Raw genomic sequence first — 72,089 nt, forward strand, 5'->3', positions numbered from 1 at the left:
CAGTCGGATTACGAGTCTGCTAATAAATATTAAGAAAACCAGAAAGAAAAAGAAAAAAGAAACAAATTTTGGAGCCTGATATAAGGCTTCAAACTAATGTTACGGTCCATATATCATCATTATAATAAAACCTATGCAGTTGAAATTTTATCTCACGGCATCCTAACATCTTACATTATCATCATGACCATAAACAATCATCATGAATTATAACCTCAATACTAAACACGATCAATCTCGTCCACCTCATTATCTTTATTAGCATTGATATAATTAGAAGACCACCGCGTGGTAACAATGTATTTCTTCATTTTTAAAAGTACTTTGTCTATGGTTATTATAAAAATAATTATAAAATAACTCCGATAATTTTTGAATTAACTTCATGTAACGTCTCAGGATGAACGTATTGCGGTACCAAATTGAATTAAATGTTTTGTAACCTAAATTATCTTTTACATATAAAAAAACCATATCAATTATATATATATATATATAACCAATTTTTTTATTTCGATTGATTTGAATCAGATGAATTTAAATCTTTCTGCATATTTAATTATAGTCAATTTCGCAGCATGCAAATGGATTTCATCATACAAAGATTAAAAAGCAATTAATAATAATAATATCGGCCCTGTATTATGTACTGTTCTATTGCTGGCCACGGGCCTGCGGGATTAGGCCTTAGTCCACCACGCGGACCTTGTGCGGAAAGAAACAGCTCCAGTCACTTAAATTATAATACACCTTGGACAAAAAATATGTCCGCCATTGTACCACGTCACCTTTGAACCAATTTCGAAATTTCCTTATTCTTTTTTTATTTAATTTCAATAAAGCGCAATGCTGATGAGTAGTCAGTCGGAAGTATTTTTGTTGTGTACAATGTAAATTAAATATGCCATTCTCTCCCTATTTCGTATAGGAGTAAGGGATAATTTTGCGTGGAGGTAACAATAAGAGATTTGTATTAAATATTTTTCCTAATAACATCGCGGGGTGGAGAGAAAATTGGTTGTTATTTGATATAAATTTTATATGAGTCGTGTATCCCCCGTCAGACTGTGCCTTTATTTTCATCGTCCGTTTGTGATTGTTATTTTGTTCTTTGTTATATATATTTAACGATGTAGGTAATTATATAACAGTTTTGAAGTTGTATTACATTTCGATAAATAATCATGTGTGTTTTGAGCCTACGGACATTCGTCTCGGCAGTCCGTTCCATCAACTAGGCTATCACTGCTTCGATAAATTATAATATTTCATTTAAATTACCAAGTTCTGAAGTAGCAAACATAAAAGCACGTCGAATTGATAACATCCGTTTTTTGAAGTCGGTTAAAAATTTGACATCGCGTGAAAATGGTAATCACGAATTATCGCGATATTTTGATAACGAAATTAATTGTAGAATTAGGCATTTGACAGTTGGTTTGACATTCGAAATTTGATGTTTTTTTTTTATTTTTTCATCGCTATGGATACATGTCCTTCAGCCGATTTTATATTTATGTAACGTAGTATTATATTATTATTATTATTTATGTAGCCTTAAGTCTGGTGTGGACTACGCTTGTATTTAACATACAATAATGTAGTAACTAAATGCGTTCTATAATCGTAATCTTTTTGTCCAATTTTTTGATATTCAAACATATTTAGATACAAAATTTCTTGCTTAATAGACAATTAAAATGCAATCGTATTCCGAACTAGGTTTAAAGTTTGTTGTTACTGAATGAAAAAATTAAATTACTATTGTATTGTTAAAAAAATCAAAAGTCCTGTATCTTTCATTCTATGATCGAGTTCATTCTGCGTATATCGGATTGTCAACACCTAAAATATAAAAAAAACATATAAAATAGAGTATTATTGTAAAATATAGGTACATATTGTAACTGACTTTTCGGATGACCAACACCTCAGTGCCCCCGTGACCATGAAGGCTTCAAACGAAACGTCAGGAGAAATTATAATATAAAAACCGCGATAGAGTCTGTTAAATAGTTTTATTACAATATGTAAGAGCTGCCACGTATATATCCTAATATTATAAATGCGGAAGTTTGTGAGGATGAATGGATGTATGTTTGTTCGTCTTTCACGATGAAACTACTGAACGGATTTGGATGAAACTTTACAGTAATATTGGTAATACATCAGAATAACACATAGGCTACAATTTATAATGATTTTGCGTAATTTGGTCATAATATAACGATACATATCAAGTAAGTCGGAAAAAATTGCTATCTTGGCGTACGCTACTTAAACCGTTGGAGTTAGACAAAGATGATGTACCATAGGATTGTTTGTCTTAAATAGTTTTAAATAAAAGTCCACGACAGCATATATCTACTTTTTATGTGTAAGTAATTATGACCAAAATAGTGAGCCACACATACAATAAAATACTTTTTTAGCGGGACTTTTATCACCACAAAGTCCTTCACGCGTGCGAAGCCTTAAGCCTCTATATAACTTATATATATACGGTTCATCTAAGATCCTAAAACCACTTATCTCGATTCCTTTTCAGACAATGCACCTACCGGCATACATTTGCGGGGAAAAATACCATTAATAACAGGATTAGGGGGTGGCAGAAGAATAAATTGTGAGGAAACCGCCTCAGGGGCTCGAGATTTATCGAGTATTTAGCATAAGTTGGCGTGATGCGCCGCTTATTGGCTGTCGTGGGATGTGGTAAAGATTGTATTCAGGCAGTATATGTAGGATGTATTTTATATCCGCCCGGATAGCAACCGCCATACAAGGTGTCAAAACCCGCCATAGTGGTTCATGTGTGTCGCGTTCCGGTATCAGTCTGTGTATATCCGGTTCTAAGGCCGGCATAATTGTTTCGACTGTCGAGGGATAATCACCTCTGGTCAGTCGATATCGTATTGGACCCTATTACACTTACTATAAGGTGCAGTTGGGTCACTTTATCGTGGCTGTATGAAAAATAGTAGGTAGTATTTAACTTTGTTTCCTCAAAATCATTAAATCAGTAGCAATCCATAGTTTCTGCTTACCTCTATTGGCAGAGACGTGATATTATGTAATTTAAAAATGGTTAACAAAACTTATCAAGACACTAAAGCCCAAACAACACAACTTAATTTGAAATCACCCACTACGAGTTATAAAAAAGCACATCTTACATCGCCCTATTACCATGGCTAAGGCGGAGCTTAGAGTTATTCCTTTTTAGGCCGAACAAACTTCGCGAATTTCAAAATTTCCTTCAAATAAGGTAGCAAAGAAATACATAGCTTAAAGCTATAGGCAGACAATTCATATTATTAGAAAACATTATTATACTCGAATTTAAACATAGCTCTTATATTGAATATAGAAATGTAATACTTACACTCATAAATATTCAAAGATATTATATGAGGTGTATCAATTTACATAAGGCCACCATGGTGTGAGGAAGGCCTAGCCCCTACCATAAATAGAAGAGGCCCCTGCTCAAAATTAAAACAATTTAATACAGGTTCATTTAATTAGTAATTTGACTTCATTAATGTGCATTGACTTTGCTTTGAATGACGAGACGAGCTTGCTGTTCGCGTAATGGCAAGCGACACGACATACACAGTGGAAACACCATCCAACACCTTGAATTATAAAGTATTGTTTAGTATTCCACTGCGTTCGCCATCCTAAGACATGAGGTGTTAAGTCTTATTATGTCCAATAGGTACACTGGCTATAATGTCCTTCAAACATGAACACAACAGTGACTACACACTGCCGCTTGGCGGCAGAAATAGACATTGCAGTGGTACCTACCCAAGCGGACTCTTAAATATGAGAAATCTACCACCAGTTAAATTAAAATAAAAAAAAAATTGAAGCATAGACAATTTTTATTTTCTATTTACCATTCAATTTAAATATCGAATTTGTTCGCAATTCGAATTTCAAAAGTCCGGAGATTGCAAACTCTAAAATTAACAGTCATTTATGATAATGTAGATTGTTGGTTAATATTAAATTTCCGTTAAAACATCTCAATCACGTTCGCAAATTACATTATTAGCATTAATCAAAACGCGGCCTAACTTCGCAACATATATCCTATGGAGATGTAAAACCGCTTTAAGAAATTAAAAGTATTTTTTATTAAGACCTCTTTTTTGACTGATTGCTGATTAATACTGGCAGTATTTTTCATTTGATTTAGAATAGAATGTGATAGAATAGTTATGATTAAATTCCTGGTTCATAAACATTAATTTGTAAGAAGGTTAGTGTGTGGTAATTGAACATAGGATATTTTTTATAATATAGTTATATTAGAAAAAATATATAATTTCTTTTGTAATAAAATATATAATACTTTAGATTACATATCTATTTTAATTTTTTGATCATGCTTTGTTATTACAAGTAATTTTTATACCTATGTATTTTATATAATTATGTAGGGAATACATTGCCGAATCGAATGGACATTATTATTATGAGAATATATTCTGGACTCCTTATAATCATTAGTGGTTTTATGATTAGGAAAAAAACTTGTCTGCTCTATACCATAACCCCTAAAGAAATAAAAAAGTTTTTTTTCAATAAAGCAGTATTTTTTTGTCAACTAATTGCATTTTTAAAGCACAAAACTATACTATAAACAAGCTTCTATGAACCAATTTGCAAAAAATTAAATCAACAATAAAAATATCATCAGCTCTTTAAATTTCCAAGACGCGAGACAAAACCTCACTCTAATTGATAATTACCAAGCATTAGTAGATCGGTGGAGGGGCTCAAAAATTACAGTCCCCCGGGGTTCAATTCTGTTTCAACCGAGATTTTTTACATCGTTAAATTATCGCCAGGTAACCGCGATTAGTTTGATCGGCATTATCTGGGAAAATTGTGGGAAACGTCGACGCGGGGAGAGGTGATTCTGAATCACTAATATTTTATTAAATAATTGTATTAACTCTATATAATTATTGTTTGACATTTCAAATTTTCGAACAGACATTTCTGACATGTAACTATTCGTATAATGTTAAAAGTACTTTGTTTTGTAGTTACAAACTAAGCATATACACGCCTTTATCGCTAAAGGGGTAGGCAGAGGTGCAACCAATGACCTCGACCTCGAAGTTTAGCTTGCAATACAACTACCCCATCAAAAAAAACATATTATGATACATATTATGTTTCTGAATGTAACACTGTAGGCTTCATAAAAAAGAGCTCATGTGCAACAGTTGTCAGCCTTTTATCAAAGGTATCGGCTTCTTATAATAGTAAGAAGTAACCACCTGAACTGTACACTGCTGTGTATATGCAATACGAATATAGAACCTCCTTCTTTTTTAAGTTGGTAGAAAATTATTACAAATTATTTTTAATATGTGATTAATGTTATGTACATATTTTAATGTTACATATTTTGTACAAACGAAACTGAAACTTATTTTTTTCTCTTTTTAATAAGTGTTTTTACGGAGAGTGTATTCCCCATTACATACCGTTTTATAATAATTTCGCGATGCGTGTACATAAGTAATTTTTCGTACTCCTTCGATTGCGCGGGGAGTCCCCCGCTCAATTTAATATAGCGGGGTGTTCCCCCCATTGGGGTGGGCACTTTTTTTTTCATTTTCATCATGACAAAACCCCATATTTTTTGTTTAATCGAAGCCCGTAACGTCGCGCCATGCGATGTTGGGATTTTCTATATTACATTTTTGGAACATGTTAAAAACTTTTTTATGTTGTTCTTTGTGTGTTTAGCGATGGTATGGTAATTGAAAATGCTTTGTTTTATAACTTATTGCAATTATAACAGGATTTTAATTAATGTTTAACTTATTTTATATTACTCTTAGCTGTATACTGATTACTATGTCTGCTTTGGTGGTGTAGTTATAATTGTAGTACGAGAACAACTACCGCGCTGAGGTCTTGGTTTCGAATCCTTGGTTGAGCTAAAATAACCGTGACTGAATTTTTCATCTTAAAAAATTACTCACTCACAGCTCGAAGTCAGGAAGTTGGCGGTGTGATACCCCCGTGCCACAGAAAGCACGTAAAGCCGTTGGTCCTGCGTCTGATCTCTCCGGTCATATCGGATTGCTGCGTCCCGGACTATGAGAGTGAACAGAACAGAGAGTGCACCTGTATATTGCACACACTTGTGCACTATAATATCTCTTACGTACTTGGCTAATCTCCGTTTGGCCTCCATTACCGAAATTCGCTTAGGAACAATCATCACATGCGACAACAACAAGCACCCCTCAATTAAAACCATTGTTACCAAATCCTTGAAGCTAATCACGAAACACACCGGTAGAACAGACAGGCTATCACAAAATCAAACAAAAACAATCCATAATTACAAACAAAAAACAAATTTCGGTTAAAATTAAAATAGAACCATCAAGTTGATCCCGTAATTATGGGAGCGGGCTACGTCTACGATCCTTGTAATTTTGTGCAATCATTGACTCATTATGTCAACTTGGACGTTTTAATTTTCGATTGTAGATATGACATTTGTAAATACGCGTTGGAGTAGACTATAAATACGAGATAAATTAAGTTATAATTGTAATAGGAATAGAGACCTTATATTATCGTATTATTAGGCACGAACTATTAGAATTTCGAAGGGATATTAAGTCAAATCGCACTAGGCCAGTGTGGACTAAGGTCTAATCTCTTAATAGTGGAGGCCCCTGCAGCAATGGGACAGTATATACTACAGGTCTGATCTTACTTTGTATCTTTCCTGCGAGAAATCACGGTATAAAGCCTTTTTGCAAGGCTTGCGTGGGGATATGGGTCCAACATGTAAAGGCCCCTTTAAGATACTTTATTCTGATTAGGGTTTGCAAGTTATCTCCCTCTGTACTTATGGAGAAAATGCATATTGATCTGATAGTATTACTGCTAAGCACGAGTTGGTTAAGTACTTGTAGGCATAATACACGTATCTTCGATGTTCTTATGTAGAACTCTTTGGTATGTAGATTTCCTCATGATTTTTGTTCTTTAGCGTTAATGCAAGGGATAATTGCCAAAACTTCCTAGTAATCGACTGATACTTTAAGATACTTCGAAGGTGTTTAAGGTTTTCTAATCAACGCAATAGGGCCTAAACCTTCACAGTGACACAAAAGGCCCTTGTAAACATTTTGCCACTTTATATTACAGGGTTGCTATTATTTTTATAGTCCAGAGGCTCTACTTTAAAAAACGAACGTCCGAAACGAAGAAACGACGAACTTCGAATTTAACTTCACTACCAAATTATTTCGGATCCGTCACAGTTCTGTAGCTTACCTTAGTAGTAGGATCAATTTCCCGTATATTTTTTTGGTGAAAGCAGTGGAACTTTATCCTCGCAGATGGTTTTAAAAAGGGGTAGTATAAGTTCTTACAAATTCCATGTCTGAAATATTGCGATGAACCGATCGCATCCGTAACACTTCGTAGTAACAAAATGTTCGATCCGTCATCTGAAACTATTTGACTGAGATTTCGTTTTTCGAAGTAGACCCTCGTACGTCGCAAGTAAACGTTGAATGAATTTGCTTCCGTCACACAGATCTAACACTGGTTGAGCAAAATGATACTTTTTTTTTATTAGGTTCACAAAACTGGTTGTACACGATATACAGAGTCTTCAAGACAAAAATTATTACATTATGTTAATTGAGAAACGTGAACAAACTTCTTGAAGTGAACACAAAATGCATTAAATCTAAATTTCGGCTTAACTAAATTAAATATCAAGAATATGATATAAACAATTAGGGTAACAAAGTAAGTAACAAATGTGACATAATACTGAAAAAGAAAGACTATACAAAAAGAAAAAACAATGCTATAAACTTAACAAACATATCACATTTTAGGAACTCCAAACGTTCATATTAAATAAAATAAAACATGTATTTTTAACCCTTTCTTAAGTGATTCATTGGATTACGTAGTATTAAAAACATGCCGGAGGTAAGAAAACACCCCTTTACATCTTGATTCCTTTTCCTTTGCTTAAAGGTGTATGTATGGCGAAGATTGCTCTTAAATTATGGATGTATGAGCTCTAATAATAACTAACAATAACTTACCATGCCTGACTCGACTACCGCGGTGGCGTAGTTGTTACGATTGCAGTGCTGAGGTTCGATCCCCAGATCGAGCAGTAATATTGGGTATTTTTGCTCAGTATCAGCCTGGAGTGTGGAATTTGGGCCCGATATGGTGATAGGCTGGGACATATGGGATGGAATATATAAAGTGGAAAAAATAGGCACAAGTTGCGCCTCTGCCTACCCTTTCAAGGATAAAAGGAGTGTGCAGCAGTTCAACTTACAACTTACTTAGTTATTCGGTGCAATCTGTAGCTAATCTTTTGTTTCCAAAATAAACAAGATAATTTACGGAATCGTTTGTATGTTCGTAAACAACATAGTAACTAGGTGGACTTTTTTTATTCTAGTGTCTTTTTACTTTTTTTCTTCCTTTTGTTTTGTGACACTCTAATGTCTAAGAATATGTGGAAATGAAAATATTGACATGTTTAGCTATTTTCTTTTTTATTATCGGACCCCGCAGTCAACCCCGGGAGAATCCTTCGAATGGGATACTGGAATGCCCCGACTTAGCAAGAGCAGGACCCTGGGGATATATATTTTTTTTTTGCACACAAAACATGTTACAATCATAATACAAACTTAATGCTTCTTATCTGGAGAAGGGTGGTGTTGGGGAAAAGGCAGCTTGTTACGGTGGGTGGAAGGGAGAAGGCCAGGAAATCGTCACGAGTCCTCATAGGCCTCCAAACACGACTTATAACTTTGATATTTGATTCCTATACGTATTTTTTTTCCAATTAGCGTAAAAGATTATAGAAAGGCGACTTGCAGCCCCTGATATTCTTAAGTTATTTCACTGCATGTCTCATAAAAAGTAAACCAAGACGATACTAGTATCGGTTGGAAACTTGATCGTCTAACATGGGATAGGGCTTCTAATCCACAGTAAAGGGAATGTATAAAGCATTAGTGTTGCGAGTAACATAATTTTCAAGCCATAGATATTACTTTAAGTGTATTTTTTTCAATATTGTGTGTCAATCAATTTTTATGACGGTGAAGTTTTGTTTGTTAATATCTGTATTGGTTTGATCCTGTAAATTCTTATAGAAAATTATGTTTGAGTTATAGGGTCTTTTTTTTTGTAAACGAGCATGACAAACTGCACCTGATGATATGTGGAGTAGGCTCCAATAGAATGTCGACTGACGAGAGATGATTACTCCTAGACAGTCGACACAATTGTGCCGGCCTGTTGGAACCGGATATACACAGGCTGATCACGGAACGACACACTTACGTGGGTCACTATGGCGGGGTTTAACACCTTGTGTACGGTGGTCGCTATATGGACGGATATAAAACATATCCTACCACCAGCAAGAAAGGAGTTTTAAGGGTGAAACTGTGAGAAGCTAGTCTAAGATAAATTATAGAACGCTATTTTGGTGTTATTACAGATACAAATTGTAAAATTATACATATAAAAATCATTCTTTTGTGAATAAAGTTTATGCTAACAATATTTGGTTTTATTTTTAATAAGCACAGGTCATTGGGTAGCTCACTCTTATAAATTCAGTACATAATTCTTTAAAATTTATAAGTGTTGATTATAAATAAAAAAAAATTAACATCCAAAAGACCTTGTTTAAAATATATTTAGTATTTCAAAATAGATATGCGAATTATAATAAAAATAATTCAAATACAAATGTATTAACCATACCAATTTAAGAACGATTAAGAAAACGACGTCTTATTTTTTTAAATTCAATTAAATTGAAATATAAAAACTTTTGTTGTATCCCACGTCACAATGACAACTGGAGCTGATAATACAGTACAGTGTGGCACAAATATAATGTCGACCGACGAGCGACTGTGCCGCAATGATAGGCAAATTACCATTTCTTCTTGGATGTTTTAATTTAGTTTGTTTTTAATTTTCTGTTAAACTGTGTTGGTTACATGTTTATTAATGCAGTACGTGTGTAATTTTATCCTTTACTTAATGTGTCACTGTTTTCATCGATGTACAATACAAACTATTGTACATCGATGAGCCCATTCAAATTCAATGATAGTTATGCACCTATTATTAGATTGTGGTTTGTGAAATGAAAATGTATATTATATAAGTTATGAAATGTATAGCTACTTCGATTATATCACAAATATTTCATGTTAATTTTTATTTCAGGATGACAAAAATATTAATACCCCTACATAATAATTTTATTTAATTTATTTGAAGAAAATAAATTAAATAAAATTATTATGAAATTTATTACATTATTTTATGATCTCTTTAACCAAACTTTAACCATATTCTAAGTGCCAAAAAACTTTTAAATAGATTTAACAATATTCGCCAACATAAGTTTTATTGTTGTTTGTCGCTGTAACTTTATATTATTGAAAGTACGCCACGCGTCCCGAAGCACTCACCTTACTGCTTTACCTACACCGAATTTTAATGGCGTTCTGCTTGTTCTATTAGACGCTAGATGGCGCTAGCCACATTTACGTTTCTTATAAGATTTTTATAAAGTGAAGTATTTGTTTATATTTTCTTTATTTCGTCTTTGTTAATTTCTTACTTTCATTTAATTTCTATTACTTCAGAAATAATTTATGAAGGCATTATTTGGCTCTCATTTCCAACTTTATTGACAACAAAAAAATATTATAATGACTGCAGCATTATATTGTTGATTTAAATGTATTTAATTTCAATATTATACAGACGTAATTACCTGATACAAGTTCAGTTTGTCGCCGAAGTATAAAAAAAATACTTTTAAGTATGTACCTATTATTACTGTTTATTATTTTTTTTCTAAAAGTTTTTAGCACCCTTCCATAGATGGCATTACATGCACTGCGGGTTGATTTAAATATAAGACCAAATATAACCCTTTCCGGTAGATGTCGCTAATATACTTTTATATTTCATCTCTGAAGGCAGAGTTGTAGCTAGTGCATCTTCTTTTTGCCATTGTGTATGGTTAATGAAATTAGGGTCATGCCTAGCCCCATGTTAGTCATGAACTCTGGACTTCCGGCTGATACTGATAAAAAATTTTATGTGACTGTCGGACCCCGGGAACATACCCAAGACCTCAACATGGCTTTAATACTTTAAAACAAGAGCTATGCCACCAGTCCATTATTATTTGATTTTTTAACTTATGATTATAACTTATTACACATGTGTACACAGTAAATTACTTAACTTGTGTGAAGCGTCAACTATAAGAATATCTCTTTCAAAATAAGTTATTGTTATCTCATGTCACTTAAATTATTTACAGCTTTTTTATAAGCTTAAAGTTTTTATGTAATTAATACACATGGTTATAAATAATTTTAAATCTAAGAAACATACTTATAAATTTATATTTATTATATTTATTTATTTTAATATTCTCTCTGGCTACATCGTTTTTAATCTTAACAATAAAGCTATAAGTAAATAAATATTTATTATGAAACTAGGTCATGCTCGCGTCTTCGCCCGGACGGTAAGCCTTTCCTTTCAAAAGTCCCTAAAACACTATCGATTTATTTATTACGATATGCCAGCTGTACAACGGCAGTGCCATGTAATAAAAAATCCTAATATTTTCCCTTGGAGCAAATTGCTGGAATAAAAAGTAGCCTGTTATCAATGATCTATGTCTGCCAAATTTCATCCAAATCCGTTCAGCTGTTCCAAGCATTTTCAAACTTTCGTATTTATTATAATATTAGTAAGAGTAAGGAATAAGATAAGAAGTAAGATAGTAAGAAACTGCTGAAACTTTTGATCGCCCAGCAAAGTTGAAACAACCTTAGTTCATGGTGCGGCAAATCTGAGCTTCAAGCCTGTCCTTCAAAACCGATAACTTGTGCGCTCTACCACGAATATTTCTAAAGTGACCTATTTTTTTAAAATAATAATCTCTGATACAAATACAAAACCTACCTAGATTAGTACAAGAACGTGATATATGGGGTTAGTTCGGATACGTTCATATATCCGGTAATACCGACATATAATTAGTTATATGTCGGTATTACCGGATATTACTGCCGTACTTATATAATCGATTCAATGGCAAACAAATTATTGTATAAAGTGGCATTGGTGACAGGCAACGTTGGAGTAATTTTTTTTCAATTTTTTTACCCTGGTCTTAAACTGATAGGATTCCAAAGAATGAGAAATGTAAGTGCAGAGAAATAGGGGGAGGCCTTTGCCCAGCGGTAGGATATAACATGGCTGCAGTCTTGAAAAAAGAAATGGTCCCAATAATAATAATAATATCAGCCCTGTATTATATGCTTGCTCACTGCTGAGCACGGGCCTCCTCTACTACTGAGAGGGATTAGGCCTTAGTCCACCACGCTGGCATAGTGCGGATTGGTAGACTTCACACACCTTCGAAATTCCTATAGAGAACTTCTCAGATGTGCAGGTTTCCTCACGATGTTTTCTTCACCGTTAAAGCGAACGATAAATTCACAAAGAATACACACATGATTTTTAGAAAAGCCAGAGGTGTGTGCCCTTGGGAATATGCTACCCAGCCAAATGCTACCCACCTAAAACGCTACCCAGCTAAACTGTAACCAGCTAAACGGTCGCAGTTCGGTAGCCGGAGTGGCTCATGCATTTTCCTCATAAGAATCTATTTTACCGTCATGCATGTTCAATCACTGCGCGGATGGATTCTTCCATCGCGCATTTACATACTATCGGCGGTACTGGTGTCGACAGAAATGTTTGAAAATTAATTAAAAATATGTTTTTAAATTGATATTGTTAATGATGCTTCCGTGATTTGAAAAAAAATATTCTGCAGTAAATTTAGTCCATACATACATACATACATAACATCATGCATATACCCCGAAGGGGTATGCAGAGGCACAACTAGGACACCCACTTTTCGCCAAGTATGTTCCATCCCATGACGTGATAGGGGGCGAGCCTATCGCCATATCGGGCACAAATTCCAGACTCCGGGCTAATGCTGAGCAGAAAAAACCCAAGTATGACTTTGCCCGACCTGGGATTCGAACCCAGGACCTCAGAGCGCTATTGTACCGGACATGCAATACAACTACGCCACCGAGGCAGTCCATTTAAGGTAAAAATACTGCGATATATGCAAATTAATATTAAATAACGAATGAAACAATAAATCTGTTTAATTATTAGCAAAAGTCATATTTACACCTACACTTTCTTTCGGTTACTGCGTTTATTAAAGTCATTACTTATTAGCGTGAACCATAAGGCGAAAACTATTTCCATAATGTTTAAATCAATAAATAAATGTCATCAGACTCGTGAATTCGTCAAAAAGATTTAAGTTAAATATATAATTTTACTATCTAAGTAAGACATTTGAGTTATTTTGTTATCCCACTGTGTTTTTATAAAAAAAAACTCTATGCAGTTTTTGATCTTTTGGTATTTTCCTTACGAGAGTAAGTGAAGATTTACAAGACTTAATATAAATCGCATGCGTACTATTACAAAGTAGTACGTTAATTTTTACGTGTATTTCAAAATTGAGATAAAAAATTAACGTATTGTTAAAAATTAGAAAGACGTTACTTCATGCTTCCCCCTCTATTTATAATCGGTCTTATTGGAAATGTTGACTGAAAAACATTTAGAATCATGTGACATATACCTAATTCAATTTGCACATTAAATATAACATAGAACCTTGTAATAGTGACTCAGCGATATATAGACATGGCTCTGTTACTTACCTCAACTAAAATCATTATATCACTATCTGCGGTTGCTCGTAATTGGTTTATCTATTGTATTCATTTCGTCCTATATTTGTTTTGTTTTTGATAGCCGTGAGCCTACCAAATATAATAAAATATATATTTTTATCTTTTTTTATTGCTGCTTGAATGACGAAACGAGTTTGCCGTTCCCCTGATGGAAAGCTTACGATCAATTGAACAGTAGAAACACTATCCTTCACCTTGAATTACAAAGTATTGTTTGGTATTCCACTGCGCTCGCCATCCTTAGACATGGGATGTTAAATCTCATTATGTCCAGTAGTTACACTGGCTATAATGTCCTTCAAATCAGAACATAGTAGTGACTACACACTGCTGGTTGGCGGCAGAAATAGATATTGCGGTAGTACCTACCCAGGCGGACTCTCACATATGAGAGACCTACCATCAGTAATATCTTAAAAAAATTCCAATAAGAATTAATATAATAATAATAATATCAGCCCTGTATTATATACTTGCCCACTGCTGAGCACGGGCCTCCTCTACTACTGAGAGGGATTAGGCCTTAATTCACCACGCTGGCCTAGTGCGGATTGGTAGACTTCACACACCTTCGAAATTCCTATAGAGAACTTCTTGGATTGCAGGTTTCCTCACGATGTTTTCCTTCACCGTTAAAGCGAACGATAAATTCACAAAGAATACACACATGATTTTTAGAAAAGTCAGAGGTGTGTGCCCTTGGGATTTGAACCTGCGGACATTCGTCTCGGCAGTCCGTTCCACACCCAACTAGGCTATCGAGGATTTTTTTTTTTCAATAAGAATTGACTCTACATAATTAATTGGAATGTATGCGGTATTTCCAATACGGTAAATCTCATTTCTATCAATCTAATTAGAATTAATGTATGCGCCCCACGCTGCGACATTACTCTGAGAAGGAATTCAGTTTTAAATTAATGTCGTTTGCCATTTTATTGACTAAAGTTAATATGTTTTATCTGAGAGGCACATTCCAAAACTTACGTATTTAAGAGATCAATCTATATGCAGTTTTGATAAGATTTTTTAGTGTAGGAATAACCATATATTTACCTATCAAACGATTATCGTATTGTCTAATACTGATGTTTACTCCAAGTACTTAAGTATGTCAAATTGTATGCAATTTCTAAATTCAAATCTCATAATTAAAGTAATAAATTTGGATAATTATATTAATGCATAGCGGCGATAGCCTAGTTGGGTGTGGAACGGACTGCCGAGACGAATGTCCGCAGGTTCAAATCCCAAGGGCACACACCTCTGACTTTTCTAAAAAATTATGTGTGTATTCTTTGTGAATTTATCGTTCGCTTTAACGGTGAAGGAAAACATCGTGAGGAAACCTGCACATCTGAGAAGTTCTCTATAGGAATTTCGAAGGTGTGTGCAGTCTACCAATCCGCACTAGGCCAGCGTGGTGGACTAAGGCCTAATCCCTCTCAGTAGTAGAGGAGGCCCGTGCTCAGCAGTGGGCAAGTATATAATACAGGGCTGATATTATTATTATTATTATATTAATGCATATTTCTATATTACTTGGATTTTATTTTTAATAATCTGTAACATTTTTATCTCCGTCTGTACGTAAGCGAGCACCGTCTCGTTGCGGCGACACGACAATCTAACCTCATAATGATACATTCGGTGTCTGTCTGCAGCTAACTTCATACCAAACCTTACCACTTAACTACATTGGATTCCAACTATTGGATACAGATTAGCAATTAGGTTCCCAGTTTCCTTTTTCAAAAGATTTTTAAATGGAATAAGGTAGAATTTAAATATCGAACGTGGCGGTTTTAAAGAAAAAATTTACGAGTTTATGTTACTGCGTGTGTACCAAAAATAAACTTAATTAAGCTTTAAATAAAACACATTTTGCACTTTGCATAAATCTTTTATTAATTTAAAACATGCTTCATCCTTTTAGCTGTATCCTGGCACATCACCATTACAATTAAAAAAGAGTTTTATAAAAGAGGTTACAATAAAAATATATTAATTATATTATATTTTATTCACTACAATTTTGCATAGCGGCCAGTATACAAGACGTGTCGATAAACCCTCGGGCTATTTCCGCTTGCACTCGGTCTAAGCGCAATAAAACATAGCAGGATATGTAAAATATTACCCGCGATAACAACAAAGGTTTGCATTTATTCTATCTAAGTAGTAAAGACTCCTTGGTAGTCATGTGCCTCTTTGCCAGTACAAATTAACATTCTTATTGTTTCTATGTTGGTCAGAATTCAATTAATAACGTTGGAAATATTAAAATTTTAAATATAAATAATATTTTAACTACAATTTTGTGGTCCAGGTTATATGGGGCTTTTTACATTGGCGATATGGGTGCCCTGGTTGCTGCCTATATTTAGGTAATAAAAGGTGTGACGTGTGTAATATACTTTATTTTAACGAATTTAAATTTTTATTGAATTCGTGTATATTAATTATTTTATTAAAAATGGCAAAATTTGTTTTTATCAGCATATTTGTGGTGACGCTACGTGTAGAAATAGAGCTGTACGCCCTTGTAACCTTGTCAAAAAGATGTTTTATTGACAGGCAAAACTTTTGTTTCGGTAGACGCAGGTTACAAATATACTAATTAACTTATAGCTTGGCACCATGATTTTTGTCCGTTGCCGGTTTCTTATAGCACGAATAAAAATTAAACAGACAAATTTGATAGTTGATTTAATTTACTTTATAATAAGAATTTGTATTTCAAATGTAGATAGATTTCAATTTCAGTTAATGAGTTTATTATCTTCTTTGTGAATTTATCGTTGGCTTTAACGGGGAAGGAAAACATCGTGAGGAAACCTGCACATCTGAGAAGTTCTCTATAGGAATTTCGAAGGTGTGTGAAGTCTACCAATCCGCACTAGGCCAGCGTGGTGGACTAAGGCCTAATCCCTCTCAGTAGTAGAGGAGGTCCGTGCTCAGCAGTGGGCAAGTATATAATACAGGGCTGTTATTATTATATTATTATATAATGAGTTTATTATTGTTCATATAAATTATCTGCGACCTTAAATAAGATTTTAAAAATATCTGTATTTTATAGTTTCTTAGGTTTTAGATCTATCTACCATGATAGCCTAATTAGGTTTGTAGTCTTTACCGTCGAAATTTCCATACAGATCTCTATGTAATGTATATATTCGTTTACTTACCAATCTTTCTCATCACTAATTACCCCGGGATATATAATAATAATATAATTTTATTTTCAAGTACTAAGACTCATAACGTTAGTTACTATCGGGCTTATACTACGTTAGTTTAACAACAATTACTATTTGTCTCATTCTTATTTGTCTATTTCGATGTAATTTCAATCAGAAATTAAAATATGGTCCTGATAGGTCGTCGGCAATGGTAGCTAGTATTAAATTTTTACTCTATCTAATCCTTGCCCAAAAAGCTAGTATTAAATTTTTACCCTGTCTAATCCTTGCTCAAAAAGCTAGTATCAAATTTTTACTCTGTCTAATCCTTGCCTAAAAAGATATGAAAAACGAATACTATTTTTACAAGCTATAGTTGTATACTTCACTAGATTCGAACTCACGACCTTCGCCTCTCACTCCACAGTGCGCAAGTTGTCGCCGCTTCGCTGCGTTGAGGTAATCGTTTGCCATCGGCTAGTAATACGCACTCGCCTGGTATAGATAGCATCTAACACTCCAATTATGTTGCGTACTTTTATACACATGTGTAATACTATGTTCTTTATTTGAATAGTGTTATGTAGTAAGCAAGGAAATTGTTAGTGCATTTAGCTGTTACGAAATTATCTGTCTATCTACGTTTTATTATATTTAATTGTAGTCTACTGTGTATAAAGGTTTGGAAGAATCGTAAGCTTGTACGTTTATGTCTAAAAGGTAAGTTAGAAACGTATTTACTATATCTGTTTGTTTCAGTCCAAACCGCTGTGGACTTTTCTTGGGCAAAGGGCTAAGTCTCAATTCAGGTTAATTTACATACTTTTTTTTCAAATCGAAAGTATGCTTGCTCGACTTTTGGATCAAGATCTAAACCAGCTTCTTCTCTTAGTACAATGGCGGCACTTATGCCGAGTTGAATCTAGTTCCTGCATGTTTCTAGGTATAAATGTACTTAGATGATTTATAAATATCCTATTTACGAACTTTTGATTTAATTTAACTCTGTAAGTATCAGAGATAATACAAACAATTTTTATCTAAGCAACACATTTTGCATTACATTATCACACTTATAATTTATTGTCAAATCAAAAACCCTACGCATAGAATATTTACACATAAACTAGTATTCCATCTTTAAATTATCTAACATTCAAAAAACAGGAAGCGGAACCAACGACAGATGTGCGTGATTTTTTTCACCTTCTATATTTAAAAAAAACCCGTATGCAAATGTCGCGTTCATTTGCATAATACAAAAGTGTACGTTTTCAATCGTGGAGCAAAAAGTTAACCCTTTAACGGCCTCTTTTTTATTTTCCCGTCCGTTGTCGCTCTATGAATAATTAGAGTAATGTGCTCTTTGTACCGCGCATGTCATTTTTTGTAGGTACAGGAAGTATAAAAACGAGATCGAAAGTGGAGGGTTAAAAGTGAAACCGTCGGCAGTCACTATCAATATTTAATTTTTTAATACTTGTGTGACACACTGTATTATGTTTTTAATACTATACAATATCTGATAAAACATCTACTTTCCAATTATATTTGTCTCTATACCGAAATTTATCAAATAGAAAGATAGGGAGGAGTTGGAAATATTAATTGAAAAATTATTAATTTTATATTTTTTTTAATACATTTTAGTTTTCCCTGAGACTCGCCGAGCTTCACTGCTCGGTGTCATAAAATGCGTGCCACTGCTAATCCTGGCTTACAGGAGTTGTAGTGGTAGGTGTTAGGGCGGGAAAGTCTTTAATTATATTTTTTTTGTGTCGTAAATTTTCGAACTACAATTTTATTTGTAAGCGTTTTATGATGAGTAACTAGCTGTTGCACGCGTCTCGGCCTGCCTGAAGTACCTTCCACAGAATAAAACTCCAGCTGCAATTATCTAAAAAGTTATCTACAATAAGTAAAGGATTGTTTTACATTTCATTTGATACATATATAAATACTATCGTATATCAAATAAATACCATTTTACTACTGTCTCACGTGAGCGGCGCTGCGAGCAAAATGTTACAAAAATATTGTTAAAATTAATTTAAAATGGTTTTTATTTAGCTCTTTGTTAAAGCAGTTTTACCTTCAATTGTAAATACCTCAAGGAAGGACCCTACATTACTTTCCTGATTGACACATTACCATTGTGTACATCTTGGGAATTTTGCATAGTCTATTGTGTTTATAATTTATTCAAATTTAAATATTGTGTTTAGGGTGGTTAGTGTTTGCAAAAGAATTACAAGTTTGATTTTGTAGTTACAAAGGTAACTAATAAAATATTTATTGACATTATCAAAATAACAACGGTTAATTAAATTTTGATTTTTTCTTTTAAAAGAGGATCATTGGAAAATAGTGTGTTTATGTACACGATAGAATATGATTTATGATTCTTTGTTATCATAATTACGCATCGAATAATCAAACTTCCAAATTCAAAATAAAATTTAATATTAGCCATACAGTTACCTAATTAATTCAGATATTATCGAACATTGTGTTACTATTCTAACTGAAGATTTATTATTCATTATTTAAAAAGCCCTTTAGTCTTAAAGGGTTTGATTATTCAGATTAACATATTATTTTATCTGCCATCAAAATCGAACCTAGGTCATTCCAGTTCTAAACCCATCCCGTAGACCAAGGAAAATAAAACCACAAAGCTAGATAGTTTATTAAGTCCACATACAAACTACCAATTATGCATATGGCGGATACAGACGTCATATTAGTATGCAATGGCGGCTTTAAACGTCATAATTATTGCATTAACTAATGCGCTTGTAATATGAGGGTTAAATAAGATTTACATACAAGTTTATTGTACAAAATTATCAGTTTATTCTCTTACTTTTATATAGTGTCACTAGATAGTAAATAAGTATAGATTAACAGCTGTTTTAGGTTGGTGTTTTTGCTATCAGACCCTTGATTTAGGCGCCATTAGTCCAAGTTCTGGTATCTGTAACAAAAAAACAAGTCTTTTAATCAATGTGTGTATTTTAATGTGTTTTTTATTATCTTGTTTTTGACCATTTTACGATTATTAACTAGATTAAATCTTGTTGTTTGAGTCATTTTTATACAGTTTTAATGTTGAATATGAAATGTGTGTAAATTTTTGTACAGTTGTAATGGTGAATATTAAATGGGTGATCTTTTATTCAAATCACTGGGATTAATATCAGTTTAAACACGTTAGTATATAATGAATGTTAACACAATCCTCATGTTTTAATTATGCAAAATGAAAGCCACTTCTTATTGTAATGGATTCTAACACATACTATTTTAAACCCTTCACGTTAAGCACCTCACATAATTAACTTCATATCTGTTTAGAACAATTGTAAACAACGATATTTCGTCTATTTTTACGTTATTCTATTAATTTATAGTATTATTATCACAGAGCTAACAACAAGAATCAAAATGGCGTATGACAGGCATTCATCGCCGCCATGTTACGAATGCGCAAACCGATGCGCAGTCGGACGAAAAATGAAAACCCTTCGGACACTATTGTTGCTTTGCGAATTCACCCACGCGGTATTCTAATTTCAAATTCTCGGATTTTCAATACTGCACCATAACGCTTTCAGTATAAAGTCTAGTCTCCCTTAAATAATGATTAGGCGTTTCAATAGAAGGATGTAATATGTGCCTATGTCGATTGCTCTGGGGGAATCGAAAAATAAGTTTTAGAAAAATGGAATAAGAACTATTTTCTCTTACGTGTTTCTTTTAAGAATAGATTTACAGCAATTGCAAAAGCTACTTTGTGACTTGGTGTTAGAGTTTAAAACAGTTTGATTGAACAATAAGGTTGGTGCTTGTGTGAGTGGTGTACACGTACAAGTGAAAACCTTGTTACCGCGCGTGTGGTGGTGTTTGATAAAGAAAGGGTAACGTCATATCGCGATGTTGAATTTTTACCTATGAATGTGACATTTCGTGGAATAAGGAGATGTGTGTGTGTGTGTGAGTGCGGGTAGGGATGTACTATATGAGATTAGTTTCGTCGAACTTTATAAATTCAATATAGAATTCATAAATTTAAATTTCGAACGGATAGAATAGTTGTTTTTTGTTAGAGACAAAATATCAAGCATGCAACATTGCTTTCTTGTTATTCTTGTTTTTTGTATATTGTATTGCTTTCTTGGTTTTATATTTTGTCTGGATATCACGTCCGAATGACAAAAGAATAAATAGTAGATATATTAAGGGTTGTAAATTGTAACAGCAAGTTAAGTTTTGAGTTTATTGCACTAGTTATATGTGTAACCGACTATTTTCATTTTCAGATCATGGAATATGGCCCTAATTATCTGAGGAGTCAATGAGGTGGTAGTCACGCTACACCTAATATGGTCTTCGCAATTAACATAGACAGTGTATGTCATTAATTGTCATTGATATAGTATGGAGTAACGTCATCCTTTTGTTTGGTCATTCGTGTACTAGATTACATTCCCTATGATTTCTGCACTCTGATTCCTCTATACTTACTAAATGAGTTTTTTTGTGACAAATATAGTTTTAGATTTTTTTTGTCTGTTTCGCTTGTTTATTTGTTATGTGTATGTCTTTTCTTTCTTCTTTCTTTCTGTTTACGCATTTTCCAACTGTCAAAAACATTTTGCTGCACTATGGACAAGATGTTGTCTTAATTGCCTCGTGGTTCCCTACGTTCGATAAATCCATCGATATTTCAACATCTCTAGCGCTAGCGTTGTGTGCCGACATATTTTAATAATATTCATTTTTCCATGTCACTGGATGTCGTTGTATGAAATTCTCTGTATGCTGCCCTAATATACGAGGATGGGCCTTTATTTAAGTGGCTTCGATGTCATCAATACGAACAATTTTATTGCCGCAACAGTTTTTATGGCTTCTAGCGATTTTGTTAAAATCTTTTGTATCAAAGATATTTCGTTTAAAAACATTGAATATCGGATGTTGGAGGTCAGCGCGAAGTAAAGGGATGATTCAAAAATGGCATTGTTACTGTTTGTTTGTCGCGGCTGTGATTAGGACTGTCTCAGTGGCGTAGCTTTGCATAAATATAACTACTACGCTAAGGTCCCGGATTCGAATCCCGGATCATAGGGTGTCGCGACCGTGATGAGGACTGTCTCAGTGGCGTAGCTTTGCATGCGTATAACTGCTACGCTAAGGTCCCGGATTCGAATCTCGGGTTAAGATCACAGCGACTGGCAGTGAAGAAGGCATCATAGCTCAATTCCTGCTGAATGCCTTTTCGTAACTTGTGTAAAAACTAATAATCATTAGAACGCTTTTCAGGCATTTATGCATATTATTAGTACTTTTGTGTTGTGTGGGTTTCCCTTTCAGAAAATTTCACTCTTCGGCTTTTTCGATCTTAAACATTACTTAGTCGTAGTTTGGAATTAGGAAGTTGGCGATGTCATATTTATGCCACCTTGGAAGGCACATAAAGCCGTTGGTTATACCCGTTACTTCTCTCCGGTCATGTCGAATTGCACATCACTGGCCGATGAGACAGAAGGAACAAAAAATACAGAATCATTTTAATAAAAAAAAAAACATGCCGATTCGAAATTCGAATCTGAAAAACTTTTTTAAAATGTGCCATAAAGAAACAAACAAGGAGTGCATCAGAATCATTTAATTTAAAAAAAACATGCCGATTCGAAATTCGAATCTGAAAAGGTTTTTTAAATTGTGCTTTAACTCATATATTTTTTAATTTATTTTTATACTGTAATTGAGCTGATCAGTTACTTAAGATTTCAGGGTATTTTAATGTTCTAAATTCAACTATACCTCATATAAAACCTACTAAGTATTACCAAAAAGTATTATAAAAGATCCGAATAAAAACTTACATGAATCCATTTAAATCCAGTCCACCCTTTAAACTCTGACAAATACATCAAACTATCGCATCAGCGGTAGTAAGTAAAACCCAGATCCGCATTAAGTGGGGGCCATAAATAAAAACAAATGGCCCACGCCGAGTGTTACGAAAAACATAATTGATGGAAAAACGTCAGAAACAAAACTGTACGCATTTATAGTGGCCCTGAAATTCTACGCTTCAACGCGGAACATTTCCGTATGCCGCTAGTGATGCGATGTTGTCGATAAAAATAGTGTCGGACATATTATGATGTTTTCGAAATAAAAAATACAGTTTATATTTTTAAAATATTACCTAATAATATTTGTATTACATTATAATTGAGGTTATATAATGTTGAACATATTTCAGTAATGTAAGCTGTCAATTTATTATCCCCCCTTCCCTCCCCGTTTTCCATATCCAAAAGTGTTTTACAATCGAGACAAAAAATATAGAAATTTATATACCTTTGAATAAAGCCGATAATCACTAAACTAATTTTCATTCAAGACGATGACTAAAAATAAATACGCCGACAAAGGAATAAGTCACGTTCTAAGAGCAATAAGTATTCAGCCGTCGGGTTAGTAATCAATCAAAACCTATAAATGTATAGGACATTAGCATAGGAAACGTCTATGCCTAACTGAGAAAGCGTTGGTGTTTGATTCAAGGAATTTAAAACATCAGTCATAGACTAACGAATGCCTTTTTTGCAGTACGCTTACATTCTATTTGTATAAATTAAACAATGTTATTGGTTTCAAACAAAGTAATTTCGAATTAATATATCGATATTATTTATATTTTCACGAATTTTGGACGCAAACCTATCACGCTAGTTTAATTTTTTCATGGCAAGTCAACAGTTTTATGCCGTTTATTTTTATTAATTTATTATTTACATGACTGTTACATACGAAATAATTGTTTTTAAATCATAAAGTCGTTGCTATAATTAAATATATCTATTATACTTACTTATAGGTAAGAATATAGCATTTAAAATATTCTATACAATCGTGTTTCCACATCAATATTTTCATTTATTTTATTTTACAAGCATACATTACGCACAATAAAAAATAACAACCCGATTATTAAATTTTATAATTGCAATTGTATGGGGAGCAGACTGTATAATTGTGAACCATAGATATTTATCTATTCTTTTCTTTTAAAATACTTATGCACCGCAACAGGGCAATGAACATAGTACGTTGCATTTTAGATGTAAATAAAATATTCCTTTCCATGCATTTGGAAATGTTTTTAAATTGCCATAATATTTGAAATAAAACTATTTTTTGAATTTTATCGCTTTTTTATGTTATGCTTTTTTGCCGACGTTTCGAAGACTTTGCAGCCTTCATGGTTACATCATGGGGGAACTAAGGTGTTGTTCGGCAAAAAGTCAAAATATACAATAATATCTACCAATATTTTACAATTATACATTTTTTTTTTCATTAAATCATGATATAGAAACCACAACAAAATCCGAAATATTGTTTAATTTCAAATATTTGCGTAAACATAAGAAATCACAATAGCAAAGTTTATTATATCGTGTGCCGAAAAAAAGTTATATTACATGTTAAGAAGATACTCCTGGTATTTCAAATGTCATATTTATGTGGGAAGAATTCCAATATTAGTTATTGAACCTCTTTTGTGATTTAACAAGCTGCCAGATTTTTGACCTTCAAAGGCAGCTGATGGCAGACATGTTGGCAAAATCTTATCATTAATATGCAGACAGTATTTTTCTTTGGATTTAATAGCTTTCGTTTGCAGTGACCGGTAATTTTGCATTGGAGGAAACACGCCTTTGTTTTATTTAAATCTGATTTAGAACGTGTTTCGAATTTATTATTCAAAATTAATTTATTTTTAAGTAATTTTAGTTTCCTGCCAGTCTTTTAAAACTATTTTTAAACTGTTATTGAGTATGTTCGAGGTACTATAATATTTAATTATGCTTCATAAATGCTTTTTAAATTGTTATTTAATTTTAAATTTACTTGAAATTTTTACACTGCTTAATTTTACATAAATATTTTACCATATAATACAATCTCTTTTACAAATATCTAGATCACCATAGATTAACATTTCTAACTCTATCTATTTATAAACAACTTCGTTAATTACCGATAAAAACAATTAATATCGACAAATCGAATCCCTAGCGACAAGTACGGATACAAGACATTTGTTTCAGTCGCGACTCGATTCCACTCTTTCTGGCGGGATAGCCGAAAATAAGCGTCGTGCTAAATCGACGTACAAATTACTTTCCCCTGCCTACTGCGTTTGGGAGTCCATTAGCCGTAAACGAAGTCTTGCGATAGTGGAAACTAAGTCATACATTGATTTCAGTGCTGCATTTTTGTAATGTAGTGTCGTGCTAAATCGACGTACAAATTAATATTTATGTCTATGTATACATATGGCGGCGATAGCCTAGCTGGGTGTGGAACGGACTGCCGAGACGAATGTCCGCAGGTTCAAATCCCAAGGGCACACACCTCTGACTTTTCTAAAAAAAAAATCATGTGTGTATTCTTTGTGAATTTATCGTTCGCTTTAACGGTGAAGGAAAACATCGTGAGGAAACCTGCACATCCGAGAAGTTCTCTATAGGAATTTCGAAGGTGTGTGAAGTCTACCAATCCGCACTAGGCCAGCGTGTTGGACTAAGGCCTAATCCCTCTCAGTAGTAGAGGAGGCCCGTGCTCAGCAGTGGGCAAGTATATAATACAGGGCTGATATTATTATATTATTATTATACATATAAAAAAGTATATTTAGATGTATGCGCATAACTACCTATACTTTTCCTCTACTGAAATACTTTGACACGCGTTCGACTTTACATCTCTAATAATCATTCTGCCATCAATTTCATTGGCTTTTATCAGTAACTATATTTTCCGATTCACACATCACGCATCTATCCAAGAAAGTGTTGGCAGATTTGCTATCGTTGTTGCAGCGGTTATTTTCCGCCAAGTCTGTTTCCTGGATGTAATAGAAGGTGAACCTATTTAAACTCCGGGCTGTTACTGAACAGAAAAATCATCACTTTGCCCGACCAGGGGATCGAACCTGAAACCTCAGCACTGCAGTCATACAACTACGCCACCGAAACAGTCGCAATAAATATATAGATATTAATCCCAACATCGATTCGATTAGAATCAATCAAATAAATCGTAGAAATGCAAAAAGTGTATCCCCACACTCCCCTATCACTATAATCCAAGAACGTGTGCAAGGGGGCTCGTTACCGGCCAATGTATTGAACAAAACTAAATTTTCCTATACAAGATGGCGGCCACCCCATGCGTGTGTGGGTGCTTGTTATCCAGTCACTCTTTCTTGCATATTTCCTATTCGTTTTGACAGAGTTGACTGTGGACGAAAACGGGAGCCATTGTGATTTTATTTAACTGAATGTTGAGATGAATGTTGTTGAGAGACACTTATTCCGTGTAGAAGTTTTCTTACCCTATTATTCATAGTCTTTTATCTAAGGACGGAATAAAGCTATGGTAACAAGTATTTTTCCCTGTGCTGACGGCATGGTAGCCTTCGCAGTGCGTACACATAGGGCCGTTGTGACTGGCTAATATTGAGATACAACTTGAATCTAGTTGGCTGTCAGGTAAACAAAGCTGAGAAACATACTTGTTATCACAGCAATACTCCGTTCTTAGATAAATAACGTATAAAGAGGTATGTCTTTTACTATTGTACATGTGTGCAATAAAGAATTAAATAAATAAATAATACTGACTATTCTCAAACACATCGGTATTTACTTGATAATTTGAACAAAATATCCCGGTACTTGGTTGCGTCGCTCTCCGCATCGGCAGCGTTCCCCCATACTCAACGGTTGCTTGTTAGACGACAATTGAGAACACATCTCGCGGTGCCTCAATTATTATTCACTACTCAGGTTTAAACTCTTGTACGGAACTTTATAACTTGCCTAGTTAGAACCGATAAATCGTATTTTTGGTTTGAGCTTTGAATGGAATGGATTTGTGAATATTCAATATTAAAACCATTTTTGGTTATTGAATTACTGAACTTTTTAGACGGTAAAACTCCTTACATGATTTAAAAACAATAGGATTAGAATTAAAAAAGTTATTTGAATTAAACAAACTGTTTTAGAACGTCAAAAATTTGAAAAGAGAACAATTCAAATCGAAAAACCGTTAACTGTTCGATCTGCCGACAAACCCATCAATTTCACAGCATCATATTCAAAATATACTATATTAAACGCGTAGAATCTTATAACAAAATGTCACATGAAATATAGCCTTTAAATCGTAAGGTGCGTTAGGGGTAGGGAGCCCGCCCTATCTCATTGTGATGCCGCTGCGAGACAAGTGTCAAAAATTCACTATGAGAATACACGCGTACGGAATAGGTTATATCTTTTATATTTGGAAATATTGTAACTTTAGTACGCCATCTTGGATTGTTAAAAAGACGTGGTTGAGTATTCGAATTTTAAATTAAGACCATACATGAGTTGAGGAGCGGTTGGCAAAATGTAATGATTGGTCGTCGAGGATTTCCGTCTAATGAAAACAATACGACGGTTTTGGACGGAATTTTTTATATTCGATTGTATTCTCATTGTCAGGAATCATCAGTACTTACTGTCTGTGTACGGTACGGTTTCCTTTACGCCCTGTATGTGGACTTATCGAGTTTTATTCTGATACATGGGACAATTTATACTCTTTCTCTGTTCTTAAAACTTAACATGGGGTTAGTATGAGCTCTGTCTCTATTCTTAAAACCTGCAAAGCGCTCATAGCTCTGAAGGGGTGATCATAGTGGTCACTTAATTATATAAGGTGACCTGCTGTTTATGATATTTTGTTTTAAAAAAGGTAGTTACAGAACTTTTACAATCGAGTTATTAATTTTCATTCACCTTTGTCATTTAAGCTTTCTATAATTTTAACATTAGATGCAATCCAAAATCTCTTTCACAATAAATCGTCTTGCTTTCTTAGTCGTTGTTAATACGCGACAGTTTTCCAAGAATAAGTAACGTTCTCTTACAAAACAACCAAACAATTACGCAACAATTTGAAACAACCCTAATGTAGCAGTTAACCCACTAACCGAGTGTAATAAAATACCTACGGCAATTTAACCTTGACACAGCCCTACTTAGTATGCACAGGCTTTCTTTTAAAATCTTATGTATTAATTTGTAAAATTTTAACGCGAACCAAAATGAATTTTACAGCGCTACCAATAAGTGCCAAAATGTTAAAGAGCGCCGCGAGAGCACCGAGTTTCGTTTTCAAAAATGAAAAATTGTATGATAATATTTTTCAACTAGATACTCGATGCGATTGTGTGCTCTCTTGCTTTAGAATAAAGCCTATTGTTAATAGGGTGGGTGTGGGCGGTTCGGTCGTTCTGAGTATAAATAAGTTATTTAGCACGTGGTTCTCGTGACGACGTTCGCAATTTGAGTATAAATTAGAACACTTATCTCGTCGCGGTTTATATGCCATCTCTTTCTAACGCCAACGTTCGCAAATCGCTGTCCCCCTTCCACCCTATGTCAAGGAGTAAACCTTAGGGGTGTCGCCCGCATCAGCATTTTCTTTATCGATATTTCGAGATAATACTTGAATCTCTCCGACGGGGAGGCAGGGAGCTTATAAATAGTAAAATGATATATGTACGCAATTTTGGGGTATAGACTCTGCGATATCAATATGAATTCGGCGAGGGAGATCGATGGAGAGCGGGGCGTCTGTACTATTCTTTATACGAATAAGTAGTGCATTGAAGCAGGTGATAGTGTCGGTGAAGTTAATCTGAAATATCGACAGTCGATATTTTCGTTGTGCGCGGTCCGCTCTTGTATTTAATTTAGCCTGCGGAAGCAACAGGTTATTAGCACGGAGCTTTCCCGCCTAACTTTCCGGGCGTTCACTTTTTAAATTCCTCTCTTTCCCTTTCTAATTGGATTGCCTTCTCCCTTGCCCGTGAATGAATGAAACTTGTTGCTCGCCGAATCATTTCGCATTTATTTTAAGATGTTCGCAATTTAAATGTGTGCCAGTGCACTTGGCCACTCCGTCTCTCGAGCGGACTGACGCGGCCGAGCCTAAAATCGATCGCTACTCGATTTGATAAATTTCCGATGGTGTCACTTTGAAAACGAATTTTCCTATCCCCATTATCGTTTAACCGTAAAACTTATTTTACCGTATAATTTTACACACGAACGGCCGCGCTTCGGGCGTAAAAATTAACACGTCCGTTGGTTAATCATTTTCCGCTCATTAGTTCTATTGAACTTCCCTATAAATGTTACATTTTCTTATAAAAACATAAACGAAAATAAACATAATAAAACAACAATTTATATACAATGTTGAAGACAAAGAACGCGCACACAAAAGGAAATCATCTAAACGATATTGCTTACGCGATACAATATCTCATTTTGTGACAAATTGTGAGACGTATCCACATATCAAAATTCACAATTTAACCACGCAGAGACCCTACATACACACAAGTTTCCACAGTCATACGCGAAACGAAGGCCGCGCCATATCTTACTCTGGAACACACGAATCTACATACATAAATATAATTCTACTCACCACCCAATACATTTTATCTATGTTACCGTTGCCTTACTAGAAATATCAATCGATCAAGAAGGTCGTATAGCTGACGTCAAACTTTACAAAACTGTTCTTATGCTTGTTGGAGGAGATTTGAATTTGGAACAGAGCCGCGTTGGCAGTTGGCGCGATGACGCGACCGACGCCCGATCGAGTCTCACGAGGTATTCTCAAGGGGTGAGCGTAGTTCTTGCGCTTAGATATAAAGAAAGGTAGATACTTATGAAATTCGAAGGAAAAACCACCCTTCCCTATACTTACACAGCGCAGTCGATTCGGTTTTCGCGGAGGAAATTGTAGCGTAGTTTGAGCGGGACATTCGCTCTACGTACGCCGCATGGAGACGACGATTTTCTCGAATTTCCTTCGGGACGCGTCTCCGCTTTCCAAATTTGAATTTGCCGTTTGAATTTTATTCCATTCCTTTTTATTGGTGTTCGGTATTTGAGTGACGCGCTTCAATTATTTTGTAGACTGTTCCATTTCTTGTGTCAAATGTCATTTTAATTCGCGCCGCGGTAAATTAAAAAGTTGTAAACTTCCGTTCGAGTCATCAGAGAGGTGAGTTCTTAATTAGTCGATTTATATGAACCATTTGAGAATGTTTTTAAAATGTGTTTTTATCTATTTTTATTAATCGCGCCGTTGAATTCGTCGGAATATTTTCTGGGTGACATATTTATTTCGTTTTGTTATGTCATTTCCGACTCCCACGTTGGGCTCGGAGTGAATATCATTATGAAATTTGACAGATAGTTGTGTCCGTTCGTTTGTCAGTTGCGATTTTTTAAATTTTAATAGTATGTTTCTTAACCGGAAAAAAATAATAAATCATGTTAGGAATGCGTTTTTTATGGAATAACGGGAATATTAATGACAGCATTTATGTCACCGTTTACTCTGAGTATTTTTGTACCAATTAGCACATTCTTTTTGGATAGTAATAGCTACTGAAAACAGGTTAGGAGAAATATTTGATGTCATATTTTGAGACAATGGGCGGCCGTGAAGGCGTATTATGAACGAGAGCGCGCCCAGATGCAAAATCTTTCTTAAGATAATTTCGTCTAATTGATCATTCGGAATGACAGCAAGGCGTGGTGCCTGTCAAAAATGTCATTCGGATGATGATGAAATCATTACACAGCGTATTTTCATAGTCGAAAATACAGCTAAGATTCAACGGTGTCGTATTATTGACACTGGCCAGAGTAAAATTGTAATTGGTTTAAAAAGATTTTGAACAGATGAATTTTGAATTTGGAATACAGTTTTGTCGATAAAAAACGTTGAAATACCTAATACATCCGAAAAACTAAACGTTAATAGTGGTACATAATATTAAAAGAAATAAAATAGAGTTAATACTGGCAGGTTTTCTGATATTAAAAAATGAAACTAGCTAAGCCTAAACATATTTTCTAACATTTTGATATATACAAACTACAGTATGATACTTAAGGTAACGAATTAAATAGATTCAAAATCCTACATTTTCCCTAATAACACATTAGCTGGTAAATATCTCATATACGTGAGCCCATCTGACGTCTCGTGAGCATCTTACTAGTTAACACTGATTTCATGATTTCTGCGGACAAACCAGACTAATTACGCAGTTTAGATACAACATTGTATCAAAGTAAGTGCAGTAAAATGTTTTGGAGTTTTGAGGTACAAAGTTTTTGTTACTATTACTACCTTCTTTACTGACAGTAACAGTCAATCATTATTTTCAGTCTTTGGAAGTCGAATGCTGAACTTCTCTAATAATTTGACTTATAAGATGCTAAAGTTTTATTTGCTATTGAAATGAAATGATTTATTTGAATCTGTAAATTGATATACATTATTTAGACTCCGTCAATAATAATTCTACCACCAGTTGGGAAAGCAGTTCTCACTAGAGAAGAACGGGCAACTCTGGTGTTGCTCTTTTCAATCAGTTTAGGGTAAAGACTACAGTACATGATAAAGTGAGAAGAGAAAAAAAAAGTTTAGAGCAGTTCATTTATAGGCTCGTGAAATAAGGAATAAATTAATTTAAATTTTCATATGACTGCACAACCCTCTCAGGAATCATGAAATTTCTCTATTACTCCTTATGACCATCTTTACTGACAGTAGCCATACATAATTTTCAGTCCTTGGAAATCCACTGCCGAACCTCTCTAAAGATTCCAGATTGATCTATTTCTTGCCTACATCCGGCGAGTTCCTGCGCCTTTTATCAGTTCATATCCACCATGTAATTGAACGTCCAGCGCTGCTTTTGCTTATCAGCAAATTGTCTCCACTCGAGAATCTTTACTCCATCTGCTGTCATTCTAAGAGTTCTTTGCCCTGACCACTGTCTATCACTTTGCCTCAAAAAGACGTAAAGCCGTTGGTCCTGCGCCTGATCTCTATCTGGTCATGTCGGCGGTCTCACCGGACTATGAGATTGAAGGAACAGAGAGTACTTGTGTATTGCACACACTTGTGCACTATAATATCTCCTGCGTGGCTGATCTCCGTTGAAATTGGACGCCGTGGCCGAAATTCCGGTAGGAGAGATTTAGTTAATATTTTTGCCTTAGTTACGTTCGTTGTCGCAACTCTAATAGATTTCAACTCTTCCTTCTACTATTCGTGATAGAACTGTTACTCTTTTATGTTAGTAATGAATCACCCTGTATAATGTGTAGTAGGCGGCTATCGTTTGACAATTGTACCAGCTCATTTTAATTTCTTATGAGCTCAAAGTGATTCGGGTCCGAGTATGTCTTCATCTTGACGTGCAAATCAGTATGAATCGATATATATGTACGACGTACTAGATTTTGCGTTCCGAACATTCACTGTTAAACTGAATTGAACTGTCATCCATTCAGACTGACTTTAGGTCAATATTGACAGCTCGTAGTTGCCATTTTAGTTCAGATTTTGAATAAATAGTTTATATGGACGTTCGAGTCTATATACGTCAATGGTAATAGGTCATTATCTCGCTACAATATTGAGGCAACGCTATGAAAAGAGTTTCAATGATATCACTTTACAAAACTATAATCCCTAAATCTCCCGTCCCGTGACCGCGAAGGTTGTACGAAATTTCAAACTAGAAGATTACAAAATTCGCGTACACATAAATCATTAAAATAGTATTCCATGTAATTAAAATATTACATATATTCACATCTCTTATGCCATAAGGGTAAGCAGAGGCGTAACTGATACACCCACTTTTCACTGTGCATATTGCGTCCATTCATCTAATAGGAGGCGAGCCTATTGCCATATCAGGCACAAATTCCAGACTCCGGGCTGATACTAAACAGAAATACTCAAAATCATCGACAGTCTTACTGTAATACAACTACACCGAGGAATCAAATAAAAAAGCATTACCGATACAACGAAATGTACTAGTTCACCCTGAACTTAGTCCAAAACATTTTGATAGTGACCCGTGCCTAACAATGAGACAATTTATAAATCAATTGGTAATTAAATCTGTTGGGTCATATTCCAGTCAAATAAAGCATTGCCAATACAATGAAATCAACTAGTTTACCCCGTACTCAGTCCAAACCATTTTGATAGTGACACGTGCCTAACAATGAGACAGTTTATAAATCAATTGGTTCTTATATCTTTTGGAGTATATTCCAGTCAATTAGATGGCCAGAAAATTTCAGTATTCTATTCGCAAAAAAAATCAATTGGTAATTAAATCTTTTGGGTCATATTCCAGTCAATTAGATAGCCAGGAAATTCCAGTATCCTGTTCGCGGATTTCGCCCGGTAAACTAAAGGAATGCCTACTCTATAAAAATGGCGGACTCCAAATGTATTATTATAATTCTACCAATCCGCCCCTCACCCTGTGAGACACAACTTTCTTATCTGAAATATTATTATAAATTTTTGAATTATTAAAAAAAAAATCAATCCGCCCCGTAACCACGAAAGCTTGTCTTCGAAATGTCGAGAAATAATATAAATAAACGCGATAAAATCCGTAAAAAGTTTTATTTTAAAGTCATTCGTATAAATATAAGAAATATTATTCAACTTTTAATTGTCGCGGACTGCAAGTAGCCAAGTCAAAGTGCCCGCGGTTTAGCGTCGACTTAATGACAACCGCATGTCATGTTGTGTACGTTAACGTCGAGATGGGTTTATGAAGCGAGTTTAAAATTAACTTTGAAGGTTAGCGTAAGTACTTCGAGGTACACCTCGAAATACCTACACTAACCTTCAAAGTTAAACCTACTGCTAAACCAAAGTATATAGACGTTTAAAACTACTTCTCTACATAATATAGTTGTCAATGCAAAGTAATAAAGATATAAGAATTGCGCACAAAACTATGCAATATGATATAATTGTAATTCAATAAATAAATTGTAATTTACTCTGTTATTCCAATAAATAAATACAATCACATTCGCTAACTATAGACATATAAAACTATTTAAGCTTTAGAGAAAATAACATTCCTATAAACTATTCAAATATATCACAATTTTTTCATAAACCATTATTATACATGGTGTACTCCTACAAGATTATTTATGATAGAGAATAAGTAAAAGAAATCTTTTTAAAAAAATAATCAATTGGTTTATGGGAAGTTTTTTTTAAAATAATAATAACGATCAATAGTGACCTTATATTTAAGTTGACAGGTGAAGATGTTTTTTTATTAGGAGTTTTAATAAAATACAAAAAAAAATATTATATCAATTTCTTTCCTAAACTTACAATAACAATATCAATATTAAATCACTCAAACACAGTAAGATAGTACTTAATATAATACCATCAAGATTCAAAATAATCCTCAAACATCAAACTTATAGAAAACCGATGAAAAGTATCATCACGCATTGGGGTGAATGACATTATGTACATGATAGTTCGGGTCGGACCCTTGTACCTTGCTTCCCCGCCCTATGTACAACTGCTACACATGTGAGCCGTAGGGGACAAAATCAATATGGATAACTCCTTTGTAATGCGACACGGGTTGGCACGAATTTTGAACTGTCAAACGGGTAGGGTATGTATGAAACTGGCGAGGTCGATTGTATTGGTTTTAGAACGAAATTTTTGATATACTGAAGTAAATTTTAAAAATAATTAAAAATATAGTATATTCTATTTAGGAATTTTGAGGGTGTGTGAAATCTACCAATCCGCATTAGGCCAGCTGGTTGACTAAGGCCTAATCCCTCTCAGTAAAATTAAAAATATCATAGTAGATTTTGCTAGGTTTTTATTAAATTTAGATACTAGTACTACATCGGATATAAAATATAACTTGATAGATCGTCCTGTTAAACATAAAAACGACGTCTAAATAACATTTACTAAAAAAGCATGTCAGTTATGTTTCGATAACGAACGTCAAGGTTTATTAATACTGAATTTAATGAATACACTCGACAAACGTATTAAATTAAAAAACCTTATTTTATCCGACTTCTGCATTAAACATGTATGTAAAAATTTTAACTTCGAAAAGAATTCACAAATTAAAAATAAAAAAGTAATCACCAACTAACTGGCCACTTCATTTACGATCGACGTCGTGTCTGACATATAGATTAAAAATAAAATATTATTATATCTCATCTGACATAAAAATTAAAATAAAATTTCTTCGTCAACTAACTGGCCAGTGTTTTAACCATCGACAACAATAGTAATTTATTTAAAAAGATATTAATGTTTTATTGTGTCGTTTTTAATTGCAACATTTGTCCACGAAGGTAATTACTGAAGACAACTCAACTACACATGTAGACCAGAAATACTTTAATTATTTTAAAAGCGAACAATGTTTTTTTTTTTACATGTATGCGGTATAATTTATAGGTTTACCAAACGAGGCAACGGATGAGTATTTATTTAATGGGCATGATAGGGCCAGTCGTAAAATTTTATTCAGTTGTTTGTATTTAAAGAGGCGTAATAAAGAGCCTGTTTAATTGACTGCTCGCTACCGCTAGCCGTTGTCTATTACGATTTAGGGTTCCTTATGAATTTAACTTATTTTATGTTGATTGAATTTATGGTCTGTTATTGCGGTGCCGTAATGCTCATTTTTGAATGAAATATAATAGCAATTACGGGATCAGAATAAAAAAATACAGTCGTCACATTACTTTATTAAAGTCTATTTGCGACTTTTAAATGTGCTTTTTTCTTATTTTTGTCAGCGAAATAAGTAATTTATAAGTATTGGAACTTTTATATTAACCTGCTGCATTTTTAGTAAACTCTTTTAGTAGCCCAATGAAATATTTATAATTTAAAAACGTTTCTAAAAAGTTTCCCAAAACACCACAATGCCCTAACGTTAACATATTTAAAAAAAAATCGAAATTCGAACGTCAATAATCTAATTTCGAATCACGACATTCAAATTTTATAGCCATTATAAGGAAATTATGAAGTTACCGTCATTAGTCCAAATTACATGCGATTCGAAGGTAGCTCTTTTGACATTATAGTTCGGGGTTGCCAATTAATTTTATGGTTATTTATGATATAATTTAAAAGTTAATTTATTGTGTTCTTTGCGGTGGATTTATGAATGCTATGTATTGAAAGTGATTGATTTAAATTGTAATTTATTTAGTTATAGTTGTTTAGTTTAGTAGTTATATTGATTAGGTCCTATAAATAAACCAAATATATTTTGCTTATGTTGACTTGTTCTTTCCGCGTAGGATTTAAATTCGATTTGAATAGTATGTAAAATATAGATTTTTTCATATTCGTTTTTTACGAACAATTATAAATTTTATAGGTAAAAGAAATCATCAACGATCATAAATTATTTGAGTCATGAGATTATGCAATTTTGTTTTTTTAAGTAATTCAACGCCCCATAAATATTGTTTGTGATTTTACTTTTCAAAATCTAACTACATTCGCGTATAAGTATAATATATAGATAATGAATATATTCCTACATATAAAATAACATTAAAATCTTATAAGAAAGCTGTGTCTTATATGTTAAATAATTAAAATTGTTAAAATAGCGTAATATTCTATTTATAGAACCTTTTTCTTAATTTTACGTGAATTTTTCTACAAAAAATCAAGAAATACAATTTTAATTTAAAGTTTGTGATTTTTTCCAAAAACCAAACAATTTTTTTTTATTTCAAGTTCTTCCAGAGGTTTTTGACAATTTATATAATGACGATGCAAATTACGTTTAGAGTAACAATAGTAGTATATAACATTTATTTTGAATACTGGATGAGCCGACAGACGTGGACTTGTCTTAACTATGAATATTAAATTCGAATTGGTATAATTAATAAAAAAAAATATACAAAAACATAGTGTTTATTATTGTAATTCTCTAAGAAACACGGATTCTGGCAATCGCTGATAGAGTTTTAAACAACTGACACTTATGTACAATTAATATTGTCGTTGAATTTTTTTAAATCTACGTTCCACTCAAATTTCTTAATTTTTTCTCTCATAAGAACCTTCTCCTGACAATAATTAACACAACAAAAAAGAATTAGCGAAATTTTTCCATCTATTTACGCGTTATGCAATGGCCAAGGGGAATAGAGATTCGTTTTTATATATTACATAGATTACAATATAGTTAAAACTTAAATTACTGAATATAGTAAGTCAATACGTAAAAGAGTACATAATCCAAAACCCCAATCTTTATAAGCTATTTGCTATAACGAAAAAGTACTATAGTTTCCAATACACACGTAAAACGAGATTCGGGGCCAATATTATTACAGCGGACCCCACCCCCGAGCCTTGTCAATCGATCAAACATGTGCAAACATTATAGCCTATTGTGACGCTTTACTTCGACCTAACTCTACCAACACTCTACAAGGAAAACTCTACCTTATTGTCCTGTAATATGGTGCAAAATTCAATGAATAACATCACAGATACGACGTTATACAGCGTTTTGTTTTCAATTTGGACATATTTCTTATACATAAGAGTCATAGGAGCGATGGAAAATGTATTGACAAATATATCAAGTTACATTTTCCATTAGGATATTGTTTATTCCAATTTATGAAGTGCCATGCGCTTGTCTGCACAGTTGTTTGATTTTCTTATGTATTTCTTATTGGAATATGTTAAATTGAACCGTAAGACAAAGTATATAAGTTTATATCGCATTGAAGGTTTGCAAATAAGAATAATGTTGGAGAGAGTTAGGAAACAGGATATAGGAAAGGACTATAAGGTACAGTTTAGCCTCTCAAGAATATAAGAAAAAAATTGTTCCGAATCTGAAAGTTACCTATTAGAAACATTTACAATCGGCGAAATTTTCACATATTTCACCTTTATTTCTATAAAGGTGAAATATGTTCAGCTGAAAGAAGCTAGTATAGTCTATATTTCTATATAGACTATATAGACTATACGAGCTTCTCTCAGCTTTGCCCTTATGAAAAAAATGTTTTTGGGCTCAAACCTTTCCTATATAATATTGAACCGCAATAAAAATTCTCCCATATCTTCCCCGAGGTCTTAAACTATCTCCATACCAAACTCTATCGATATCAATACAGTAATTCAATCATGAAAGCGTAACAGACAGATAGTTACTTTTGCATTTAATATCAGCCCTGTATTATATACTATCCCATTGCTGGGCACGGGCCTCCTCTAACTACTGAGAGGGATTAAGCTTTAGTCCACCACGCTGGCCTAGTGCGGATTGGTAGACTTCACTCACCATCAAAATTCCTATAGAGAAATTATCAGGTATGCAGGTTTCCTCACGATGTTTTCCTTCACCGTTACTTACTATTTACGTACTTTTGCATTTATAATATTAATATTGATTTAAGTGTCTGTATTCAGGGAATCACACTGAATGAACGAAATACATCTAAGTTACGTCGTTTTCTTATAAGTTATTACACCAACATGCTGTTCTTATTGTAAAGACAACGCTAGTTTTTATGCTTCGTAATAGGCTTTATTATCTTTAACATATAAAAAAATTGTGTCTCACATAGAGTGCGGGGGGGACCGCTATTTGATACGTAGTTCGTCCAAACTACAGCAGTATTACCGCAGCGGTTGCGACTATACAATATTATGTAATACTAGCTTATGCTCGCAGCGTCATCCGCGTGAAAGATTGTGTCCGGGATAAAAAGTTGCCAATGTCCTTTCCAGGAACTGAATTACAGACCGAATTTTATATACATCACTTAGTTAGAGGTATTCGTTATAATCAAACTTAGAATTTTTCTTTACTCACAAAACTTATTATTTTATTATTATGAAAAAAACGTATACCATTTTGTAAAGTTATTAAAGGCCTATCAGTTGTAATATTTTTATGACGTTATAAACATGTTGTATTTATGCTTAGTAGGTATATTATCGACACGTTGAGTAGAGAATTAACGATAGCATTATAACTTACAACTTTTAATCGCATAGATAAACGTTTTACGGCTTATTGTTGCCAATTTATAAAAATATCCGGGATTATTGTAAATATAATTTAACTTGATACTGAAATTCAACACTCTCGAAGCGATACGGATTTTTCTATACTTTCTTGCGGGACAAGGCGTTTCACACCTGGCCATAAATGTATACTTTTCTTTGTCGCACTGTTAGCAAGGTATGCACAAGATGGTTTAGACCTGGTTTCGCATTCATCTTATTAAAGAAATCAAACGGTAAAAAACAAAATACTATGGGATAGGTGAGCGAATAGTTTAATTTAAATGAGTGAATTAATTTCATTTCTATCTATTCAGTATCTTACTGGTGATTTTTAATAGCAATTTGATTTACATCAGAAAATTTGAAAGACGCCCCATAAGTACTTATAAGACTTACATTTTCTGACATATAGCTCTACATCAAGATGTTATTTGTTAGTATACTTATTGTTTAAGAAGGTGTATTGCTATTTTTAAGAGCCTGGGCTCTTGGTGCACTTCCTTAACTAAAAAATCCTATAAAAAATGGAACAAAATAAACCTAATTGGACAGACTTATTCTTCTCTGTGATGTAAAAATATCATTAAAGTGATATTTGATTAATTCAAGACGTCTTGCCTACAATCATAAGGTCAATTATGTAACGCGCGTGTTTTTAAGAAATTAGTATTGAGTTAGAACACGCTTTAAAATTAAACCTAAAAAGCAACTTACAATTCAAAAACTGAAATTAATCATTTGCCTTATCTTCTGTCTTATAATGAAAACACAATTTATTACATTGGAATTATGAAGTTAAGTCTAGCAACCCAGTCGTATCGTACTAAGCAATAAATAATGCCAGATTAATGAATCTATTATTTTAGTTTAACATTTAATTTCAATCATTCGAACATAAAACAATATGAACATTGCAAATACACGTTAGAGGAATGAAGTTTTACTGGTTTTATAAATATTTAGGTTATTTCTATTGATTGGTAGATAAGACAGATTTTGATGTTAAGTTTTTAATCTGTATACATAAATATAAATGCAATATCATTCCGAACTATAATTAAGCATTTGAATACATAATCGTCATCTTTGACGTAGGACATTAAAATTATGACATGAACTATACTGTCCTTCAAATACGAGTGCTTACTGCTGCGTAGCGGTAGAAGTAAACAGTTCAGTGGTTCCTATTAAGACTTATGAGGAATCTAGAATTAGATTTTTCGTAAATTTAGTTTGCTAAGTAAACACTGCATACTTACTACATAATTAGTTTTATATATTCTGTTTTGTTTGGACATAAATGAAATATTACATGATAAGAAATGGCGGGAAAAAAGTGAGGTTATGTTACGTCATAATCCATAAGTTATGTTAAGATTTTTTTATTGCTTTGAATGACGAGACGAGCTTGCCGTTCGCCTGATGGTTAGCAATACGACCGCCAATAAACAGTAGAAACACCACTCAACAGCTTGTATTACTAAGTATTGTATGGTATTCCTCTGCGCTCGCCATCCTGAGACATGAGATGTTAAGTCTTATTATGTCCATTAGTAACATTGACTTTAATATAGTTCAAACCGGAATTCAACAGTGAGTACACACTGCTGCTTAGCGGCAGAAGTAGACATTGCGGTGTATCACTGTCAGTCTCTCATATGTGAGAGTCCGTCTGGGTAGGGGTAGTGAGAGACCAACTACAAGTGAATTTAATATTTACATACCAGATTTAACATTTTTCAATGACCATGCACAAAAGATCTACTAATATAGAACTTTAAGTTTACGTCAGAAACTATTTCGACGCGAACCAAAAAGTTAGCCCAATTTACCTTAATATCACTTGTAAAACTAACCTCAAAATCACATACACTATTTCTCACAACACGTCTGCACACCTTTATAGAAAATATTTGAATGCCATAAACATGTCCCATGACCTCTATCTTTACGTGAATAAATTCTGAATCTCCCCTCCGATAAAGGGTTAACTATTTCTATAGGAACTTATGGCTCGTGAATTTGCATATAATTTTTAGTTTATTATTAATATAAAGGGGATCTATTGTAACGTTTTTCAGTTGATGAATTGGCCATATTTATAAGGATTATGTGGGTTTGTGCCGTGTTCGGATTGTGTTATGGGTTGCTATGCCAACATTCTAGAAAAGTTGGTGTTTAACTTCATAATATACATTTCATTTTACAATTTATTATTTCGAATTTTTGTATTGGCAAATCTTTAGAATACTAACTTTAGGTTATAAAGAATATTCTAACACGTTAGTCATTTGCACAATATAGATAAAGTAAATAGAAGGATGGTACAAGAGGTTGAGTCAGTTTTAATGATTTCGATTTTAAAACGTAGTGTAGGTAAAACTGCTACATTGATTTTAAAGAAAGAGAAAGGGTATACAGAGGCGCAACCAGGGTACTCACTTTTCGCCAAGTGTGTTCCGTCCCGTGATGTGATAGGGGGCGAGCCTATCATTACATCGAGCACAAATTCCAGACTCCGGACTGATACTGAGCAGAAAAACCCAAATATCACTGCCCGATTCGAACCCAGGTCCCCAGAGCGCTGCCGTACCGCGCATGCACAACTACGCCACCGATGTAGCCATAATTAAATGGGTTAAAAGTCGTTAAACAACGTATTCTTGTTGAAATAAATTTATGTTCCATTTTTACTATTACAACACATCAAAACATAACCCCCAACTTATTATAATATTTTTATTAGTAAAACAGATACGATCACGTTTCTTATTATCTATGGTTATTAATATTGGAGACCACAATGCGTCCGATCAACCGGAAGTCGGGATCTTTTGTAATAAACGTTCAAACCCTTCCGGTGATTCAATATCTTTGGGCTGTTCGGGGTCTATTCATGTTGACCCCGCGCTTGTATCTCACGGCTGTCTTCTAATTTAATCGGATCTCGAGATTTCGATTAATCGTTACGGACTAAATCGATTAAATTATATGAATTATGCTGGAATGCGGTCGGCCTATTCATTTGAGACATGAAAATGGGAATAGCTTTGGATCAAGTTTGGTATTATGTTAATGCTGATTGTAGTTAGGTAGACAAATTACATATTCAGAGTTTTAAACATATACTTAAATATATTAATTAGTAAAAACAAGACATTAGTACAGTCACCCACATATTATATGAACAAATTCAAAAGTTAATATCGCCTATACACGTTCTTTTTAAATGTTTTTTTTTTCTGTGTAAAGTATACCTATCCTTTTTAATTTATTTTTGTGACGAAAAACAATGTTTGTAAGAACACAAAAGTGTAGGCGATTTAAGTTTTTTATTTATTCTGCTACTTATGTGGGTGATGGTACAATCTCCAAACAATTGTTGACACCATGTCATCGCAAAAGAAAACGGTCACCTCTTCAAAAACCGCCGACAATGTTCAAATATTTGCACGATCATAGAAAAACACTCCACGCTCCTCCATTATGCCGATCAACAACATTTTGATCAAATATTGGCGCCAAAAAAACTTAACAAAAAACCACTACACACGACTAACAAAACAAACATTTCACGGCTATACGACAACAAAAAAAATACAGTACCTCGTCTATGCACAATAAGGGCCTTCCTATTGTACCGAATTTGACTAACCATTGTTTAAAATGCTGATTTATAGGCTATTAAACCCTTTCTATTAATGTATAGATAGATAAATTTATGCGTATTATATTCGTTGTAAAAAATGTTAGCCATATTTTATCGGTGCATAGACAAAAGTTGCGCGGCGAAGGGGAGCGCACGCGCATGTGGCGGGAAAGATGGACGGCGCGGAAGTAGTAGAATGTGGTTACTTTTTGTATTAGATATGCATTTAGACATATCTTGGATCAAGATATATTGCTTACATGACATGGGCAAACGATATTTTATTGTTCGTGTTCGGTTCTTTGTTCCTTCTAAAAGGGTTAAATACTCTCTTTATTCGAATTAAAAAAAAAAATTGCATATTCCATAATTACGTAGTATTAAAGCCAAAAACATAAACGTAATCTCTGTCTCAAAAATGACATAAGCCCAATTATCTCAGCCGTATCTCTAGTAAGGCAACGTTCAGAACATATAAACATCATTCAAACAACTAAACAAGTTTAAAAAGAAAATTAACAAGGTAATTATCGAAATAGTTTGCACCGACCCACTTTCTTTACGGGATCCGGGCAACTTTCACCTATTTTCCTTCGAAGAAAGCGAGCTACAAAACTAACGTCCCTGAACTGAGTAAATGGCGTGAGAAAAAAGTAATTTTCATTCATAAAACCATTTTCTTAGAGGCTGGGGAAAGGGACGGAGCGATGCGAGCGTGTATCACCCGTCTCGTTCTAACGTACTCATTTTTAATGCACTTTCTCTGGTGTTTCTTTTGTGCTTCTTTTAAGTCTTTGCAATCTGTACGCAGTCTTTTTATAAACCTCTCACGTATTTTTACTGCGGTATTATGAACCGTTTTTAGGTTGTTAAATGGTTTATTTTTAAATGCTTTATGTTTTTACTTTAATTGTTTATAAGAAGTATTCTATCAAGTCGTTTAATTTTTCTTTTGTTTATTAAGCGTAAGACATAAAATAATATGTTTTTGAATTGCGATGAATTTTTTCTGATGAAGAAAGACTTCTGACTTAGGAAGATCCGAATATGATGGACTTTCATAAATAAAAATAAATTAAAAAACAAAATTAGTGCAACTTCAAGGACAATATCAATTCTCCATCCATCATAAACATCGTCTTTTTACACTTTCACCATTACACTAACAGTATTATTTTAATTTTTGAATTTAGAATATCACGAGCCGACGGCGTTCCAAATTTTAAATTACAGCTCATTTGGCATATCATGCACAGCCAATAAAGTCCTTTTTAAATAAACCAATCAATTGTAAAGATTTTTTGAATATGGAACGGGTATCGAACTATTTTAATCCTTTGAGTGGCACTCGAAGCAAAAAGGGATGCCACCGTTTGTCCTCTTTGTGTCCTTATAATTTATTGTCACTGTACACCGGCTGTGAATGTTCTACATTTTTTTTTAGTTGATAGTCAAATGGGTGTTTTAACGGCCTGTATCTGATGTTTTGAATAGATGGAATAAACTCTTTACAAATATACCTCTTTGGTAGTTCATTTAAAACCTCCTTTATAAAAAAGTACAAAACCTACATGCTTTAATTATATACAAAAAATATCTAACTTTTCGTAGTATTTTAGACAGTATCAAAAATGTACACTATACCTTACAAACACATCAAAATGTATGTAAAATTATATTCAACTGTACCTATACAGTACTAAAAAACTTCACTTAGGCCTCTACAACTCGCTACAAGCGAAGTGTTCATAACTAAAGATTCCAAACTTTGCCACAAAGTGGCGTATAAATAAAAAGCGATATTCACGACCGTTGGATGCGCAACTTATGACAGCAAAGTTCTGAAACCACTCCAAGAAGCCGGCGAAAAGTTTCCTCCAACAATATATTTGTCTGTACGCCAAACGTATGTCGGCTGTGTTGTGTTGTTTAGGAGTAGCGATCAGCGGATTAATATAAATTATATATTTTGTTTTCATAGGTTTATTTTGATTTTTTATATCCGGCCCTTGATTTAGAGCCATACATAATAGTGACTGGGTTATTCCATCTTAAAAATTACTTAGCTCGGAGTCAGGAAGTTGGTGACGGCCACGTGCCTCGGGAACCACGCAACCCGTTGGTCCTGCGCCTGATCTCTCTCGAATCATTGCCGTCTCACTGAACTATGAGAGTGAAGGAACAGAGAGTGCACCTATGTATTGCGCACACACTTGTTCATTATAATATCTCCTGCGTACCTGGCTGATCACCGTTAAGTTTAGCTGCAGCTGAAACTCTGCTAACAGAGATTCATTCGCCCAGTCATTCGGAATCGCCATCGCTTATCGCCTTCCTGCATAACACGGTCTCAGCGTCGAACTAAGAAGTACATAAATGAAAACTTATATTCTCTCGGTTTCTACATCTGTATACCTTCTGAAATAAATTTATAACATGGCATATTCTGATAATTCAATACATTGTCCAATATTATTGACAATACCCGACGAATTCCAAGCTTTTCATTATCCAAAAATTTCCCAAAATACTATATTCAAGAATATTATAAGACGTATATTACAATACAGTTTTACATAACGTCACTCGATATTACACGGGGAGGCGAAAAAAATAATATTCAAGAAAGGAAGGAAAAAATTGAAACCCTCATGTTTGGGAGAATAGTCGGGGAAATAAAAGGCGCGTGAGGAGTCGGGTATTTCCCTACTTTTCCTTTGGGTGGCGTTTGACAAAACAACCCCCTCCCCCGCGCGCCCCTCCCGCGGCATATGCGAGTAACACATTATCTATCACGGAATAAACCTACGCGCTGTGGAGCTGTGTTACATTTTTTTAAGTATAATCTTTTTTTTTAGATTATATCTAATGGTTATATACACGCAGTTAGTATGATCAATACAATATTTTCAAATATAATTCTATAACTAACCACTTGTGTCGGGTCCATTGCAATTTTTATGGCGGCCTGTCTTTACGTTTATCCTGTTATAGCGAATTGTTTTCAATAGGTATTTGACAGCACTCCAGAAAATCTTTTTACTAAGAAACTATTAATTTAAAATGAGGTTTATTTTCCCAAAATAATTGTTATAGTACCTACCTTTCATTAAAATTCATGACAAAATCTATTTGCGTACCTTTCATCCAACCGTTCAAGAATTTTATAATTTTAACAAACACTTTCCTAATCTCGTATTAATAATAATAATATATATTAGTATAGTATAAAACTAAATAATTTTCAAAAAAAAAAAAAAATTCTAAACATTTTTCTGACCCCTCCACGGCTGCCGCTGTCCGCAGCGCGCCATATGACACATGTGTGGTATAAGCGAAGTATTGATCTAGTTCGTACTCCTTTCCTTTGTAACATAGTGTATGTGTGCGGAATTGTGCCTTTCACCCTAACCCCTTGCGATGAGGCCGGCTCCTGAAGACACTGACGGGGAGTATCGACTATAGCAAGGAATATTGGTCTTTAAATCAAACTATTTTACGGATTTTATCGCGGTTTTAATATTTTACTTTTCTACCGACGTTTCGAAGCAGCCTTCATGGTCACGGCGGGATTGAGGTGTTGTTCATCTGCAAAGAGTTGCAATATCTACCTACATACTACAAATATACAAGTTATTAAAATTTTTAGCTGTTGGTGGTCTACGCAGAATGAATATTGGTCTCTAATTATTTTTATTGCACAACTATTATTAATTGGCTAAGATTTTTATTAACTTAACTGGAAGGGTCTTTTTCACGAGTTTCAAGTTTTTATTTAACAGTTATCGTATTAAACACTTAATTTAAGTAGATTTTTTATTTTTTGGGAGCATAGATTAGTGACTTTTGTATTTGGTCGGCTTATACATTTATGTAACGAGTAGTATTTAATTAGAAGTGAAATAGGCTCTAATCCTAATTTTTGAAGCAGTTATTATCGTTAGCATAGTAACAACGTAATTCCTAGCCTAAATCTAAAAATCAAATATGGCATCCTCCTTCAACAACTTTAGATATAATCCTATTAATATCTACACGTAATATCTCAATAACTCAACCTTTTCAACTATATAATACTTTCACTCTGACATTAAGGCCTATTTTCGCAAATAAGAATGTAATAACGCCACCTTTTTAATTAGGTAATACTTGCTCTATGACATTAAGGCCTATTTTCGCAAATAGAAATATAATTCTGTACCTTAACTCCATAACACAATATAGTTCACAAATTGCCTAACAAAACCATATATACCGCGTGTAAGTTATTCTCATTTTTCCACCTCGTACCTCCGTCCATAAATCGTGCGCGCGCCTGTCAACCGCACGCCTAGCCATTGGATGTGTTTATTTCAAACATTTCTTAGCACCCTTCTAATATAAGTGTTTGAAAATCAAAGGTGAACAACGCCTTGAGTATAAAAAACAAACTTTTGGCACAGAAACTGACTACTAATCGTGTTTTGTATAATTCATTTCATTATACCCTTTGATCTGTTTGTTTACCTAATTTTTTACTTTAATTAACATTTATATATTTAGCTCATAGTTAAATACTATAAATTGCATTGTTTTCTGCTTCCCGCTAATCACGTATATTGTAACTTTTATTAAGGCAGCCAAGCCAAGATACAAGCGTAGCTTAGTTTGGGTGCCACTAACAAATACTATATGCCCATTAAGCCTGTATTTGATAAGAATAAAATAAAATAAGAAATACATAAGTGTTGTGAATATGAAATCAGCTAGTTACGGATTATTTTGTCGGAGTTTAAGCTATCTATTGCTTTTATAATGGGAGATATTGTTTATCATTTTGTAATAAAGCCGAGGCTGCACCTCGAGCGGCATCCAGACACCAGTCGCGAAGGATGAAATTTTCCAAAAGAGAACCCGTCAGGACACATAAGTTCTAATAATATGCATATGGGGTCTGCACGTCGTTATAATAATAATTAGATTTCTAATAAATTACCAAAGGAAAGTCGGCAGGAATCGGTTTTGAAGGATCCTTCTCCACAGCTAAACATCATCATGTTTAACACCTTTTGGAAACCATCAAGGATAAGATTGTCTCTACATTCAAAAAGGTTTATACTATGATGTGCAAAAAGTATACTTAACATGTAAGTTGCAACCTCTGTACACTTCGGGTTTTGCTTTTAATAGCTGTTTGAATATGGAATTCGTTTATAAAATAATTTGGCGAGAGTAATAAAATTACAGTTAAGTATTTGTTTCGTGGAATGCACATTATAACTGATTGTAGTGGTGTGGTGGAACTACATGGACTGGAGTCCTGAACCCGTTGCTCGGAAGCGTGATTGTAATTAAATTGTACAACTAGTGAATACTCTGTTTTATTGTTCGCATTATCCACGGAAAGGCAACATATTATGCAAAAATGGCAAAATTCCATTGATGCTTATAATGTCCGTCCCGACAAATCTATATAATTTGAAAATAGAATATTATATCAAATTTGAACAATTAAACTTGGAACATGTGGTGGTTTTTTGTTTTTTAAAATAATGCTCAAATACTGTTATGATCAACGAAGACCCCAATCAAAAACTAACAATCATAACACATTGAGTATTCAAATAAAAACGGAAACGTCACATTTTCCACACCGCCGTGGAGAAATATTCGCGCTGGCAACGGGCCCCGTGCGTGCAAGCGAGACGGGCGGATAGTTGGCGCATAAAATAAAGATCAATCAGAGAGAGATGACAAGGCGTTTATTGGTTTCACCGCGCATTTTGTGGCCATCGCCGGCGGCCAACTTTTGACGTTATTTTCTTGGCACGTGGTAATTTTTGAATTCATTCCGCTGATAGATGTTTTAATGGTGGTAAACATGCGGTTTGGGTAACTCTTTATGCGTACTCTAGTATCTAACACATTGCTTCAGATTTATTTGAACTGTAAGTCCAATAAATGTAAAAAATAGAATAAATTGTACCCAAGGTTGGTTTATAGAGATTGAGTCAATTACAGTCTTATTAAATAATAAGTTTCATCAAATATTTGTTGAAAAACGCTGTAAGCAATTACATATAAGCTAACACCTCTTGTCCTTTATTAAACCAACAATTATTCATTTAACTAAGCATCTAGTAGCGTAGGCACGCAACCAAACCTAACATTTATTCAAACCACAACACATAACCAAACCAAAACTCTAGGAATCAGAATCTCACAACACATACGGTTAACAAGCGTGTTTGTAAGCGGTACAAAGGTGTGTTTGAATATTAAAATGGAGCATTGTTAGTCAAATTAGCGAGCAGATGCGAGCCTCAATCCTTGCCGCGCTTGTACCGAGCACGCACCTAATTGGCTCCTATTTGCATTACAATACGGCGGGCGACGAACAAACTCGCTATGGATTATGAAATGTTTTTAATGTCGTAAGTTCAGTGATAGCGATGGAACTAGTTCAAGCTAGTTTAGGTTTAGTTCATGGTTATACTATGACCAGAGCTGGAAATAATTGTTATTGGTTTCAATCGCAATTCAGACATTTGTCTATTAGCTGATCGGTATTGGATTTAAAACAATTTGTATATTTCGTTCGAATTTCGAAATTTTTAGCTTTGAAATTTTACTTTTAATAACTGACTGAAATAACACTGGCTGATATAAAAAGAAACATTCACTGTTCACGTATAAATACTGAATATGAGTACCTGTTCTTTTTTTAAATATTTAAAAGTTCCATATTCGAACCGTGCTTAAAAAAATAAAAAGTAACTAGGTGCCGCACGCACAGCTAAGCACCGGTTAGATAAGCTGTTATAGAGCATTCTCCGCGGAACGGGCGCGATAGCCAGGCTCGTTTCGGATATCAGCCACTAAGATTGCGAAGACGTATGCTTTTATCGCACGCCTATAGAATGTATGACTGACGGAGAATGGATCGATTGACCTTTTTTGTTGTATACGACTACGCGTAAAATTTGGAAGAGTTGATTAATCAGTTACGGGTCTACTGCCTAGACTAGCAGTCGTATTAAGGTTTTGAAAAGTATCAGTTTAATGTCAAATCAATCAAATGTATTTTTAGATTTTTGAAACATGTTTCCCGGGAAAATAAATTATACCTATATGATTTGCGGGTCGCTTATTACATTATGGAACAAAGAACATGATAAATCTTCAGTCATAAAGTTGACAATGACCTCTATACAATTGCTTAGAACATTATTAAGTTCTAAACCTATTAATACCTACAAAATCTTCTACCCGATACACAAAGTACGTGACAATAATAGTGCGAAATCTACATTGAATTACATCCCCGTTCCACCAGTGAGAGGTGTGCTGATTATTTTAGGAAAAACGATAACTGAGAGGAAATTGCAAGCACGGGAAATTACCACTCGTTGCAATCGCTCGCCGATGGAATATTCGAATTCTGACAAACTCTAAACGTTGTTACGAATTTTGCAAGAAACGAAGTATATAACTACTAAAGCATTTAATTATTATTTCATCCATGGTTTCAAATTGTTTAACGTAAACAGCAGCAAGAATTATTGTTGAAAAGATTTTTTTTTTGTTGTAGGCATGGCAATGTGGCCTCATTGCATCTGATGGTAAATGAAGAGATGCTCAAAACATGCCGACCGCCACAAGGAAACATCCCTGGACGATCGGCACAGTTATGCCGGCCTGTGTAATTGCTTAATTTGTTTGATCATGAACAGAAGTTTAATCATCAGCATTTCGAAGTCTACTGCTGAGAACAGGCCTTCCCAATAATTATATCAGATCAGCAAATGGTGTTATTAGTATAAACGTAGTACATTTTTATCACGAAGGACCAAGTTGCTCGGCATTGCTATTTAAACTTTAAATAACATTATTTTTAATCGAATGATAACATCTAATTTTGTTTGTGATAAGACATTCCAGACTTGAGTCAATTAGGTGACAATAGATTTTACTAGAGTAACAAAGTCGGCGACTAGGACCACCATTATAACAGCAAACTCAGTTGGATTCGAAGTTTATGTTTAACATTAACCATTATCAGACTTAGAAAATATATTGCTTGAGTTACTTCTATCATTCTTAATCACTTTAAGTCTATGAAGCTACGTAGATTTCAAATAGAATCATAACCTCCCTTTGCATTACCTTTAAGTATTACACTCTTAAATAGGTTTTTAAGATTAAAAAATTGTTTTACACAACGTCTGCTATTCTCTCCCAAGTAGTGTTACTCTACTATCAAAATTACCATTGCCTCGCTCGAGTACAAATATAACACGTATATCAGAAAATATGCCAACATCGAAAAGCCCCGGAGACATTTCAATAATCTTTCACTCCAGTAGCTTATCTCTTGCAGCCTCAAGATTAAATTCCTCGACAATATAGCAACTAACCAGAAAATGTTCCCGTACGCTCCTTTTTAATATCGCATGTCGTCGTTGCCTTTTTTATACCGAATATAAAATATACAATTTCAGCATAGCGCAAGTGACATTGTATACCATCCATCTTTTCGGGTTTAGATTTGCGTCCCGCTCTAACGTATGATTGTGTCTCTGTCTGGCGGATTTGTAGTTCCCCCGCCGGGTGGTTGTAGGGTTGTCATTGTTTTGTTTCTGAATTTCAGTTAAATGTTAAGTATAATATTTTTGTATGCTGGGGTATCATATGTTAGTACATTTCTTTCTGAATTGTCTTTTAAAATATTAGCATTGATCATAATTACAATTAATTCAAAAAGAAGAATACATATTTTAATATTATTAATTTTATCTTCGCCATTCACTTAATTTATACACTTATACAAAAAATAGAAACAAACTCAACAACAAAACTACGAAAACAACAAGACGAAGAGTGACAACCATATTATGCAAAGAAGCAGTCGTTCCGAGCAGTCAACTCTTTGCGCATTTTTCATCGGAACACAGGCAGGATATGAAGAAATGTATCGCGTACTTTGGTGTGTTATGATTTTTCTTCTATATTCGAGTGTTCGCATGAGCCGTTATGAAATTCAACCGAGCCGTAGGATTAGAATGGGTTTTTTATTCGTCATGGCTTATCCAAGGGTCTTAATTAGCATTCCTTTTGGTTCCTTGAGTTGTGAAAGGAGTTTAAGTATAAATGTATAGATTTTAAAGAAAAAAGATGTATTTATAACTATGTCGATCAATCGTCAGCCTCTTCACTCCTACTTTTCCTCTCTTCAAGGCTTAAGTTAAAAACAATCAATTAATTCGGAATATCAGTTTGTTAATTCAGCGTTGTGAAGGATTTACCTCGCCTGGGCCACAACACATTGGTGATAAACTTTAGACGTTTGAAATAAAACTATTTTTCGGATTTTGTCGCGGTTTTTATATTAGAAATTTCTCTTGACGTTTCGAAGACTTTGCAGGCATCATGATCAAAGCTACAATATCTACCTACGTTTTACATTTGTAATTTATTTTTTATTTTTTATCTGATGACAGTCAGATAGATCTACTCAGAATGAGCTCACAGTGTCTTGAAGTCTTGTGTCTTCCTTTAGATCTGCTGTTGATTTTAATATTTGTTACCGCCTGTGTGTTGTAGGAAATGCTGAAGTTGTTGTATACTCGTATTGTAGAAACAATTACATGTTCTGATACTTTACTAATGTTGTCATTTTGTGAGTTTTCTGTCAAATTCACCACAAATAAAATTCTCAGGCTCTTTACCACACAGACGATACACAAGCAATTCATATCCATAATTATGATAATCCAACACCAAAAATTCCACGAACATGTACATTATGTATTCTACATGAAACTACACTCGTTCCTCACAATTGGCACTTATTCAAGTCACAATCCTGTTATATTTACTAAAGAGCCGCTGCTATCCAGGGGAGAGGTTTAAAAACTCACTTCGATTTGGCATTTAGCATTCAGAGCGCGGTGTTCGGCGGCAGTACGTGATAACGCCATCTCGTGAGCGCACCCCTGTACTATTGCTGGCTAACGTGGTTTGTGTCTGAAGCGGTTACTTACGTGAGCGCGGTGACTAAGCATACCTTTGGGCCTAGACTGGGAGACATCAATGGTGGAGGTCACGATGCAATAGTTATGTTGACTGTAGATTCTATCAGTTACAATAGGCTTTGATGGGATTCCAAATTTTCCAAAATCATTTGTCTAACTACAGATAATACCTTATCAATATAACAGAATCTTGATATCTCTTACAAGACTATTTGAAGGTAAAATTTTATAAAAGACTTTATTAGGGTAATTTAAACATCTAAAATATCTACAAATAACATCCTGACTGAGTGATAGCAAAACTGACCTAAACATCAACCCCTTAAAGACCATAATCAAATTCTAGAATCCAGACAGATGAGACTAGACGAATATCCCTAGCTCCCAGTTGATGTTCTACGCGCGACGATTCCGAATGAGGTGCGACGAGCATACACGACGGCTGATCGCAAATTGCCAGCCATTTTTACTCGCTGATGTAATGCTATATGTATATTTATGCATGGCGTTAAATGTTAACTTTGCATTCAATACATGGTATACCGCTCATAGCACTGACGGGAATATTCAAATGCTGTTTAATATAATGAATTCATAAAGCGCTGTGGATTGGAATCATTGATTTGTATACGAGTGACACTCTATTTAATAGTGTATTTCTTTATAAAACCTTGATATATTAGAAACATTTGGCATTTGATAGAATTTTATAGTTTTAGATTTTGAGAAAACAACAATATTCTCTGACAAGCTGAAGAGTTGAGGCTTTTTTAATTTTGAATCCACCCACTTATGTGGTACTATTTTTAGCTTAATAGAGAATCTCATGCAATGAATAGAACATAAGTTGACGCGCATGATTGCTAACAATATTTTATTGTATACTACTAGTACTACGCTACTTTTGGGTGATTGAATATAGATTTGCATCTTTGCCACACCATTGCGTTTGAAACAGTCTGCTATCTTACCTCTTTCCTCTGTTTCCAATATTGGGTGTTTAACGTAAAATGTGAGGAAGCAGCCAAGCAGGCGAAATTATGGTAGTTTTAAACGTTTTGGTTTTAAAACAAGTTCATTCGAAATTATTTATGATAAAATATGGTTCTGATGGCTTGAAGCAAAAGGTTAAAAACATATATAAGACCATTGATATATATTTACTAGATACTAGATTTGGCGTTCCGAACATTTATTGTGTTCAACTGAATTGTACTGCAATCCATACAACTGCTTTAGCATGATGTCAATATTGGCAGCTTGTGGTTGTGTACAGAGTAGCGCTCATAATATAATAACTCTATTCTAAGTGTAAACCTGGATCTGAATAAAAAATATTAGTCAAATAAGTAAAATTATTTGTTGTTCAAGTGAATAAATAGGTTATAACAGTGACGTTTTGGTTGCCATTTTAGTTCAGATTTCGAACAAATAGTTTAAATGGACGTTCGTGTCTATAGAGTATACGTCAATATATAAGACCATTTAGTTAACAGATTCAAGGCTGACCTCACAAAACTGACTTTAAAAAAGCAGTTTGTTCTATATTTTAAACAACGTTCGAAATATGAATAATTTCATCCGAAACGTCTGTCGAAATGAAAAACATTACTGCTGAATTGAAACATACCTTAAACAAACAGAAGCAGAATAGGTAATGTATTGAAAACATTGTATTACCATGCGGGCCGTACATGGGAGGAGTCTATGTCAATAATCCAGATAAACACGTGTATTGATTATGTATCGAGTATCTTGATTGTGGCTTATGCGAGGAATTTCGTATTGAGCGCTTTACATTTGTTTGAGGCGTGTTGGATTGGGATTTTTTTGTAAATGTTTGGTAATTGTTATGTATTAGAAATATTTTGTGGGTGAGAAAGTACCTCTCAGAACTAGAGGTCTATGTCTATAAGGGTCATATAAACAAGACTGATGGTATAATATAATTAGAATATTTTTAAATGAATACTACTTTACGTCCATGTAGTTTTAAAAGTTTCAGAAGACGATATCATCTTTGAGCATAAAAAGTTTAATCTTTTCATAAAAATGATTGGATAGTATTATCGTTATATTATAGTTCACTTCATATGAGATTGGAAACTTCAACGAAATAAAGCTCATAATCAGTTACACCACACACGCTGAAGCCTTTTATCTCTAAAAGGGTAGACAGAAACGCATCTGGCGCACCCAAATTCCCCCGTATATATTCCATCCCGTGATGTGAGGTGTGAGGTGAGCCTATCACCATATCGGGAACAAATTCAAAACTTCGGTCTGATACTGAGTAGAAAAACACAATATCACTTTGCCCGACCCAGCGATTGAACCTGAGACCTCAGCACTGCCGTCGTAATACAATTACGCCACCGAAACAGTTAATTATAGCATATATTAAATGTATAATATTAAATGTATGACTGCCTCGGTGGCGTAGTTGTACTGCATGCGCATGGGTTCGAATCCCGGGTCGGGCAAAGTGATATTTGGGTTTTTCTGCTCAGTATCAGCCCGGAGTCTGGAATTTGTGCCCGATATGGCGATAGGCTCGCCCCCTATCACATCATGGGACAAAACACACTTGGCGAAAAGTGGGTGCCATGGTTGCGCCTCTGCATACCCCTTCGGGGATAAAATGCGTGATGTTGTGTGTGTGTGTATTAAATGTATGCTATGTCAGCTTACTACTGCTCTGTGGCCAGTCATGGGGGCTAGGGAGTATTGTTAATGGAGGACTCCAAACCCCTGATCAAAACTACTGGCATAATATTAATTATATTGTAAAAGAACGAGTGAAGAGCTGCCAATAAAGGTTCGAAACGCTATCACGATAATAACATACTGATCGGTACAGTAGAAACTAGTAAATATTTTGAAAATGTTCTAAAAACAAACCAAAACAGTTTAATACAGGAAAGAAAGAATAATCGCACATAAATTTATTGGGTAAACTAAACCTTCACACGTCGCAAACTTACATCCCATCCAAAGAAACTAAATCCACACTTTATCACACATTCACATAAAATATGAACTGGTTACAACTACGCGTTGTTAAACCACCCTCCAAGGAAGGATCCCATCCATCAACAAAGAAAATAGCGATTTCCCGTGCCACAGACAAATGATTGACAGTGAAGAAAAAAAAAAGAAAAAAGAATAAAGAAATGATTCCTTATTCAAATTTTCACGGCGTTCGATTTTTTCCTTTGTCGCGGGCGTACGTACCAGTTTTGTTTCCATTTGTAATTTGTCGGTTTGCTCTTTTCACAAGAAAAACGGTGCGTGCCGCGGAGCGTGAACGTCTTTGGCAAGTTTTTTTTATTGGTTTATTATAGACAATGTAGAGCTCGATTGATGTCGTGTAATTGTAAAAAGGCATGTATGGGATGCGAGGTCTTATGTAAATTTGACTTGTGACTAAAAAGAAAGAACAAAGACTCGGCTGTAGCGTCCCTTCGTTCGATGTACCTAAGTTAATTTGATATGTAAGTAAATGTTAACTTTGAAATTTTTTTTAAATATAAAGTATGAAAAAGATATTTCTGTGTATCCTACACTCTCATCTATTTATAATTTAAATTGATCATTTAAAGTAAAAGTCCAATGAAGCTATCAAACTACGGGGCTAAACTATAGTTGTAAATTGTAGTATAACTGTGTATAAGAGTTGAATTTTAAACAAGATGTTTAATCTAAAGCAAAGACATTAGGTATTCGAATGTAAGTAAACCTAACAGCTTAGACTAGCCTTCATTAGAAGTCAACTTTAAAGGTTCGTCTAATGCATTACTGATTTTAAATCCCGAATTGCGTTACCTATATGTAGACAATATAATAAAAAAACATTTAAAAAATCAAATTTCGAACCATCTGTTGAAACCAAAACAAAAGCCACCTTCGAAATTCAAATGACGCCAAAAGTTTAAACCAATGACCTTGGACCGTTTAATTCAACACCCCCGCATTCCCACATAATTTGCGCTTACCGTAAAACTGATTACGGCAAGCAGACGATTCCGTCTTTCTCTAACAATGTAGTCGTCCTTGTCGCTCCCATTCATGAAACGTTTAATTATACCGCGCCGGGATGACGTTATGCGATAGTGAAAGTGGAAAGTTAGATTGGACTCTCCCGGGAAACATGGCAGTAGTTCGGAATGTTTAATGTAACTATGTTAGGAACTTTGTTGTGTGAGGTTTGTTTACTTGAATTCAAGGATGTTGATGGCGGTGGAAAGGTTTACACCAATAACGTATTTCGGAAAAAAACGTACGTTCTTCATTATAGTCTTAACATATTATTTATATGAATGAATTCAATTGACTTTGTCTTTGACCATTGGTTATTGACAGCAACAATTAGCGTCTTAAAGATTATTCAACTCAATAATAAATAGAGAGATAATCAATAATTTGCATATATTTCTTATTCAATATCATGCATCAATAGCCATAATAACAAGCTAATATAAAGCAAACCAAATATTGTATGGTAGAAAAAAGTATCCTCACCTTTGCATAACACCGTCATCCATTACTTTACTTACCGGCATTCTCCGTCTGACTTTTTTAAATATGGAACAAACGCCCGAAGAAATTCTGATAAACTCATTTATTCCGATCCCCGCCCGTTGTCTTCCGCATCCGGCTTAATTTTAAATGTAGAACACGAGTGTTGAGGCAGGTCGGGGACTATTAGGCCGCCGGCGTAATGAGTCAGTGCGGGGGAAGCGGGGAGCCGACGGGGGATGGAATTAAGGAGTGTCAAACAAGGGATTTGTTGGTAAATTGGGACACTTGTTGATTTGTATTGGTGGGAAATTATGTTGGATGAACTTTCTAGTCAGTGTTTTTGTTCATAGAGTAACAATTAATGTCGTTTCGGTTTACATGAATGCCAGTATCTAAAAAGTTCATATTTCCCTAATTCAAACTAGAAGTATGAAAGAATATTACATCTCTATATTGTACCTATTTAAGATACTGGTAGAGTTATTCATTGCCAGTTTCTTGAAACCACACCGACGCGTGATCAGTAATTACTAATTACTGTTGCATATCATTATAAAATAACTTCCTTATGACTATTTCTAATTTAACCTAACACTCGAAACCTAATTATCCCTAAATGGCTCTAATATAATTCGCAAAAAGTCAGCCAATCTAGTCGTAAGGCAAAACTATCATCACCTACTAAACACTTATAATAAATAATAATAATATTAGCCCTGTATTATATACTGCCCCACTGCTACACACGGGCCTCCTCTACTACTGAGAGGGACTAGGCCTTAGTCCACCACGCTGGCCTATTACGGATTCGTAGACTTCACACACCCTCGAAATCCCTATAGAGAGCTTCTCAGGTATGTAAGAACTAAACACTTACGAATCATCAAATAAAACCAACAGTTAACAAAATCACTGAAGCAAATTATGGTTAAACAATACGAGTAACAATGCCGCGTTATTGCTACCCATCAGACAATAAACCAACCAATAAACCGAACATCTCAATAAACTTGTTTGGAATAAATAATGGACATCGCACATCCAACGAACGCATCGCGTCGCGCGCGATACATAAACTCTTACTTATAAACTCGTCTTATGTTTTAATCGATTGCCATCGATTACCAACAGTTTTACTTATCAACTTGTTTAAGCGTTAAGAGGTGGTTAATTGCTTAAATAGCTGTCAAAATTAAACATTGCTGGTGATTAACCCCCTCATTCATATACGGTTTTATCTAAGGATGGAGTAAAGCTGTGATAACAAGTCTGTTTCTCAGTGCTGACGGCATGGCAGCCTTCGTAGTACGTAGACATAGGGCCGTTGTGATTGACTAATATTGAGATACAACAATGAATAAGGGGGTAAAAGTTTAAGAGCAGATTAGTCATGACGTCACTAAGCATAGCTTTGCTTTTTCATAAGTAAGAATGTTACTGCTTATTTGTAAATAGCGAAAGAGTGACGATAGTGGATTTGAAACTATATTAATCAATTACATGTCGTAGTCCTAAAATAATATGTAGTCTGTAGATCCAAAATGCCATTTTCTGTGGTCGCATTTGTTTTTCTTCAAGGCAGTGCATCAATATTTCTCTTATATTATATGTGTTTTGCATGGGCGGTCCATATTTTATTATATCAAGGACTGATGCTCCTTCGCTGGCCACTAAAATGATTTTAATAAAAAAAAACTGCTAAGCTTTTAATAATAAATAAATCGAGAATTTCCGTTCTACAATAAACAGTCACGAAATATTTACGAGTAATAAAACTGTGTGCTTTATTTATTTAATTAAGACGCAAAATAGATTACAATATTTTTGTACAATTTTATAAAATATACGAATTCAAAACTAATTTTAGTCCAAAACAATAAATGTGCTCCCGATTTACAGAAGCAACATCATTATGTATTAAAGTTAGCATTTTTTATATTTAAAATAAATGTGCGCTCACCTTAAAACCATTGACGGGCCGAGCTTTAAAATCTGTTTAAATTGTTGTTTTATTAACGTTTTGTGGAACGATTTGTTCTTACGTATGAAGCTTAGTTGAAAAAAGTGTGACGAAGATTGCAACTTGTTTTTTGAAAAGTAAATATAGAGATAGATTATTTTCAAGTTAAGTTTCGGGATCAGCATGTGTATATCCGGTTCGAACAGGCCAGCATAATTATGTCAATTGGTGTCGGTCGAGGGGTGATCATCTCTCATCAGTCGTAATTCTATTGGACCCCACTCCACTTACCATCGGGTGCAGAGGGATCAATTTAACGTGCCTGTTTTAAAAAAATATAATAGTATAGTTCGATGTAATATAAAACTTCCTATTTTGGATTTCTGGATGTTACAGCTAGCTTTTACCCGGGGCTCTACCCGGGTGAGAAAATTTTCGAGACAAATATTTTCCCGGGATAAAAATAAAACTCAAGAGTAATGTATGCTATTAATGAATTAATTTTGAAAATCGTTTCAGTACTTCAAGACATTAGCCCTAACAAACAGACAAATCTTCCCTATTTATAATATAAGTATAGATGTATTAGCAATTTTGGACCAAAACAACACACCATTGATTAGCTACACCGTATAGTTGGCTAAAAAATTTAGTCTTCCTTCCATTGTAGAAAATTTAAAAGAGAGAATTGAAATATGCAAAAATCATGAAGAACAGTTTTAATCAATTTTTAATAGCGTTTTTCTTTCTTCTTTCTTTCTAATCTATTAATTGCTTTAAGGAAGGCTAAACAGTGAATATAACAAACTCACATCCTGTACCCCGAAGGGTAGGTAGAGGAGCAACTAGGCCATCATTTGACCTAGTGTGCTCTCTGACCATCATCATCACAGGATGTCCAGTGCTGAACATTGGCCTCCTCCAAAGATTTCCGCAAATACTTCCAGATTCACATATTAGAAGCGGCTCGCATCCAGCGATCTGCGAATTTTATAAGGTCATCTATCCACATCGTGGGTTGAAGTCCGACACTGAACTAGCAAGGTCAGGGCGAGCGGAAGACGTATCAACTAGCGGAACCCGCTCGCCCCAGTTCACTCATTTATTAAAATCACAAGTCGGAAAAGTATAGAAACAAAAGTTTGAAAATGTAGAAACATTAGAGAAAAAGAAAACTAGCAAGGTCTGACCCATAAATTATTTAAAACTAGCTGACCCGACAGACGTCCCGTCTTAACTATGTATGCACGCGCATTCTGTCAATCGCTGAATTCCACTTTTCTTAAATTTTCTAACGTTCCGCTCAACTTTCTTATTTTTTTCTTTCATAAGATCCTTCTCCTGACAATAACAAACACAACAAAAAATAGTGAAATCGGTCCAGCCGTTCACGCGTGATGGCGTGACCAAGGGAAAAAGGGATTCGTTTTTATATATATAGATATACATCACGCCACTGATATTATATTTAATCTGAATTTAATTTCTAAATATCGCAGCCTTGAGATTTTCTCATTCTTATGACCTATAGACGTTTGTTGCTTCTTTGTAAAGTTTTCTGTTAAACTGTGAACAGTGTTGTTGGTTACATGTTTATTAATGCAGTACATGTGTAATTTTACCCTTTATTTAATGTGTAACTGTTTTCTGTTCCTTTTGAATAAAAAAATTAAAAAGGCCTTTTGTCTTACATTGCATCACAAGTCAGTAATGATTTAACGGATTTGTACCTAAATGACTAAGCTTTTAGTTCTAATGTCGCTTGTTCATAATAATATCCGATGCTAATAATTTATTCGTATAGAATTATTCACATGTACCACGGGAATAAGAATGTTAGTGTTGTAGACGTAACGGAATATGGACAAAGTTAATAAAGACTACAATTGTATGGTGCGCAATGAAAAAATTAGGGAAGATAACTACATATTTCAGCTCATGTCTTTACTCAGTTAGTTCGTTAGTTTAGTTTATTCCTCCGCCGAAGAGGTAGGCAGAGAAGTAACTTCTACATCACACTTATTGCCGAGCTAATGTCCGTTCCATGTAATTGGTAGCAATCTTATCATCACAACATAAAAATCATCATTTTCAATTCACGTACGTTTTGTTTCAATCGAAAATTTTATAATGATCACATGGAAAAATATACAATAACAACGCATTGAATTTGAATTTGGAACGTCAATATTATTTTATTTCAAAAATTGTAATAAAAATGACCAGTAATAATATTTAATCGTCACACTACATTTCTATCGCTACACCTTATCCAAAACAGCTAGTTTCACCCGAAAAGACACGTATCATAAATACCTAATACAAACATTGCCTACAACGTACGTACTTGGTAAATCCTTCACAGCGAAACGAGATGGGACGGGAGGCGTCATTCCCGCGCGGGGGTTGAGGCTCCCACCCCCTGTCTACCTACAGAATGTCTCCACATTTGTGAGGCCCCTTTGTGGAAGGGTTACCTTGGATGCGGAATAGAAAATAGTACATAATAAAAATTCAAAATATATTCTTTGGAGGCACCAATTTCAGCGAATACCCTAAGGGTATACGTTTCTTTGGATTATTTTTACTGTAATGTGAGATCGTATTGTGTTTTGAGCTAGCGATGTCTGCGATGTTTTTATCATTATAATACCTATTTCAAATGTAATTATTCGGTTCATTGGGATATTGGTGGCTATGGAAATGAATTCGGCATTCATATCCAATGATGAACGACTACGATTAGTAAGACTGCAGTGTGAGGTCTCGGGTTCAACCCCGGGTCGGGCAAAGTGATATTTTTTTCTTACTCAGTATCAGCTCGGAATTTGAAGTTTGTGGCTGATATGGCGATAGGCTCGCCCCCTAACAAATGATGGGACGAAATACACCAAGCGGGAAGTAGAGTGCGTTAGTTGCGCCTCTAGCTACCCCTTTGGAAATAAAAGGCGTGTGTGTTTAAATACTTTGAATCTATTTTTTAATATTATTCTGGAATTTAAAAGTTACCTACATCGAATAGTTGGTAGTTCTGTTCGATTTTACGGTACGCCCTGAAGTTCTCACTATAAAATCTGCTTTTTTTTATTGCTTTGAATGACGAGACGAGCTTGCCGTTTGCTTGATGGTAAGCGATACGACCGCCCATAAACAACAGAAACACCATCCAACACTTTGAATTACAAAGTATTGTTTGGTTTCCCACTACGCATGCTATCCTGAGACATGAGATGTTAAGTCTTATGTCTTATGTCCAGTAGTTACACTATATTTGTATTATAAACTACGAACATTTTTCGTTCCCATAATAACTAGAAACAATTGGACGTAGATACGGTAAAAGTTAGACGTTTAAAACTATTTAACGGATTTTATCGCGTTATTAATATTTCCCCCGTCCCCCCCGTGTCCATGAAGGCTGCAGTCTTCCAAACGTCGGGAGAAAAGTAAAATATTATAACCGCGATAATCAGAAAAATAGTTTAATTTAAAAATGATAACATTTTACGAATCTAAAAGCATATTTTAGTTGCCTTCTGAGTCCTAACCATATTGGGAAATGTCCCATTCAGCTAATTAGGAAACATGAACGGATTTTGTTAAGTGGATATTTGCATTCAAATTTGGTTTGACTACAAGTTATAAATCAACGAATTAATCAAAAATCATATGTAGACCGTATTTGGGAATACTTACGATGGTTATTAGATCATTTTTATTATCGCTAAGGACTCAGAAAGGGCGTGGCCAGCTTTAATTCAGGTGGGAAGGCAATGCTAAAACCTCAAATTTTGAGAAAAGGCAAAGCGAATATTTCAAGTACGTAATTTAATATGGATGTGACCAGCCTTCAGTTCAGGGGAGGTTAAAACACACAGTATCAAATTTTAATCGACAAAAGGCAAAACTAATATTACGTATAATCGTAATTGAACAATACAAGTTAGTACTTGTGTTAAATATGGGAGGTGGACACCTCTATACTGCCAACGTTCTTAGAACTACGGTAAACTGATAGTAATTATTTAATACAATTAATACCACAATGACATGACTTATCCATTGCTATATTTAAAGTATTTTGGCTATCGCTCGACGAACGAAGAGCAGTTCACGTATTTTTTTTAACAATTACCTCTATAGACTACGGACCTCTTCATGCTGTATAACTACTGCACGAATGTGTTCACAACTGATTCAATATAGCTCTTAAAAGTAAGGCAATTAGGGCGGTTCTAGCAATGCCCAGGGCTCGGTAACAGACCCTCAAAGAGCCTAGAATACCAAGGCAAAGATTTAGGTCATGCATACATAATTATACCTTGTACCGTCCGCATAAAAGGCTACTTACGACATATACTATCAGACCATCACTCAAAGTTTGTTCTTAAATATCTTCACCATGCATAGACGTAATTATAGACACGCGTACCGTCCGCATAAAAGGCTATTTACGGCATACACTATCAAACCATCACTCAAAACATGTTCTTAAACCTCTCCAACAATCAGTTTACACCGAACGAAGCGACAGAACAACTCTGACATTAAATAAATAATTTCCCGGACCATTAAATTTACATCAAATTTAACGTGTCCCGTATAAAATAGAATAAGAGTTGGGCCTGATCGAACACCGCCGTGTCAGGTACCGGCTCACAGAAGAAAAATTCCATTTCCACAAACGAAAAATCCATCCAATACAATATATCACACTGTAAGCCCGTTAGGTGGGAGCGGGACGGCGATACGCGTGCGAGAGAGAGGCACGGAATCAAATGTCCCTGCGAAATGGAACGTAAGAAGATTGAATAGAAGTCACACTAATACTGAGTTACCTTTACGCACACACGTGTAATTGTAACATGCATGTTAAGGGCAGGTTGTCTATCCTTCGATTGACAAGACTGGCTGGTGTATTAAAAATCGATGATTCGATATTTAAATTTGGAATTGTTTAAAACCTATATTGTTCGCACCAAAACTATGTTCGCTTTGTATGGAATATGTCATTCAATTTAGTGTTCCAAATATAAATGAGAAAACCGCTGTAGCGCTCTTTTTATTGTGTAATTACAGATCAAATTAAGTGAAAGTAAATTAACTATTTTTATTATAATAGGATCACAAACAATTGTTACTCGAAATAATACAAAAAAACATGCATTACAATAATTAACTAAGTATATACAATATTAATAAAGGCACCAAGCAATACAGGCTACGTAATTTATAACATACCTTCCATTTCCCGTATCATTTCCTAACATATATAAGTCACGCTACATTCACAACACGAATGCATAAAGGGAACTTAAAACCCAATCGATTTTATTACACATTGCCTTAACATTGTATCGATGTGTGCGTCTAAGTACAGTAGCGCACGCGAAAATTCAGATCAGCCATAAAGAAATCACGCACACACTTGCACCGAAAGGCTTAGATCACGCACACTCGCACGTGTACGACAATCTTGTTTGGTACGTGTGTACAGCACCCGGGGGTGCAACACATGTGTTATTTATTTTTCCACCGATTGTTATGTGGCCAGTATTTTGAAAGAATTTTTTGAATTTCGAAGAGAGTGGATTGTTTATGGATGTGTATCTTTATTTTTCTATTTATTTGAAACTGACTCTTGAGTGCGTGTTTTGTGAATTCTCATGTAATTCCATATTGTCGATTATTTTTTATACTACTGAATGACGTCAAAGCGCCTGCTGATAATAATCGTCCATAAGCATTAACCTTTGCATTACAAGTCTATGTAGACTTTCAATCCATAATAACAGAAATTACACTACATATCTTTCAACTCAGAACACCACAATGCTTATCTACAGAAATAGACATTTCAGTGGTACTATTTACTTAATTTTACAATCTCCCTTATATATCGATAGTACATTGCGACTCCACGCAAGTCCCATGGGCCAGTAATATGTTTTTATGTACGCCCGCATAGAACTCGACGTAACGCGAACGTTTGAGTGTCTTGTACTTGTGCTTCGTTTAGTCGAGATAGTCGAGTCAGTGGATAGCCTATTGTTCTTTTGTTAAGTATAGCCTGACAAATTTATACCACGTTATTGACTTCTACGTCTTTTTTTTATTTAACATAAGGCATAACACAGAACACAATCATTATAAAGAATACTTAAGCGTCTATGTAATAAGCAATGGATTTCTGTATATATTTGAAAAGTTTTTTAAATGTAGGTGTGTTTATGTTAATGAAGAGAAGGCGCTGGCATGCAATAGACCGGTTGTCGTACATCTGTAATATTGTAACTTTCTTCTCAACAAATGGAGAGAATAAATATTCAATATAAAAATTTGTTGGACCGGTAATGTTTTTCCAATAGGAGTATAGTGAACTTTTTGGTAACTTAAACATAAGCGTCAGATTTTGAATTAGTTAAAAAAAGCATAGTTTGCAAAGTAAGAACCTAAACGTGTAAGTTATTCTTAATTTACTAATTTAGCGTTAAATAATTTTGTTATGTGCTACTGAAATAGTTAAGATCTATTCTCCATATCTATGTAATGATATTAATAAAGCAATCGATTGAAATAAAAATAGATAGATTTTCCATACACTTCTGTCTCGTGAAATTTTTGTGTACTTACCGTAATCTAATAATAGAACTAATAATAATTTTGCCATTACATATTTTCTGTTAACTGTTTTACACTTCAATGCTTCCTCTAAACAGGATTCATAAAATAAATTAATATTAACGACATAAATTCATTACCTTTACTGTCTAATATGCTAATAAAAGTACGACATAGGAAACCAACTTAAAACAGTTTATAGCCACAAAATCAACAACCCAACTCGCCTAACAACTCGCCTGATTTAGCAAGTAACTCGACCACACCAAACCCGCCTGTATAACCCTATCGTGCTTGGAGTACATTTGGCCGCGTCTACCTAGTATGGCTTCATGTGATATGAATATTACCAGCATTATACTTCATGATTTGTGTCCTGCCCGAGATTTGTGACATGCTGTGTAGGCAGGCGATTTTATTATGTAAAACTACGCTCACGCAACTATGAGCTTAAAGGTTCGGTATTAAAGTCTAAAATGACGCAGCGGTAACGAGTGATTAATCAAAGATATTAAAAGGTAAGTTATATTACTACCGCACAGTATGAACGCGTTTAAAAATTATGTTTGAATTATAACATTGTCAACACCCATAAGTGCTATAATTTTCTTGTAATAAGTAATGTATTCAGGCTGTCTGAAATGTAAATGTGGTAAGATCTGAATTACCTCGATATATTTATAATTTCGCGTAGATAACACAATTGAACGAAGAGTTAATAAATTATCACAAAAATATTACGACTTTCTTGTGGAAGTAACCTGAATGTCGTTGCAAGTTTAACATTATTTGAAATTTTTTTTTTCTTTGCAGATACAAGTCTTCCGCTCACCTAGCAATCATAGTTTTATAATAAAATTAAAACTAAAAGCTACGGTCATAAAATATACTTCATTTAAAAAAGGTTACATACTTATGATTCTACTTTCGAAATAAAATAAACTTTTTATAATTCGAAATTTAAATGAACCCGACATTCTATAATCAAAAATTTTATAATATTTAAAATTCTACATTCTAAATTTAAATTAACATTTATAATTCGAAATTCAAATGAACCAAACATTCTAAAATCAAAACATACTTATTTAGACAATGCTAATACCAACGTATCAATACATTTCACCCTCCATAGAAGGAACCGATAGGTATTGGACAAAGTCGATATCTAAAATCGTCTGGACAGGATGTCCGATGTCCGAAAATCCCCTAATGTCGGCATTAGGGGGTTTTGTATTAACAAACAGAGAACCGCGATACCTTATCCGGTGACGTTTGTAAGTGAATTGACAGAGTTTAGATATATAGCGGTTTGAATCAACGGTGTTGCTGTCTTTACTTCAATATTATTGTGCATTTCTGCACCTGATGGTAAGTGGAGTGGGGTCCAATAGCATGTCGACTGACGAGACATGATTATCCCTCGTCAGTCGACACAATTATGCCGGCCTGTTCGAACCGTATATGTACTGGCTGATTCCGGAACGCGACACACGTGAGCCACTATGGCGGGTTTTAACATCTTGTGTACGGTGGCTATCCGGGCGGATATAAAATATTCTACCACCATCAAAATACCATCTTAAGAAGAGTAAAAGCAGTCATTGTGTAAGGATTAGTACCAAACAATTCACTAATGCCTTTATTAAGAATAAACACTTCTACATCATGATCACACTTACCAAAATATTAGATACAATTATCATATTATATTTTTCAAACGAAATTAAACTCTAAATATTAAATAAATAGCTTGCTTAATTATACGTAACATATAAAGCTGTTATCTACCACAATGAGTTAAGAATATATTTAAGTTACGACCCGCATAAAAACGCAGCCGCGAAAAAAAAAAAAAAGAAAACAAAGAAATCCATCTTAATCCAATGCACCATAAGTTCTAGTCTGTAGTCTCGTGATAATTAAAACAGTGATACTTGTTCTTCTTAATCGTGGATTAGTCACGGAAGTGAGCACATAATTAAATAAAAGTTTAAAAATATCCGAGATACAAAGGTACGCTTCCACATAACATATATTTGCAGTTATATTAAATTTATTACCGCGTTGGCGTAGTTGTGGTTTGGTACGAGTACGACTACCGCGCTGAAGTCTTAGGTTCGAATTCCGAGTCGGGCCAAAATAATTGTGACTGGGTTTTTCCATGGTAAAAATTACTCACTCGCGGCTTGGAGTCAGGAAGTTAGCGGTGTGATACCCCCGTGCCTCATAAGCACGTACAGCCTTTGGTCCTGCGCCCGATCTCTCTCCGGCCATATCTGCTTGCCCGCTCACAGGATAATGAGAGTGCATTTGTGAATTGCCGCAAACACTTGTGCACTATGCACTATAATATCTCCTGCGTACTTGACTGATCTCCGTTGAGATTGGCCGCCGTGGCCAAAATTCGTCTAGGAAGGGATCAAACTATTCAAAATATCATGCCATCTCGAAGGCGGTAAACGTGATTCTGCATGTTCATTTCGTTTAAAATATTTTCCCGTGACAGGAGTTCCAAAATGGCTCAAAAAATCCTTAACAAATTATATAATATAAAAACTATTAAAAACTCTAAATCAAACTTTCAATTAACATTCTACATAGACAACATAAGATTAATTTAAAATTTTCCACACAATCTAAATTACTTCCTGTCGCTGTAGTTGTGTTCGGAACTCTACCTTTACTGCAACTGATAGTTTTGATGATACATAACAATTAAGCGGAAAGGTCATTGCACTCATAATAAAGTTTTTAACACCTAGCAATAAACACAGCGTGCCATTTTGATATAATTTTGAACAAATAAAAATATACAATAAATGATTATACCGAGGTTAGGTTATAAAAATGCAAGGTGTTAAAACCCGCCATAGTGGCCCACGTGTGTCGCGTTCCGGGATCAGCCTGTGTATATCTGGTTCTAACAGGCCGGCATAATTGTGTCGATTGCCAAGGGATAATCATCTCTCGTCAGACGACATTCTATTGGACCCTACTCCACTTACCATCCGGTTCCAATAGGCCGCCATAATTGTGTCGATTGTCGAGGAGTCATTTCTTTTTAGTCGACATTTTTTTGGACCCTACTTCACTTACCAGTAGGTGTAGTGGGGTCACCGCGCTCGTATAAAAAAAAAAATAAAAAATACAAGATTCAATGACATTCAAATAGTCATAAAGAATAATATGGTTTTTCCTTTTTAGAGATAGGCAGAGATGAAACACCCTCATTTTAACATGTATGACAGTTCTCAAGTTGGGAGTTTTTCTTACCACAACATTTTCAAAGAACAGATTTTTAATGAGCAGAGAATCTCAATATCTCTCTCCAGAGATGGAATTCGACACCCCACCACAACATTCATCACGCAATTTAATAACTAAGCAACCAACAAATTCATTATAACACTATTACAAAGATACAACGAAGAAGCTCATAAAAATAAAATATAGAATATCACAAATAAACAACAAAAAAAACTTTTAAAATATAGAAAAATCCATTACCAAGCGAAATATAAAAATATTTCTGTAGTGCAAGTTTTGAACTAAATAACAACAGTCAATACACATTTCCACACAAAATTACAACCCATTAGTGAATTGGAACGTTTAGCAGAATTAAAGGGGAGAAACCAGCACTTATAGGGTAAATCAAAGAGGGTAAATTCCTTGAGTCCAACAAACGTTTGCCAAAACTTAAAGTCCGACCCGTAGACCAATTCGTCATACGATAGAAATCCACTCAAAACACGTTTCGTCCGTGCCAAAATCGTAAACAAACCCGCGTGATATACTTAATGTACAGCGGACCGAAACTAACGACTTTTGGCAAGCGAACGCAATAATGGAACTGTGCAATATCTATATTCAATGCTAAATGTATTTTTTAAAGTTTACTACTAAGAGGAGAAATATCTTGGCTTTGATCGTGATTATTTCTTGGTTGATAGATTTCCAGTCTTATTAATTATTATGTTCGTAATAATAAAATAATTGTGACTGGGTTTTTCTACCTTAAAAATTACTCAATTGCAGCTCGGAGTCAGGAAATTGGCGGTGTGATACCTCTGTGCCTCGGAAAGCATGTAAAGCCGTTGATCCTGTGCCTGGTCTCTCTCCGGTCATGTTGGCGGTCTCACCGGACTATGAGAGTGAAGGAACAGAGAGTGCATCTGAGTATTGCGCACACACTTGTGCACTATAATATATCCTGCGTACTTGGCTGATCTCCGTTCAGAATATATCAAGCAATATGTTCGTAATAGTTCAGAGTTTTGTTTCATCCTGTCACTCGCACTATTGAAAGGTTCTGTGTTATATATCTGCATAAATAGATATATCTCAGAATTCTATATCTGTTCCAGTACACAATCAATAATCTCGAAAGGTGGACCCTGTATTATCATTTCTAATTTAGGTATACCAACATGAAAATGTTAAGATCTATTTTTCTAGAATAAATAAAAGTAACGTAGGACCTTGGAGCAATCAGCCAGCGATGTAGCGAAGTGAATTAAAATAGACAAAATCTAAATTAATAATAAAATAACAAGTTTATAAAAAAGATTATATTAAAATTAATTTTGTAAAGACATAAAGTTTTTGTAAATGGAATGCATCGAATTATTGACTGGTCGTTCAAAAATATAACGTTTAGATTCTAAATTTAAACAAAAGTAAAAGGCAGAAAGCACCTGTCACTGCCCTGCGGCACAAGTTGCACAATAATTGTACTTCAATTTACATTCAAAATATTACCCGTAATATGTCCATCTATCCATCCGCTCTAAGGGCCTCCTGTCTGTCTCAAAAGTCACTGGCGAAACGCGCCTTGACATTTAATATCATTGTGTTTTATGTTCGACAAATGTCGATGGCGATCGAAACATCTGTTATATCTATCTATTTCTAAGCATATATTATCGAAAACGTTTATTAATGAAAGATTTTTTGTATAACGAATGACTAAGATGCCATTGAATCATTAACTCGCCCAACAAGGAGCCCGCTGGTTGCAAGAACGCAACAGTAAATAAACAATAAAACCAATACAATTATAAATTATCCGACAATGGCAAAAACGGCCTCACAGTGCGCTGTTACTCTTTAGATAAATGCTTGGCCGTAATTGGTGCCGCCACCCCGCCCGGTCTTAGAAAATTATTCAATCGTTTTATTTATATTGTGTAAAGAGAATCATAACGGAGATTTGGTGTTATTTTTGTAACTTGCTTTTGTATGCGTGGTTTTTATTAGAATTTACTCGAGTTTTCACTCGTGTGTACTCTTTGAGGTTTATAATCGTGCTATAAAATTTTCCAGGATTCATTCCACACAAACACGCGCGTGTTTCCATGTAAAGTCCCATTGAGATATACAATCATACTACGCACTATTTCAGGATAGTAGTACGCAAAACGCGAAGTCGTTATTCCTCTCAGGGAAGAAAGAGTCGCAAAAACTGCACTCACTTTTCACCGTATGGATTCCGTCCCATGATGTAATAGGATAAAAGTAACGTTGTTGAATTCTATCAAAAATCCAAACATTTTAAAAAAGGTTCATATTGATAACATTACTAATATAACAAATACATAATCCATAATATTAGACCATGTTTACACGTATCACTAATTAACATCTTCAACAATCTATGATTAACCTTAAATAATAACGACCATTCCAAATTCAAACAAAAAAATTGTATTCGACGTATGGAATCTCCAGTTAACGTTATGGACGCGACGTTATCTCGAATAGGAATAAAATGTGCATAAACCCTTACATTTAGAGAGGCATCTCATTAGCGCGGGCATCTGATTAAATCATCACTGTATATGTCAACGACTGGGCAATAAAACACGGAGATGCCGTTTCTTACAATGTGGAAGTTGATACATATTATTACACTCATAAATACATGCCTGCATATAGAATATTCTCCAAAAGGATAGGCAGAACCACAAGTATTGCTTCCACAAGCCATTTTATTTCCAACGGTTTTTATAAGTAGGGAAAATAATTTTAATATCACAAATACTAAGACATTTCAATAAGAATCAATGTTATTTTTATGAAAATAAAATAGATAAAATCATATTTTTTTATTATTTAAAAAGAGAACAAAAATAACTGACACAATATAAAATCATAAATATTTTTTTTATA

This window comes from Manduca sexta, chromosome 15 (assembly GCF_014839805.1).
Source record: "Manduca sexta isolate Smith_Timp_Sample1 chromosome 15, JHU_Msex_v1.0, whole genome shotgun sequence".
Taxonomy (NCBI): Eukaryota; Metazoa; Arthropoda; class Insecta; order Lepidoptera; family Sphingidae; genus Manduca; species Manduca sexta.